Genomic DNA, 72,089 nt, shown 5'->3' with positions numbered 1-72,089 from the left:
ACAGGTCTTTCAGGTAGCCCATGTAAGGCACATTGTTTAAGCCTAGTATACTTTTGGTTTGATATCTACATTTAGATATTCCAGTTGTTGCATGTTTCTGGACAGATACATGCCAAAGGGGGTGTTATACCCAATGACTGCCCTTATAAGGGATGAGTAAATGGGAACAATAACATCCTTGGACCTAGAAGCAATCCCTTTGTTAATGAGCTGTGCAATATAGAAGGATTTCCTCACTACAGTGGACACATGTTAGTCAAAAGATATGTCATTGCCCATCATAAATTCCCAAATCTTGAACAACTGCATTAACTCTTAGAGGTATATTATCACTGTGGCAGTTCCCCAGCGTAGACTTCTTCCCAAATGATATGATAATCCATTTTTGACATTTAGCTTTAAACCATGATTCTGGTACCAGTTATTTGTTTAGGACAAACCTTCTTGCAGGATGGCTAATTATTTTGAGGATTTGATAACTACACCTAGCTTGTAGTCATCTGTAAATGTACTCAACCAGGTCCCTTTAGTATTGGCTTTAACTTCCAAGACGTAGATGCCAAACAGGAGAGATCTCAGTATCAAGCCCTGGGAGACTCCACTGGTGAATGTTTTTTCAGTGGAGGTAGCTTCCCCTGTTTTGATGTCCTGCTTTCTCACTGTGAGCCAGTTGATGTTCCAGTGAGTTATGTAGGGATTTATTCCTAGTTTATTTATTGTTTCTACTATGCCTGAGTGGGGTATAGTGTCAAAAGCCCAAGGTAGGTGGTGTGTGCCGTTTTACCTTTGTCCATTGCTTTGGTGAGACTTCTTCAAAAAAAGTTCACCATGTTGAGTAAGCATGATCTGCCTTTGTTGAATCCCAACTGAGATGGGTCCAGTGTTTTAAGGCTCCCTAATCCTACTGATTAATTCTATGATAATCCTTTCCACAACTTTGCATATGAGGCCGGTTAAGTTTGTGAGCCTATAATTGCTTATGTCTGTGGAAGGTTCTCACTTATACAGAGGAATAACTATTACTGTTCTCCATTCATTTGGTATAAAATCCGCATGGAGGTTGAACAAGGTTGTTGAGGTGTGGCTAAATCTTGGCTCATACTGTTCATTATTTATCTAGGAATATTGCCAGAATCTATCAATGCAGATTTTTTTTTCCTTTTGATAGTGCTTTTAGGACTTGGTCTTGTGGGATAGATGAGGGGTTGGTTTCAAGTATTTTGAGTGGGAAAGACATGAATAAACTTTCAACAAGATGGGAAATAAACAAGATTCTGCTAAATTAAAGCAATTTTTGAGAGAATATTATAAAATTACTTTGGTGGTATTATTTTAGGCCAAAACAGCTGCTATTATGGATCACGTAATATAATTTTCAGATAATATGTATGATATTTTCAAGGTTAAAAAATGTGGCTATCAAAAAGATATAGTAATTATTCTGCCTTGTAGGATTAATATACAATATTATATAGAACAATTATTAAAAAGCAGCAATATTAAATGAGATTCATATATCAGTACATCTGATCATGTCAATGACAGTATAAAGTAAATGTGTTAATTACAAAGGGACAGATCAATAGCTGAATGCTGACCCAAGTACAAAGGGGAACTTATATAAGCTAACTAATTGCCTCAAAGCAAAATAGCATAAGGTTCACATATTAGTGCAGGAGAGCTGTAGGAAAATAATTCAGATGACAGGAAGCTGGTGTTGCTTAAGCAAATGAAAGTGAACAATCTGGGTTGGCTCCATGGTGTAGATGGATGGAGCTCTGACTGCCATCCAGGTGACCCAAGTTTGATAAGCAGACCCAATCCCTGAGGATTCAGTTGGGAAGGCCACAAATAACAGTATTTTGCCAGCTTGCTTATTCCATGGGAAGAAAATGAGATTTTTGCCTTGGATAATAGACCACAATAGAAAGTACGGTCTCCAGTCCAAGTACAAATATAGAGAACACACTAGTCAATCATTTGCAGAGAGAGATCTCCTTTGACATCATTACAGTCCAGATGTGGGTCAGGGCTGCATGTCAAGCACTACAAAAAAATCCAGTCTGCCCACACCGTTGCTCAACTTTCATCCACTGTTGGTAAGATGGCTATGGCCAACCAGTGAGGGAATGAATAACTGAGTGACAGCTTGAAAGTTAAAGCAGTGAAGTCTACAATAGATAATAAGAGAACACAGTCTGGGACTGCAAGTAAAAATTGGCATCATAAGCATGTCTTGGTGGAAAACCAACAATGATTTCAGATTAAGGTTTGAAAATGCACATACGTACTTATTTAACTATAACAAGAACACTTAAGTAGTGAAAAAATGTCCCTTTGTCTGGATACTAACACAGTTTTAAAATGGCCATATTCATTATTTTTTAATGCAGCCATACAACTTGGGTAATTTGTACTATAAGGAGTGAAGTCACACTGTAAAGATACTCCAGATGATAAAAGTCTCAGTGATGCTAAATTTAATGCATGCCAACACTTATAGACTGCTGTTTAATATGATGCCATCAAATAAGCCAGTTTAGAAATCATTTAAAGAAATTGTAAAGTGACAATACATTTAAACCCCACGCTCTCACTAATTGCAAAATCTTTAAGGCTCAGTAAAAGAAAAACAATGACACATGAAAGCATTTGTGAATTGTATGATGAACTGCATGGACTAGCAGAGTCTTACTTCTTTGGAGAAGCCATGTCAGACGTGTCACTCGTCTAGTCAGGATGAAGTAGACGAACATTGTGGGTTCTCTTCAAGCAGCTTTATTATGTAAAAATACATTAGAAATGAAGCTAAATAACTTTAACTTGTAAACAAACCATCTGTCTCATACATAGATGTTCACACTCTGGCTGTACTCTCAAAATGGCACTGAAGCTAGCATGTTCAGGTCTTAGAAATGCTTCTTAAAGGTTCAACACACCTGTTATTCTACAAGACCTATTAAGAACCAGATGTGTGTGGAGGATATGCTGGAGGAGCATATGTGAGACTGTTCCCTAAAGAGAAGTTAACCTTGACCAAACATTAAATAAAGTAGTAGTAAAAAAAAAAAAATAGCACAAAATATACACTGGCATTACAACATGATGTGAAAGGAGAATGTTACTCAAAAGTTAATTTGTCTAATTTAAAAAAAAAAGACTGCAGAACAAGTCATAAAAGAATGTACTGACAGAGTGTGTGCAAATTGGCAAAATGAAACAGAATGGAAAAAACAAGACACAGGCAACTATTGGTAGATATACAAAATGGTGGACACAAGAAGAAAGGAACCATCACACAAAATGAAGTCAGATAGGGAAGACAAACCTTATGAGTAAATATTCTTAAACTTTCCTAGGACAGACTGGCCTCGAAGGGCAATTACTTGATTACAGCAGAACTGGCAAAAGTAAAACTTAAGCTGGAGTTACTTTGCCTATGACTACTGTAAAGGAGTTCAAAATTATTTTAACACATAAAACAACACTTGTGAAAAGTGTTGCTTAAGACCCACTCAAAGTAGATGGTGTCACCAAAAGGAAAATAAGTGCAACCATGGCATGAAAAGAAAAATGTAGAAGCTGTACTTTTATGTACGTGATGCAGGAGAAAAAATGTCTGTGGCAGAGAGTAAATAACTTCAGTGGCACTGTATTAGAAAGTTACAAGTGACAGCCAAGTAAGGGAACATATTTGTCATAAACTAGGAAGTTATTCTGTTTTTGGCCTACAAAATGAGTGTCATCATTGTTCAAATGTAATAGTATGATATGAAAATAACAGCAAAGTGTGCATAAGAGTGCAATGACAATGACAGAAACTGGACTGAATGTTATGAGAGGATGGTAACAGAAACAGATGAAATCTTGAAGCACCTCCACAGCTTGACTGTGAAGATGGGGGTTTGTCAACAGAGCTGAGAGATTCAAAAGCAAGTTGCAGTGTTTGAAGAAGCAGTGATTCATTGAGAAAAGTTGAGATGCTGCAGTACTGTGCATTAGCTGGAAGTTGAAATGAAGGAGTTGAAATAAACTACTGATGTACTGATTGTGAAATATGTTGTTCTAGAGAACAGAAGGAGAGATAATATGTGAGTGATCAGGCTAGTGGACAGGGTAGAGGACCAGGACCCTATTGCTTTTATGGAGAAACATCTTGATGGAGGTACCATATATAGACTGCCAGGTAGAAAGGACAGGCATAGTTGGAAAGCATTCCAACTGAGATGAAGTGCAGCATGTAATTAGGAAACTGCACTCTTACAGGTGATGAGGATGGCTACATAAGCCAGGAGCTATCAGCAAAAAATTTTGATTGGCAGGAATGCAACTAATGATTATAAAAGCCTTTGCTCCCATGGTATATGCACAAAGGAAATCATTCCCTCCAGTATTGTATTAAAAAAGAAATTAGGATTCAGCAGTCAGAATGGAGTCCATGTCAACACCACCAGTAATGTGCAAAGGTCAACTACTTTGGATAGCAATTATGGTGAAGGTATTTAATGCATGCATACACATACACACACACACACACACACACACACACACACACACACACACACACACACACACACACACACACACACATATAGCTACATAGATAGGTATAGCTATAGATATAGATATATAGATATAGATGTAGGCAGCTGGTCGAATAACAGCAACTTAGACGACTGGAATATCAAAGCAGTTATATCAAAACACGTAATACTGACACATTTTGTGTATGCTCCAGGGATTACCTCAGATTAGGCTAAACCAAATCTAAGTGTTTATTCATGGGAGGTAAGCCCGGCTGCAACCTCACACCCACTGCTAATTATATATGCTAATTCCAAAATCCTGCTATCCCAAGGAAAGGGAATACTCCCCTTTCCCAGGATTGTCAATCTTGCACACCTGTTGGCCAACTGTTTCAGTCCTCCAAATGTTGTCTATCACATAAATGTGGACATGGTGGTCATTTGACCAGCAGTCCTACAACTAACTGTCTCTCTCTCTCTCTCTCTCTATATATATAGTATATATATATATATATATATATATATATATATATATATATATATATATATATATATATAGTTCCCCTTCATATGATCAAATTTCTCTAAACTCGAAAGTCATAAACTCGAAACCAGAATCTCGAATTTAGAGAAACTCGAACATATGAAAGGGACAAAAAAAAATTAACACCTTTCAAATGTTTTCGCAGGGGGGCTTTGCCCCTGCACAAAACGGAAGATTTTCCATTCCTCCGCTATAGTGTGGTCACAGAACATTCACATTTAAACTGCTAGGATACAGGGGACCTGGCCCCCTGCAATAAGGTAAGTTAACTTTTTATTTTTTTAAACCTAAGACTCCCATTCACAATTTCTAGTGAATGAAAGTTCGAGATTCTGCTCTCGAGAATGAATTTCGAGCTTCCATCCATTCGATCTTGTGAAGGGGAACCATATATATATATATATATATATATATATATATATATATATATATATATATATATATATATATATATATATATAAAACAGTCTATGTCATAAGATTGAAAATAAAAACATTTTTAATGCAGGGACAAGCCCCCTCCAAGGTCACACAACAGTGGAAAAGGGGCAAATTCTCATGTTAGATATTTTGCATTTTAGATATTTTGACTTTCAGCCTTTTGAACTTTCAATATCTTATGGCATGTATATATATATATATATATTCTTCTGTCGGCTGTTCCCGTTAGGGGTCGCCACAGCAGATCTTCTGTTTCCATTTCTTCCTGTTCTCTGCATCATGCTCTTTCACACCAACTGCCTGCATGTCCTCTCTCACCACATCCATAAACCTTATCTTAGGCCTTCCTCTTTTCCTCTTACCAGGCAGCTCCATCCTTATCATCCTTTTCCCAATATACCCAGCATCCCTCCTCAGCACATGTCCAAACCAACGCAATTTCGCTTCTCTTGCTTTGTCTCCAAACTGTCCAACCTGACCTGACCCTCTAATATACTGATTCCTAATCCTGTCCATCCTAGTCACAGCCAGTGCAAATCTTAACATTTATTTATTTATTTTTTATTTTACATTTGTTGACCGGCCTAGTCCAACTGCATATATTTCCATTTTCAGTGGAGGCCTGGGGAGAAAAGCTCCAAAAGTAACACACCAATGTATCTCATGCATAATTAAACAAAGAAAGGAAGTTAAAATACTAAAAAATCACTATGAATGAGAAGAGAAGAAAAAAAATTACACTTAATTCTAATCAATATACAATATAGGAATAGTCACTCTACATTATGTCATCTGAGTTAATGTACATTACATACAAGATTAAATTCATAAGTAAATTTAATTTACTAGTGATTATAGGTACTTTAGGAGGGTAAGGAGTTTTGAATAGAGAAAGGAGACAGTGAAGAGTTTAGTCAGTGAAGAGGTAGCAATAGTAAAAGCAGAAGATTAGTCAGGGTTACAAGAGGGTCATAGCCAGTGTGTTTTAAGATGTTTCTTAAGCCTTTGTTTAAAGAGTGGAAGAGAGGGTAGTAAAGTTAGATCAGTTGGCAGCAGGTTCCAGTTTTTTCCAACAGTGTTGGAGAACAAGGAATCACCAGTCAGGTTATTAGACTTGCTTATGGTAGCCAGGAGTTTGCTAGAAGAGCGTAAGGAGTTCAGATTACTATAGGAGGTAATTAGTTTAGAAAGTACAGGAGTGTTGTAAGGTTGGTAAAATAACATGTGAACAATGGTAAGTTGGGAAAGTATCAATATATTTTTAGTTCTAGCCAGTCTAGTTGCTTTAAGTTCTGACAATGGTGAGTTCTAAATGGATTCCCAGTGGCAAATCTGGCTCTATTATTATAGGAGTTAGCTAGTTTGGCAAGATTATTTTTTTTAGGTTAGTGTAAATGGGTGAAGCATAAAGAAGGGTTGAGATTAAATGAGAGTGGGCAATTGTGGTTCTGGCTGTTGGAGTTAAAAAGGGTTTTATTCTATATAGAGACCCCAATTTTCTATTAACTGATTTAATGGTGTTATTAATATGGTTATCAAAAGTAAGGTTACTGTCAATTGTGACTCCTAGCAGTTTGGTGGTAGTGTCAGGGGATATTAGGGTGCCATTTTTGGATTTGATTGAGAAGTCTATCGGGGGGGACTTACTGTTAGGTGTAAAGAGTAAGAGCTTGGTCTTTTTGGTGTTCAAAAGGAGGCAACATTTTAAGTACCAAGCCTCAACTGCACTAAATACTTTCTGGGTCAGAGAATGTAGTTTATTTGTGGATTTGGCAGAACATATGAGTGTAGAATCATCTGCATATTGAATGCAGGTGGCTTGAGGGATTGCTACATAGAGGTCAATGATGAATAATGAGAAAAGAAGAGGTCCTAGAATGGAGTCCTGAGGGACTCCAAGGGAAACTGGCAGGTGGGAAGATATCTTATTTTTCCAGAGAACTGTTTGTTGGCTATTGTTAAGGTTTTTAAACCAGAGAATAGCTTTTGGGTCTAGAGAAAGGGATTCAAGGGTGTTTATAAGTAGGGGATGATTAACCATGTCAAACGCCTTTGACAGATCAATAATGAGTGCTGATGAGAGGATGTTGTTATTACGGTTTCTGTTGATGGAGTCGGTGAAAGATAGGAGAGCAGTGGTGGTACTATGAAAAGGCCTAAAGCCATGTTGGCAATTAGCTAGCAATGTTGTGTTGTGTTAAGTAGTCCATTAGCTGATGGTGAATGAATTTTTCCATTACTTTTGCTAAGTGTGATAAGAGGGCTACAGGCCTATAGTTGGAATAATCATTAGAGTTACCACCTTTATGTAAAGGGATTATGTGTGAGATTTTCCAGATGTCTGGGATTATTCCCTCTTTTATGGTTCTATTTATGAGGATGGATATAGGATAGGCTACCGATTTAGCTGCTATTTGCAAGTATTTAGATGGTAACTGGTCAGCAGAAGGGGTACAAGGTTTAAGTTTTTGGATGAGTTTTTGAATAGAAGAGGTTGAGATGGGTTGAAGTTGGAAAGATGGTAGAGTATCATTTATAGAGATAGGGAAACTAGCATTGTCTGTGGATAATTGACAAGCTAGTGATTGTATGGTGTCTGTGAAGTAGGTATTGAAGGCGTTTGCAGTTTGTTGGGAGGTATTATTATCAGCTCCTAGTGGGGATAGAGTACTAGTGTGCCCAGGGTGTAGGAGTCTATTTATGCTTGACCAGAACTTTTGTGGACTATGGTGAGTTTCCTGTAGTTTACAATACTAGTTCTTTTTGTTGGTGAGTATAGCTTTTTTTGTAATATTTCTCAACTGTCTAAAGGCTCAGAAGTAGTTCTGGTAGCTCTCCACCTGGCCCAGGATTTGTTCCTAAGCAATATCATTTGTCTTGTGCCTTTTGACAACCATGGGGCAGTTTTGGACCTTATTCTAATAGACCGTTAGGGTGCGTGCTCATTTAGGATTGTTAAAAATTTAGAGTTAAAATATTTAACAGCTTCTTCAAGTGGAAGAGTCTTTAAAGGGTTCCAGTTGCAGACGTTAAGTTCATTTTGGAAATAAACAGGGTTAAAGTGTTTATTGGACCATGAGGTTCTATAAGTGGGGGTGTTTGGAATATCATTTTTATGTCTAATAATGTAAGTTAAGGTATGATCACTTACATCGTCAGGTAAAGTTCCTACTTTGTAAGTTTGTTGTTGCTTATTAATAAGAATCCAATCTAAGTTACTCTCTTTTTGGTTTGGTTTGTTTATTATAGTAGTGGTGGTGATTGTTTGACTAAATCCATGAAGATTAATATGTGAAGAAGAGTAATCAGTATTGATACACTTCCAGTCGGTATTAAAATTGCCTAGTATAGTTGTTTCTTGTGGATAGGTAGTAAATACCCAGCTTAGAATATTCTCTATTGTAGAGATATTATTTCCAAGAGGTAGGTAGATACAGATGATGTTAAGGGATTTGTTAGTATTGAGTTGTAATTTAGAGATAAGGACTTCAGCCTTACTATCTTGGGGTGGGATATAAGGAATAGAGGAGATCTGTAGTCCAGTTGTAATGAGAAGAGCTACTCCACCACCCTTATATTTAGTGTGGTCCAGTCTCAATATATTATAACCTGGGGGAATTAACTCATTGTCATTAGTTCCAGATTTTAACCAAGTTTCTGTGAGACAGAAAAAAACAAAGGAATGAATATCAAGAAGGGCATGGAGATGGGTAACTTTGTTGTTGATACTACTGATATTAAGATATCCTATTAGTAAGAGGTTGGAGAGACTGGTCAAGGTAGGTAGGGTAGATGGAGTGCTGCTGTGAGTTATTCCAATGGACATATTGCTTGGTCTTGGGTTGGGGTGGATATCACCATCTTTTAAGGTTAGAGCTTTTAGCCTGGAGACTGGGTTGTAAATATAGCTAGTTAGGTATTTTAGCTTCTTACAGTGGGGTTATGGAATTTAATGTGCAAGAGTCAGTGGTATTTGGCTAGTAGGTAACATGGTGTGAATGTGATATTTATATGAGTAAGGGTAAGGATACTGTTTTGAAAATCTGTGTCCTTTGGAGAGTAGTTGAAGTGGTAATAATTTACTGTTTCAAATGAGGTAAGGAGATATGCAGAGGTGAGGACAGGTATAAGTATGGCTATGAGTATTAACATAATTAGGACAGGTTTAGTTGTTGTGGGCATACTACTACTATTACTTGTGCAACTGTAGAACGGTTCTCTGTACAATTAGGAAAGAGGTTGAATAGGGATGAGGGAACAGAAGGAATGAAGGTATGATGGAGTGTTAGAAGGAAAAAGAAAATAAAGGAAGTAAGTAGGGAATAATACTGAAGGTGGAGATATTTGAGCTAGTTGGATGAGGAGAAAGGGGTTGAGGAGGGGTGTGGTTAAGTTGCATGATTGGTCGAGGCATAGGATAGGGAAAAGGGGGTGTGGTTAAGGAAGTATAAATTTAAGACCAATGGAGTGGGTGGGAATTGGGGGTAGAGTAGGGGAGCAGAGTGAGCCCACAGGGCGAACGGAGCGAGGTAGAACCAAGAAGACCAGTGCAAAGGAAAAACAATCAGAGAGGTAAGGGAGGTGAGGTTTAAGTAAGGTATCTAGGCTGTTAGGGACTATGAAGTAAGGGAGTAGAGAGCTGAAAAAGGGTAAAAAGTAGAGGCAAAGGGAAAGGTAATGTAGGTGACTGAGGCAAAAAGAGTCAGAATCTAGTTTAATAACCAAAGCTAGAATGCAGGTAAGTACTGGGAAGGTAAAGGGTACTACTGCCCATCTAGTGGTCACTCTAGGTACTATCAAATAATGCTCATTCAAAAGTAAAATGAGTAATAGTGAGGGAAATAGAAGAAGAGAGAAGAAAAATAGAAATAAGTGGATAAAAGGAGGAGGGAGTGTTACAACAGGGAGGCTAATTTGGGAGTATAGTAGTATACATTGCTATAGCTGCTGGTTGTCCTGGCAGGGAGCATTTGCTTACACAAAACAGAGACAGGATATTGTTCAGTTAAGATGTAAGACGTAATGTACACATACTTCCAAATCTTGGAAAACATCTTTAACTCTGCCACATCCAGCTCTGACTCCTGCCTTTTCGTCAATGCCACCATCTCCAACCCATATAACATAGCTGGTCTCAATACTCTCTTGTAGACCTTCCCTTTCACTCTTACTGGTACCCATCTGTCACAAATCACTCCTGACACTCTTCTCCACTCATTCCACCCTGCCTGTACTCTCTTCATCACCTCTCTTCCACACTCACCATTACTCTGAACGGTTGATCCCAAGTACTTAAACTCATCCACCTTTACCAACTCTACTCCCTGCATCCTCACCATTCCTCTACCCTCCCTCACATTTATACACATATATTCTGTTTTAGCCCTGCTGACCTTCATTCCTCTCCTCTCTAAAGCATATAGCCACCTCTCCAGGGTCTCCTCAACCTGGTCCCTACTCTCACTACATATCACAATGTCATCTGCAAACATCATAGTCCACGGGGCCTCCTGTCTGATCTCATCCGTCAACCTGTCCATCACCACTGCAAATAAGAAAAGGCTCAGAGCTGATCCTTGATGTAATCCCACCTCCACCTTAAACGTATCTGTCACTCCCACTGCAGTCCTCACCAATGTCACACTACCCTCGTACATATCCTGTACCACTTTTACATACTTCTCTGCCACTCCCGACTTCCTCATACAATACCACAACTCCTTTCTAGGCACCCTGCTTTCTTTATGTCCACAAAGACACAATGCAACTCCTTCTGACCTTCTCTGTATTTCTCCAACAACACTCTCAGAGAAAATATTGCATCTGTAGTGCTCTTTCTTGGCATGAAACCATACTGCTGATCACTAATCATCACCTCCCTTCTTAACCTAGCTTCCACTACTCTTTCCCATAACTTCAAGCTGTGACTGATCAGTTTTAACCCTCTGTAGTTACTGCAGCTCTGCACATCACCATTATTCTTAAAGATATGTACCAAAACACTTTTTCTCCACTCCTCAGGCATCGTCTGACTTTCCAAAATTTCATTAAACAATCTGGTTAAAAATCCCACTGCCATTTCACCTAAGCACCTCCATGCTTCCACTAGTATGTCATCTGGGCCAACAGCCTTTCCATTCTTCATCCTCTTCATAGCTGTCCTTACTTCCTCCTTGCTAATCTGTTTCACTTCCTGATTCACTATCCCCACATCTTCCTACCTTCTTTCTCTCTCATTCTGTTCATTCATCAGCCATTCAAAGTACTCTTTCCATCTACTCAACACACTCTCCTCATTTGTGAGTACATTTCCCTCACTATCCTTTATCACCCTTACCTGCTGCACATCTTTCCCAACTCTGTCCCTCTGTCTAGCCAATCGGTACAGGTCCTTTTCTCCCTCTTTAGTCTCCAATCTCTCATACAACTCCCCATATGCCTTATCCTTAGCCTTTGCCACCTCTCTTTTAGCCATGCGTCTCATCTCCTAATATTCATTTCTACTTTCTTCATCTCTTTGACAATCCCCCTTCTTCTTCACCAGCCTCTTCCTCTGTATACTCTCCTGTACTTCCTCATTCCACCACTAGGTCTCCTTGTCCTCCTTCCTCTGTCCAGATGTCACACCAAGCACCTTTCTAGCAGTCTTCCTTACTAGCTCTGCTGTAGTTACCCAGCTATTCGGTAACTCTTCACTGCCTCCCAGTGTCTGTCTTAACTCTTCCCTGAATTCCACCTCACAATCACCCTTTTTTAACTTCCACCATTTAATCCTTGGCACTGCTTTCACACTCCTCCTCCTCTTCTTGTTTACCAACGTCATCCTACAGACCACCATTCTAAGCTGCTACACTTTCCCCTGTCACCACTTTCAGTCTCCAATGTCCTTCAGACTGGCCCTCCTACATAGGATATAATCCACCTGAGTGCATCTTTCTCTACTCTTGTACGTCACCCTATGCTCCTCCCTCTTCTTAAAATACGTATTCACCACAGCCATGTCCATCCTTTTCGTAAAATCCACAATCATCTGACCTTTGCATTCCTCTCCTTAACACTATACCTGCCCATCACTTCCTCATCCCCTCTGTTCACTTCACCAACATACCCATTGATATCCGCTCCAATCACTAGTCTCTCACCCTTGGGTACACTCACCACCACTTCATCCAACTCACTCCAAAATTTTTCTTTCTCATCCATCGCACACCCAACTTGTGGAGCATATGCACTAACAACATTCTTCATTACACCATCAATTTCAGGCTTCATAAACATCACTCTATCAGACACTCTCTTCACCTCCAAAACAGTCTTGGCATACTGTTCCTTTAGGATAGCTGCTACCCCATTTCTCCTGCCATCCACACCATGATAGAACAATTTGAACCTGCCTTCTATACACCTGGCCTTACTTCCCTACCATCTGGTCTCTTGCACGCACAATATATCAACCTTCCTTCTCTCCATCATATCAGCTAGCTCTCTCCCTATACCAATCATACTTCCAACATTCAAAGTTCCTACCCTCACTACTACACTCCTAACCTTCCTCCTCTCTTCCTGCCTTCGGGCATGCCTTCCCCCTCCTCTTCTCCTTTGGCCAACAGTAGCCCAATTTCCGCCAGCACCCTGTTGGGTAACAGTACTGGTGGTGGTCGTTGTTAACCCTGGTCTCGACCGATCTGGTATGGAAATATGAAATGTTCTCCGCATAAGTAATTTGGCAGAGGCTTTATGCTGGATGCCCTTCCTGACGCAACCCTCCCCATTTATCTGGGCTTGGGACCGGCACAAAGAAATGCACTGGCTTGTGCATCCCCAGTGGCTGGGTTGGGTCTATTTCGGTAGACTGAATTTACACTTAAACGAGTTGAAGATTCCAAAGATGACAGCATCGAAATTGCAATAAACCAAACCTGAACATTACCACTTGGCTAACATGGGAAAATGTGCCCTTTTCCCCACTTGTAGTGCAGACCCACAGTTGGTATAATTAGGTAGGCACAACCCCCCACCCCCCCCCACCCCCCACCTGGGTGGGTTTGACAAACTTCTGTGAGTTATTTTGTTAAATGCTGGCCAAGTGCCTTCTTTCCCTGTAAAAAGTGTTGGCAATGTGAAGCCTTGGTTTATTGCAATTTCGGTGCTGTCATCTCGGTAATCTGCAATTCGGATAAGTGTAAATTTGGTCTATCAAAGTAAATCCATATATATATATATATATATATATATATATATATATATATATATATATATATAAACACCCAGAGACACACATACAAACATAACTGAAGGATAACAAAAATTGTGGCTCCTGAACTGCTACAGGGAAGAGGAGGAGAGGGTAATTGAATGGAAATTAATATTACCCTGGTACAAAATAAAAAAAGAAGTGGATGTCTGAAAATGATATGAGCTCCAAGGGGCTGTTACAGTGCAAGCCCAAGTTCATCTGAGTGGACAGGATAAAGAGCTCTGAGGGACAGTGGAATGGAGTGGAACTGGATTAATGGGGGAAGCAACATATGGATCAGAGAAAGGAAGAAAAGGAGGGGACTCGGAATGTGGATGGAGGTAATTCCCCATTAAACGACAGCTAACAAATAAAAAAGATGTGAAATGATGTGGAGATACTCAAAGAGTTTCTTAAAGAGGAGGAGAAAGCAGGTAAGAAATGCAGGTACAAACTGAAGAAAGTGGTCTGAAAGCAGCTAAGTGACAAAACAGCAAAGAAAGATGAAAGTGAAGTGTCAGTGGACAAGTCAGTAAAGGCATTAACAAAAAGATGTCTACCTAGTGAGCAGCCAGACACCAACAACTAAGTGGCTATGTGAAAATGTGGGCAAGGGTGTAAAGTGAATTTTGCAATATTGCCTCTGGAGTGCATGTTTTTCTCTCTTTTTTTTATTTCATGGGCTTGTCTTATCCATATAACTGAAGACGTGGAGAGAATGTAATGAATGATAACCCGAGCAGAGCAGGTGAAGAAGGGATGCCATAGAGAAGTGGAATCAGCATTTATAAGTCCACTAAGGAAGAGCATGGAGTATAGCAGCTGAGTATGGATAAATGGACATTGGTTGTGTTAATTACTAGTGACCAAAGGTAATCAGTTATGGAGTAATTTAATATTGAAAGGGCTACTGAATGGACAATAAAAGGGATAGTTGCTTTACATGAGCAAATGTGTGTATACATGTTAAAGTTATGAACTTTATTTTTCTGTGTTGTTACTCTAACTAGATATGTGTCTTTATTGAAATTGAGGAAAGGTTTTAGGTCAGCCACTTGGAATGTGTATGGAGCATCTGATTATGACAGAAAAAATAATCAATAGTTTAGAAAGAAGGTGGACGTAGCAATGTTACAGATTTTGAAGCTGAAGAAGACAGAAATGCTGAAAATGGAAAAAAATGAGATTTTAAGTGTTTAAAGTGGTGGGAAGGAAGTCTGTACAGACAGGAGGAGGGAGTGGAAAGCTTAGTGAGAGGAGTGCATAGGTGGGTGAAAAAGAATGTTAGGAATGCATTTGAGGGATAATGGATGGCAAGAAGATGGGAGTCAGGGGGAAAGAGAAGATGTTAGAGTACTTTATGGAGCCAGTGAGGTCAGGGAAGTTATAAGTCAGGAGTGTGTAGGCAGTATATTACAGATTAGTGAGGAGGAAAACATAATTATGTTGAAGGGAACTTTAACAGTGTGATAGATCCAGGCATACCTCTCAACCTCTTATAGCAAGAAATCTGGACAAAGCCATAAATAAAAGGGGGACAAAAGCCCAAAAAAATAGGGACAGGAAAGTTGATAGAATAAGAGGTTTTGCATTAGCATCCATTTTCTGAAGGGTATGAAGTCTGAAACTCAAATTTGTGTCATTTTTTCTAAATTCAGTCTTTAATGATTTTCCCCTAATTTGCCAGAAAACCACAATTTTATGAAAAATGGACCAAAAATGTGAGGCAAAATCTGGACATTCTGTGAAAATCTGTACAGTTGAGAGGTATGGATCCAGGCAAAGATAGGTTATTGGGAAGAAATGAAAGGGTAATATAGCCTGACAACAATAGGTTGTTTGGAACAAATGAGTTCTTCAGGGGATAGCAGACAGCTTTACCAGAAATGATGGAGGGGGTTAGGTTTAATTGTTATAGGGACAGTGTTTGAAAATGAAAGCGGTTTACTTTTTCAAGGGAAGAGAGAGCAGCCAAGCAGGCTGGATATGATTTTAGCAGACAGGGAAATGATGGGCGAGTTAGAAAATATGTGAGTAATGGAGAGGGAGTAGTTGAACCATGGTATAGCATTACTGGACTGAGAAGTGAAGACTGAGATGGAAAAGAAATGAGATAGATCCTGGGATAGTAATGGGATGTTAAGCAATTAGAAAGCGTTTAGAAGATAGTGATGTGGGTACTTAAGGAGAATTCAGGGCAGAAAGGAGGATGGGGTATTAAGGAATATGATGGAGTAAAAGCAGCATGGAAGGGAAGAATAATAGTATGAAGGAGTGAAATGAGAAGGGAGGGGAAGGAAAACATTGAGAGGATTTGATGCGATAAGGCACCAGATGCAAAGTAAGAGGCAGCCAATGGATGAGTCAGAGGAGAATATGGAGCAAGTGAAGGTTCCGTTCACAGCATGGAAGGAAGTGAGGAGTAGCAAAGATTTAACAGGAAGGGAGCTAGGTGGTGGCAGTGGGGAGAGATTTATTTAACATTATTCTGCTGGAAACTAAAAGATCAGAAAAAGAAAGCATTTGTGTCAAAGATTAGGAGGACGAGAGGGAAAAGGTTTTTAAAACTTGGGAAATCAGGGAAGAGAGTGTATGTGGTTTTATGAGGATCATGAAGAACATGAAAGGGGAGGTGTATAAGAGGTAGGAGGGGAGATGCTGGTGAAAAGGAAATGTAAGTGCTAAACAGAAAAATAGTTGTGGGAGTAATAGTGGAGGTGATTAAGCATTTAAGGAAAAGAAAGGCCAGGGGGGGCAGACGGATATCTAATAGAGTTTTATAAAAAAGTAGTTTTCTAGGAGCAATGGAAGGGTGGGATTAGTAATATTATTGATAAGGGAGAATTGCCAGAGTTAATGTATGAGGCAATGGATATGGTTTTATATGATGGAAAGGGAGGAAGATGGATCACAGAATAATAGGAAAAAATCGTTATGTAATGTGGATGCAAAAGCTAGAGGAGTGGTTGTTTGGCGTGACTGGTGATAAATAGTTGTGTTTTGTTAAAGACTGGTTTTCTGAGAATCATGAGACTACTGAATGGACAGTAAAAGGGATAGTTGCTTTAAATGAGCAAATGTGTGTATACATGTTAAAGTTGTGAACTTTATTTTTCTATGTTGTTACTCTAACTAGATATGTGTCTTTATTGAAATTGCACTTACTAAATATTTGTGAAAGGGACAGAAGTGAGAGGGGGAAGGAGAGTGGGGATGACTTTAATGGCTTCAAAAAAAGCTTTTGATAGCATATTGTATTGGTGATTATTTATTTATTTTACATTTGTTTACTGGGAGTGTTCGACTGGACTAGTAGCCTGTTTTCAGTGGAAGCCCTGGGGAGAAAACCTTCAAGATATAATATAATATGACATACATTAGAACACATACGGTTAACATGCATTTACAATGCAGGTATTATACACCAGGTATTATAAAGTATACACAAATTCAGATAATTTATATGTTTTAGGACAACATCGGGGAAATAGAGTTTGAGAAGGTCAGATGAAGAAAGAAGGTTATTTAGGTACCATAGTTTCTGATAGGCAAAAAGAGCCTTATACAGAGGATAAGGAATGCGATGAGTATAACGGCAGAACCTGGAAGGGTAGTGTGCATTGTTTTGTTGATAAGTGCATGATTTAATTTGAAGAAGTAGAGAAACAGCTACCACTCATCCTGAATATCTTAGAGTTAGGGCTTAAATCTCATACAAAAAGCCTACAGTGCTTAGAGTGTGTGCTGTGGATAGAAAGTAGGCAGTTTTACCTTGGCCTGAAGAGAGACATAAATACCCGGGGTCATTTTTGTAAAGGAAAGGAAACAAAAAGGAGGAGCTGGGGGGAGGCACAACAGAGGATTAGAAAATTACTAATTTGTTGGCCAGAAGGGCTGCTATACATTACAAGGAAGAACTGACATAGTTAGGGTCTTGATCTTTTCATGTGTTGGCATGTGTATATAAATTCAAGTTACATGAAAGAAAATCACAGAAGGGATTGTAAGTGAGCCTTCCAGAAGACGTGAGGTCCAATAAAAGTGACAAACTTCACAAATGTATGGAAAATGTAAGTTAATTCCTATGACTGGTCGGAAAAGGAGCCTTTGGTTATGTAGTATATGTAGCTTTTTCAGAAAATAGGGAAATAAGCAGACTTATCTGCTTATCTCCTGTTATCTGTAAAACTAAAAGCACTAGCTAATGAATCATCTAGACTCCTCTTCTCCATATGAAGAGAAGATTACTGCAGCTATCATGAACTTTAAGAGATGACATCTTTGATGTTTTGCTGTTGGATAGCATTGAATATCTTTAAACTTTTTAAAGCAATACAGATCACTAGTCTGTTCCTTCCTTTTTTAGGATGAGACACCAAGGTTTCTGAGGCAGAAATGTCCTGCTGCACTATGAAACTAGTTTATAAATCACAATGGCTGAGATTCATAAATGGTTAGTACATTGCACAGTCCAAATTAGCATGGTAGTGGCCATGTGCAGGGTGTGGATGATTCTGAAATGCCAATAGCATGGCTGCACAGTGGTTAAAACAGTGCAATATGCTGCACATGCTAGTAAGTGCATAACGACATGTAAATGAGGATCCCACACAAATTAACCTAGCAGATTATGCAAATGAATAAACACAAAATAACCATTTCAGAAAAGTATAAAATAGCAGGTGTGTACAGCTCTGCATACCCGTTTTGAGTGCCCAAGGTACATGCAGTACATTATAGGAGCCCTAGGAACAGCAGCACAAATAACACAGCAGAGTGAACTGAGAACAATCATCACCAATGCTTGCAATGTTTCATGTAGGGGCCATCTTTGTCAATAGAGGAGGTACTGACAGTACCTGATATACCACCACCTAACGGACCAAAAGGTTGCACACTGTTTCTTAGTAGACAAGGATACTGCAAGGGGACTTAGACAAACTTGTCTCCCACAAGCAGAATTGAGAGGAATATGAGCTATGCCCATCCCTGTGGACATAAGGCTATCTGTAGCATTAAGCATCTTAGACACATGGACCTTCATGTGACCTATAGGGGACACATTAGAGACATTTAAGACTCTAATACACAGTGTAACCAAACAGGCTCAAGCTATGCAAGTACGACAAAAGTGCATGGCCAAAAACCCAATTAGCAAAACCAAAAACAATGGCCAGCACAGAAACAGTGATGAATAATTTTAATAAATTAAATTGAAATGTACAGAATACACAACATGTACCAAGTCAATACATGGGCAAACCCATTTCAGCTATGCCTTCAGTACCCTAAAAAAAATGATAAAGAAATCACCATATATAAAAAATATTACACACACTCCCTCCATCCAGCAATACAATCAAAGAATCTCATTTAGACCAGGAGAAACCTAATTTAACTATGCACACGCATTCCTTTTTATAGCGCAAATCATGCCAACCCAGGTTACTATAACTTTTAATAATAATACAGTCTATAGCAATAAACCTAAAAACAGATGCAGAATGTTTTAAAGTGTGTTTATACAACGCATTAGACAACTTTTTATTTCTAATGTCACTTAAGTGATCATAAACACATGTTTTAAATTGTCTAGAAGCCTGTCCCACGTAAGAGGCAGATCAACTACACTGTGCCAGATAAATAACCCATTCAGGAAGAACAATTATTATAACAATGAACATCAAACACTTTAGACGCATTACATGATGAAGTGTATAATTTTCAAAACATATCTACAAGCTGTACAATGACCATATGGCAAGCATCCAAATACTGGCATACCATCCAAAGACAGTTGTTTAGTAAAACCCACATAAGATGTTTTTTTTTTTTAAATGATTGAAATAATTTCCAATAGTTTTACCTTACCTATAGGTAAAGGAACAACATGTTGGCAACAATTTAGCAAGCTTATGATCAGTCATAAGAATTCCCCAATGTCTATTAATTAAGTCACAAAAATACTGAAAAGTGGTAACAAAACTAATATCAGTGTAAAATTTTTCTTTATTTTTATATTGTAACAATGAATTTCTATCCATAGAATGAACCAAATTCTGAATTTTATAACTAACAGAACTATTGTATCCCCTGGCCAAAAGCGTATGAGTCAGTTCATTATTGTGTTTTTTCAACTCATCTTCAAAAGAACAAATCCTCAACCCGCATAAATTGTGATTTTGGGATTTTCTTTTATAATATGTGAAGGATGACAACTGTTCACATCCAAAAAGCAATTATAATGAAATTCTTTCTGAAAATGAGTACTGTTAAGTATGCCATTATAATTTTTCATAACAGTTACATCCAAAAAGGCAATCTGTTTAATATCAAAAGAAATGGTAAACAGTATTCTCCATTTATTCTTATTTAAATACTCTAAATATTCTCTCAAATATGTGGCATCGGACTTCCATACAAGCCAGCAGTCATCCAAATAATGCCAAATATCCATCTCTTTCATATAAATATCATGGCTAGGATTATAAATCAATTGCTCTTCAACATATCCCATAAAAAAGTTAGCATAAATGGGGGCAAAGGAAGCTCCCATAGCTGTACCTTTAAGTTGTAAATAGCAAATCCCATCAAAATAAAATACATTTTTGGTTAAAACATGCTCAGTTAAACAAAGGAAGAATGTATTAAATCCCAGACTATAAATACATAACTTATTTAACCAAATATCAATAGTCATCAACCCAGCACAATGTGGAATGTTTGTATACAGAGATTTTATGTCCAAGGTCCAGATATAATAAGATTTTTCCAATTGAATTTTTCTATTAGAATATTTATAAATTCAGTTTTATCCTTAATTCCAGATCAAACACCAATCAATAAGGGTCTAAGGTATTGAATAAAAAAAAAACTGAAAGGAGTCAAAGATGCATGACCTGACATATATATAGCCAGTTTATCTGAGGTTCTAGATGTCATAGATACTACCCATATTACTTTCAAGAGACCATCAGATCCAGAGGGCCTGCTATACATTAACAGGAAGGGCTTTCACTTTGAGAACTACCAGGTAGTCTATAGCGTCCAGGACATTATTTAAAAGGCGTGTCTGATACCTAAGCAATATGAGTGATTCAAACATTTGGCATATGTCTGACTATATTAATGATTCCTGAAAAGGGACTTCAGACAGAGATGGCTGGTTGGAAGGTATCCACACATGCCAAATAGACAGGCCAGTATACACATGTACCAAGCATACAGGGAACATGCCACAAATAATATGTTTTTTGTTGGGTGTTGCAGGCAATGCCTGATATGACCCAGAGTCCTGATTTATGACTCTAATACACAACTCCCAAAACATGTTGGAAATGACCTATAATAAGCTCATGTGGAAACCTGAAATACAATGTAGTAGGTATTTAGGCTACTGAAGGGATGACTTTGATGTTCAGACGCCTCAGCAGAGCTATGCAGAAAGATGCTTGGTTTGTGTGTGTGTGTGTGTGTGTGTGTGTGTGTGTGTGTGTGTGTGTGTGTGTGTGTGTGTGTGTGTGTGTCTGTGTGTGTGCGTGTGTGTGCGTGTGTGTGTGTGTGTGTGTGTGTGTGTGTGTGTGTGTGTGTGTGTGTGTGTGTGTGTGTGTGTGTGTGTGTGATGTTTAAGAACATGGAATTGCACAAAGAAGCAGCAGGTAAGCATCTTTGCAGGAACTGCCATACAAGTCAGTGCAGTGGCAGAAGAGAAGGGTGGACAGTCAGGGGAGGAACGTACAGTAGCAGAACTACAGTCACAGTAAAGGCAGCTGTAATATATTGCAGCACTGTGAAAGAAGTTTTGTCTGGTCTACAAATATGGACCATGACATGGACAATACTGAATAAAATTATATATAATACAGTGTCACACCCAGGCAATGCAGTGCAGTGCATGGACTAGCCATGCTATGCATCAGATACCCTTATACCCACACAGATTAAGGAGTGGGCTGGGTGCAGTCATTCTCACTTGCACAGCTGAATGTACAGGTGGGTGCAATGCTATAATGTGGAGCAGTATCATAAGAGGTGACTATGGTAACCACTCTGCAAGGGTGTGAGCAGACAGAGATCACATCCTCCAGTGGTGGTGTTGGGGTGCTGTGATGTGACTGTTGCCAGTGTTCACTTTGTTGGCCTGGTGTCTCAGGGCTCAGCCTGGTCCACTGCATAGAAAGGGCCATTGCACAGAAAGGAATATGCATGTGCAACCTGACAAGATATCCCTTGTGTTGAGCTTAAAGAGAAAATCCCAGGGTGGCAGACCATGTACTCACAGATGATACTGAAGCTGACTCACCAAAAGTCTGTGAAGTTTAATTGGGGTTGTCTGTAAATGACCACGTCACACCTAGACCTTCCATGACCACAGACTGCATAGCAGCCCAGATGGTAGTTGCAGTATGTTTCATGTATGCATCTAAGAAGGCAATATTTGCCACCAGAAACCTTAGCTACAGTGTGTGGTCCCTGTCTCTGTACTTTAGGTTTCTGTGCAATAGATGTACTTCCTCCCCCAAACCATGAAGCACACTTCCATCTCAACAGTGCTATAGGCAGCATTTGTCTGAGCCTGAGTCACTGATTTGCACATCTGCTGGTTAACTCAAAGTACTGCAGCTATACCAGGGCAGTCTTTGTGTCATGGTCATGCTGTGTAGGCTGGGAACACAGGTGGAACTGATGTAGGACTCTTAAGTATAGGATATCTTTTATGCACTGGTGAGGTCATGTGTTCAACCTCTACTTCTACAGGCACCTTTGTAATGGTGGATCTCGGTGACATTTCCCTGTGCTGAGCTGCACACAGTGCCACTGTATCATCAGATAATGTCAAGTACATGTGGCCATCATTGTTCATCATAGGTGCTTTGCAGACACCAGCCCTGTGTTGTACTGTTGTGCTTAATCCTCCACTAGTGGAATCTGACAAAGCATAAACACACATGATACGACTGTCAAGCCACACACATGTGCCCCAATACCACCTGTGGAATGCATAATACAACCCATGGAAATATTGCTACAGAATACGTTGAAGCCATACATTGTTATGCAGTATGTTGCATTTGCATACCGGAGATGTCTAAAAGGACACATATTCTGATGGCCATTGAACAGGCCCTCATTTTGCTCATGCTGTGGTATAGCTACTACAATAACCATTACTAACATCTTATGACCCTACTAACACAAAGGTACTTGCTGCCAGCCCAGCTCCAAATCCTAGCCATCCCCCCAGGTATGAAGGGCTATCCCCCTTGTTTGGCCAGTGACACTAAAGCTTGTCAACCTCAGTGAGCTGCTTCTCAGTAAGTGGTCATCTTACGTAGTCACGTACGTTATGCAGTCTGTCACCCATTTGCTTTCTTTTTCATAAACCATCAGTAACCTTTCATCACAGCTGTTGCAGAGACCTATTATATCCATACTGCATCATTCCCTGCCAAATCTGGTTACAATAATACTTATCTGCAGCACCTTTGCCCTGGAGATGCATGGTGTGCATGCAGAGGGCCTCAAGTGGAAATTTATTTTTATAGTCAGTAAACTTCACAAGCTGTTGCTGCACTCAATTTGCATACAGTACCTGTATACTTGAGGGCATAAACATGCCTCTCACTGGGAATGTATGTTACATTCTGGCATGCATATATATGACCATGGCCTTCCCCTCTTAATGCACCTTGTTAATAGCTGCAGTTATAGCTATGCATACCTCTTAGGTAGTTTACCCACACCTATACATACAGTCTTAGCACCCCTGCACACACACACACACACACACACACACACACACACACACACACACACACACACACACACACACACACACACACACTCACACTTAGTGCCATGTAACCCCACTTTTTTTATTTTCAAAGCTTTATTCCCTCCACAGACACAGATAGGTAGTATTGATCCATGCCAGTAACACATGGAGTCCCAGTCATTTGTACATCAAGTCATGTGCCTCACTGTCCCTGACAGCAACCACAGAGTTGGTAATTGTTGCTGAGGAAGTTTACCTCTCAGGGCATCTTCCTTAACTCTGTTAAGCTCCAAATATATGGAGGTCTTACTCATATTCCTCTACATCTCTGACATATAGCTGTAATTGATTTTGTGCCAAATGGTGATGGCACATTATGTAGTGCTAATGAAAGACAGTTAGCACAGCAGTTATGCAAGTGAAGCCAGATAGTACCACTATCTGCAAATCGCTTGTGCACTATGGGCTACATGTGCTTGAACATGTAGCATCTGACCTTTTTTGCTCATACGTATGGCATCTGTATGCATGTAGTACCATGATACAGAGCTATATTATATCATAAGTGATTTACAAATGTGCATCCATTTGAACAGGTCTATCATGTTGCTCCTTGAGCAGACCTACAACATGGTCATAGATAACTTAGTGAGTGGGAAAAGCAGGATTCCTGTATGGTTTGATAGTAAATGCAGGCTTTTCCTATTCTTCCTCATACAGACTTAAAGAGGCACCTACTGAGCTAACATGATAGCTCTTTAAAGAAGATGGATACCTAGAAAAAGCTGGGCCAGGTATTGAATGACGTCACTTGACATTACTTGTACAGAAGAGCATTGCCATCATTATTATGCAGACCTCATCTGGCACCACCTGAACTGCTCCAACAATAGGAAGCAGAGATTCAGGAGGGAGAATCAAAAATCTACTGCAAGCATTTATATTTTCAGTACTGACATTGACTTGTCCTTTGTACAGTATTGTATTCGTATACTTAACAGTATGTGCTTTGCTTTACATCTGTGGAGGAGCATTAGCTAAGCATGGTTGGATAAGAAGATAGGATCACCTCTGCTGGCAGCAGAGGGTCAGACAATACAACTATGCCAACCCACTGTACAGCTGCAATTTGTATTTGTAGCATATGTGTGTGATAATGTTTTCCTATTAAGTCATATCTCTGTCAGTCTCATTGTGGAGGAGGAGAGGCCATGATCATCTCACTGTTTTTCAGACAGTAGCTTGCTGGGGGTCGTAAGGTCTGACTTTCAAGAAGGGATGATGGTCCCCCTGTTAGAGGTGACCTAGCTTGAATCACTGGTGCCTTGCATATCCACATCTAAGGGAGGGCAAAAGCTCCTCTCTTGAGAGTGGACTTGAGGAGTCTCCAGTGGTACCCTGGCATCTGATGTGGAGGCTGGCTGCTGACAAGGTGCACCAGCAAACTAGATGCCCACCTAGACAATGTGAAGTGCCTTTTGGCATGGCTGGTAGAATCACATGACTGGCAGGCCTCCATCTATCTGTCCTCCAGATAAACAACCAATCCATAACAATGACTACCCAGAAGAGTGATATTTGGATTTGCTGCCCAGTCGGCTGACCTGGACTTTAACCATGCCTGGAGCCATCCAGTCCTTTTTCAAGTATGTTCCTTCCAGTAGTTCTCATTCTCCATTCCTTGTTTATCCAAAACTCCTAATGACCAGTTCTCCCACTGACCACTTCCTTGTGTGTCCATCCAGTATTTCCCCACCTTTTGCATCTTGCCCCTGTCTATATATCTTTGTTCCATGTTTGTAGGGCTGAATGTCTGTCTGCCTGTCTCTGTCTGATACGTGCCCTTCTTCAACTATCCCACTCACAGCCATCCCATCAGTATATTCCCTACACACTGTTCATTTCTGGCACTTTAAAAAGAGGCTCTATTCTCCCAGTGAAATACCCTTCCTTCCTTGTCTACCATTCATTCTTTATGACTATACGTCTATGTTTACCTCTGCTTACTGTTCTCCACTCTCCTATCTACCCTATTTCTTCTCCATCTATACTGACTGCAGAGTTGCCATTTTGCTGTGCTTACCCACAATGGTATTTCAGTTGGCTTGTGCTCCAGGGTGCTGATTTTCTTGTGGCGGCAGGCACACGCTCCAGGTATAGGTCAGTGTACTGAGTGCAGGTTGTACACTCCCTTAGCCACACTAGCCTACATTAGCTCTGATGTCCATCGCATTGGCCAAAGGTATTGCTCTAGTGCTGCTCCTGCTGTATGGTAACAGCACTGTTTACCCCATTACTGCTGCACCTTTGCTTCACTGTGTGGTAATTAGCTCAGTATGTTGGCACTATTCCCTGCCTGGCACACCTATGAGTAACACACCAGCACTTTGTGCAGCAACATACTTAATATTAGTGAACTGCTTGTCTATCAGTCCTAGCTAATGTCTTCCTTTACTTGAACTGAACCCTGCTTCGCCAAGTGGAAACATCCACAGGTTAGCAAAGCTGCTGCTTTCTTTCAGTAACACTGGTTACTTTTGTTGCAGGTGGTCTGTTTTATCTACTGTGCTCTTAATGTCCTGACTGGGTGTCAAAAACTAATTAAAGGACATATCTCTGTACCAGTGGTATTGTTAGCACAGGGCTGAATGCTGATTGTCTGTACATTTAGCATTACACAATAAAAACAAAAGAACTAGAAACTTGAAACTTTCTTGGCACAAATGACATGCCCTTTGTTCATTTCCTTACTTACTACCAACTGACAACAAATCTAAATGTATGTATTTTTATATATTTCTAATGCCGTTATATTTCTTTGATTCTTCAATGTTTTCACTGTTTCTGGTATCAGCTATTTACCTATAGTTACCATTACTTATAAAGCCACCTGGTTTTAGAAGAAGCCCTAAAATACTATATTTTTGAACTTGTCTGTTGCAATCCAGAGTAGAGTTCTAACATTTTTGTAACAAACTGAGCTAAACTTCATCTAGAATTGCCAGCTCTTTGCTTTCAGAAATGTAGCTTGTCTATAAACTGCCTGCAGTTCTACTACCATCCTGGTTGCAGGTTAAGGAGAAAAATGACACAGCTAAGGGGTTCAATAACGCCTGCACTAAGTTTACACTGCTCTGAGTGTTCAATAACGCCTGCACTAAGTGTACACTGCTCTGAGTGTTCAATAATGCCTGCACTGTGTACACTGCTCTGAGTGAACAGACAACACTGACATAACGCACACCTTCTTCCACCTAATTTTAGTTTTCCTGCTGATACTATTGCAGCTTTAAATATTAACAGGGATTCATAAAGGTCACCACAAAGTGTAGACTACATGTGCACTTAGTGTAATCTTTCTGAGTGACTAAAAAGCACAAAAATGTGCTAAGAATATTCTTGAATACATATCGTGTACACTTAGTGTAGGCTTTAGTTAAGCTAACTTGGGTTTCCACAAAAGTATGTTTCTGGAATCTGAATAGCAATACATAAAGCTAGTTATATAGAACACATGGTTTATTAGCATTGACACATAATATGTACTAATATGTCATTGAAGAAGAAGAATAACCTCAGTTTTTCACCGAGATTATGAGTCTGATGAAAAGATATGAAAAGTTCATTGTTCAGTACTCACAAAGTTACTTCTATGAGTCTAACTGACTGAGTCTTCATCAGGAATGTTTTTACACACACAAATCAAGTCTACTGTAAGACTGCAGTTGTGTGACACTTTTTTCATCTTTTAATTTATATGATGGTGGGCCAAGTGTCCCATGTCAGGGTGCAGAGGGCTGTCCACTTGCAAAAATGCAATGTATGTAGTGATTCCACATGCAGTTTCAGTGGATGAGTTATCTGCTAAGTTTGTTTCCTCCAGTATCGTATATGCAGCCTAAATTCAACTTTTCATAGTGGATCTAATGAGCACTGACAAAAACACTGATTACAAACCATGTATTACTTACATCTATATCCTATAGGTTTCTAACAGTTTTAAGAAAACAATATCATCTCAAGATAAACTCATGGTTCTGCTGCTTAATGCTAGGAGTCCAGGAAACTGCACTCTCTGGAAGCACTCCTCACAGTGGAAGATGCTGACATCTGTGCAGTCAGTGAGACATGGTTCAAAGCTGTGGAGAGCACCCCAGCCATGCAAGGCTACAATGCTTTCCACACATTCAGAACTCAGTCTGAGGGTGAAAGAACTAAAGTTGGAGGTGTATCTATCTTCATTAATGCAAGTGCACCTCGAGTGATCAAACAGTATGACTCTCTCGAGCTACTCTATGTCCAATTAACTATAGGCAAAATACCCTACCACATAATTGCTAGCTATTCACCCACCATGAACCACGAAAAGCACACCACATACCTGGACTTACTGGAGTCACTAACCATACAGTCAAACACTTTGGTCATGGGTGATTTCAACTATTCTTCCATCGACTGGGAAACATACATGAGCACAAACATGCTTGCCCAGAGGTTCCTGGACTTTGTCAGCCCAAATGCACTGGAACAGATAGTCAACACCCCCACAATGGGATCAAATGTCCAAGACATAGTACTCACCAGAATAGGGTATCACTGCACTTCCCAGTGTGTGATGCCCTCACTGCTAAGATCAGACCATAAATGTCTCTTTCAATGTAAAGTACAGTTGTGCAAAATTTTACCATAAGAATAGATGTCCTTGCCTTCACTGCTGCAGTATTCTTAACATATGGGATACCCTACTGTGGAAGCCCAACATCCGGCCAGTCTACTAAAGACTCCTGCTGCTTTAAAGGTACACCAAACTTCACCCAAACACTCCTTGCATAGTGTAGGGAATAAAGATGATGTGCAGGCCTACCATACTCAGAACTGATTCTCCCAGTAGGAACACCAGACCAAGGAACCCAAGAGGTAATTTGTACATCCAGAAAGGCAATGGACTAGAGGGAAGGAGGGAGGGAGGGAGTGAATACTGCAGCAGTGAAGGCAAGGACATCTACAGTTATGGTAAGATTTTACACAACTATATTATGTCCTTACATTCATTGCTACAGTATTCTTAACATATGGGAGAGTGCCAAAGCTCAAGAGGAAACTAGTGAGGGGGAAGGAGCAGAAGATTCTCCTACAAAGCCATGAAGAATGGCAATAGCAAAATCAGCCCTAGCTCTAGAGATACCATCCAACTTGTAGTGCATGGTAAAGATATAAACAGAAGTCCAGGTAGCTACTTCAAGAACAGAATTAGTATCTAAGCCCTTGAAAAAAGCACCAGAAGAAGCCATAGCTCTAGCAAAATGAGCATTGACTGAAGAGGGAATGCTCTTCCCATGAAAAGTGTAAAAAAAAGAAATAGCCTTAGAAATCCAAGAAGTAACACTTTGCTTGGATACAGTAAGCCCCAAAGATCTAGGATGAAAATAAACAAATAAATGATCAATTTTCTAATAGCCTTAGTCTTATCCAAATAAACCCTGAGTTCCCTATGCACATCCAAAGTATGCAGCACCCTCTCACTGTCAGATTGTGGAGAGGGGAAAAAAGTAGGCAGATTAATAGACTGATAGACTAATAGACTGTATATATATATATATATATATATATATATATATATATATATATATATATATGTATGTATGTATGTATATATATATATATATATATATATATATATATATATATATTAACATCCTGCACAAATGACCATTATATTTGTATCATTGCTATAAATCTGTGTTAAAACTTACAAAGTGTTCAATGCAGAGTTCATTATCAGACAACTTCTACATCTCCAGAAGCTTCTCGAAGCTAATCCTTATCATAAAAAGTAAGAAGTAGGTGAACAAAACAGTTACCATTTTACAGTGAAATAAAATGCTTGATACTGCCTTTAGTGATCTTAAGCATTGCCACCAAAGTAACCACTTCATTACAAAAAGTCAGTTGTGTTCTTTTTTCTAATCATGTTGCTGACCTCCAATTTCATGCTGCAGCTACTGAAGAAATATATATACTATTCCAGAAGCTCCTCTCCGATGCCAGGTCTGATTCACTCAGTACCCACCCCATCTTCATTAATAAATGTTTTCTTCGTATAGTGGTCTCACTGACATACATAATTAGCCTTACTATCACTGCAGAGATCCTACCTGACCAACAGCCTTCCTATTTATTGAATTGTTAATAAATGGAATGAGAATAGTTGACCGGTTATGACTGAGTACAGAACAATTTGAAAATCTCTACATTCAAGATGACATTGGAAATGCATTGGATGGAAGTTGGTCTTTACTAGGTGCTAGTGTGACCTCAAGACAGATATGTATTAGTTTGGGGAAGTAAGACATGACAGAAATTGTTTCTGTATTTCACAAGTTAGAGGAGTAAAAACGAATAATATAACATACATTACCATCTGCACTTATGGATTTTGTTAGTGAGGTGAAGAGCTATTTGAATATGCATGGAAGATGTTTCATATGTTTTGTGTTGAAATACATGTTTTTACTAGATGTTGAGTATTGCTGTATTTGCAGTTTTACAGAGACACTTTTTAATTATTGAATGGTACACCATTTTGCAGTTCATTGTTCTAGTATAAATAACTTCATAGGTAGCTAGTAGGAATATGACTCAGTAAACCACTGCGGAGCCTAACCAAGTTTCCCAGTAACTTGCTCAAGGTCAAACAGGAGGCAAATTAACACTGAGGTAATCAAAGCCTGGACCACACAAAGCATCTCATTAATATCTCATAGCCTTAATCCTCTGCAGTATCATAAAAAATCCTCCTTGACCTCTAGATGCAGAGCAGCATCCTCCCTATTCTCAAGAAGGACATCAGTGTAGTAGTGAAAACTATGTACTCATCCTTCTGCTCTCACCATTAGTAAAGATGCTTTAGCAATGCACTATTGTTCGTATACAAACTACTTTAGTGTCTGTGATCTTGTTTGTGATAAGCAGCATAGTTCAGGTTATAACATCCTTATTCACCCTCACCTGTACCACAGGAAGCCATAGTTTTAACAGAACCAGAACCTCATCCATATAACACATTACACAGATTTCCCAGTGACCACAGTAAAACACATACATACTGCCATCACAGCACAATAAAGAGAAAGAGTCCATAACATCAAAGACATCAGGTGTAATGGTATATACACTATGCCATACACATTCCACAATGTACACTTTTTAAAATATTGTATGCAATGACGTGCTAGAACTGATATTTAAAAAGGAAATTAGCATATTTATTATGGTTTATGGTTACATGTTCAACTCATTACAGCCGAGTGACATCTCCAGGTGTTTCTGCAGTTACATCCTACTGCTCCTCTAGGCGTCAAATATTGCCTGTTCATGTTTGCATTAATAATTCCAAAACCATGTTACATACAAGGTATTGGAAAATTTTATCTTGAAGCATACATGATAGCAAATACAATTGTATTGATATATGACCTCTGTCAATGGGTATTTGTTAAAAATGTAAGGTGATAACTTCAATTTTTAAATGCTGAAGCCATGCCCACTAGGAGTTAAAGGTACACACTCAAAAGAGCTCTACTGGAGGGAATGAGTCGGTCTTTTTGTAATGCATGGTTGGTTAAATATGGGGTTTGCTCAGAAACAAAAAACATGCAAGTTTGTGGCTATGGGCTTGAAGTAAGGATAAAATTCTAAAATCTTTAGTTACACCCATGGTACATATTAAAAAAAAATCCTGTAGTTAATACAAAAACTCCCATGTACTGTACTGAGTTATCTACTCTCCAGTGTTATATACCAGGAAATGATGAATTAATTGCAAATAATACCTCTGCAAGTGTCATGTGCTGTAAGCTATGCCGTACAACTGTTGTCGTTATAGGCATTACAATTTTAGGTTCATAGGTGTTTATTAGTCTAATGACCAAAGTGGGCTTTTTAAGCCTAGCCATGCATCTGAAATATTTAACAGGTTCTGGTACCCTTGATAAGTCTAAGCAGGGGCTTGGGAAATGAAACATTTATAAGCAGTGGCCTGGGAGATGCCTGTGCCCATTAGAGACATAGGTGCTAAACCAGGGATGAATTTCCTGTTCCCCTTCTAATTATCCAAGTTACACTTGAATTGGGTTAGGGAGGAACTCTGCTTTACCTGGATTGGGAGACAGTTCCATACAAAGGGGTAGTCTCTTGGATACATACCTGTTTCTCCAGCAGGTCCCATTTATATCACAGGCAAGGTTTAAGTTTTCAGAATGGGTAATGTTGGTGCTGTTTGTTTTGTGGATATACAGAAGGTCCATGAGAGTGGAGTCTGACAATGCCATGTATGCCAGGCATAGATCTCTCCTCAACAGTCTGTAGGAGACAGAATACAAGGATAGGGTATTGAGGCCGTCTGCATGGGACAATTGCCTTATGCCCTGTTGTGATGCCCCTGCACTGGCCCAGTAGTCAAGGAGCCTCAATCCTCACCACTGACAACAGCAAGGGGATGTACATACTGGGAGGATGACAAGTACATACATAGTAAAGTGCAATTTCCCTTAAGAGCACACAGAGACAACAGTCAGTCTGGGGCTGGTTTCTCCCTCTTTCTCAAGATCCCCAATAAGACTCCCCACTGGCTCAGGTACAGGGTTGAGATCTCAGCTGAGTGGTCAAGCCAAAATCTCCAGCACTCTCTCTGTCCAACCAGTGCTTCGTGTCCCTGTCCAAGTAGCTGACACACACACCCTCTTTGAAGTTTAATTTATGTACAAACACACACCTGGGGAAGCCTGGCACAGGTTTACTAGCTATGCCCCTTTCTGCCCAGAGTATAAGGTAGTTTCTACTGCCACCAACCACTACTTATCAGTTACTGTAAAGCTCTTACAAAGGGTGTCCAATCCTACTGTGTAATGTTACTATTAATCCAAATGGTAGTCTGACCAAGACTTGCAAGCTATTTAGGAGTGGCTTGTACAGTATCACCAAATACATAAGTACTCTAAGAGCTTAATATGGCTCACAGATATCAGCCACAAAGATAGGTTTAACTATATTTAATGATAAATAATAAAAGAACAAGACAATGCTCAGTAAATCAACACAGTAACTTCAGAGTTCAAAATCACAAGAAATATTTTAAAACAACATTGCAGGACAGTCTCAAATAAATACAGAAAACATTTACACTAATGTTTACTATATTCCTATCTATATCTAAAAGAGATACTATAACCTAAATCTTACTTACAGCAAGGCAAGTGCAGATAAATCTTGATGAGTGAATGGGTAATAGAAAATTCATCCCGGGGATCACGCCAGTGACTCTACTTGATAGAGGCACTGGGAACTAACATCAGGTGGCATTATGCCAGGGCACTTCTATGGGGTAGGCTTGTAAATGCTCCAGGGCCATTAGCCTAGTACACATCAATGAACCTATGAACATATGGTGATGATGAGTGGATGTTCTTGCTAGGTCCAAGACAAAATACAAAATGCACTGTCTCTCTCTCTCTCTGAGAGAGTTCTTAAATTAATATCAAATATTACTGCTGGGTTAGCTTGGATGATATCACTTTTTGTCACCTAACTTCAGTTCCCAAGCTAAAACAGAAACTAACAGAATTTAACATCTCTGTGTGAAAAATACACATATCTATCAGATGTTTACAGATCTTGGAAGTTGGAAAATAATAAAGCACTTTTACATTTTAAACCTAGTAATTACTTCTCTCTCAAGACATTGCAAAAACTTCTAGCTCTAGACATTGTGTCTGCTACACTGAAACTGAGAGAGAACTTTTATAACACAATTGTAAAGCAACTTAATTTCAACTTATTTTCTTGAAGTTTTGCAAGTTAACCCTTTTATGTTCTGGTTTCTAATGTTAAAACATACATTTGCCCAGGTATATAGTTTATATGCATTTCTGTTCTAAGTCAGCAGGGCATGCTGTGGTTATAATTTAGCTCAGTACATAACATACAGTTCTGTATAAATCATATCAATATTCACAAATTACATATAATTATTTACAAAATTCCAGATAGCTGGGCTGGCAATATTTCCCTATTTCACACTTGTATTCTTTTAGTGAGGAACCTCTGTTGACATTCCAATTGTTGAATATGCCTGGTTAGGTGGATAGCAAAGGGGGCATTGTACTCCATGATAGATCTGATGAATGCTGAATACAGTTGGAACAATAACTTCCATGGGTCTAGATGCCATGCCTTTCTTTATAAGTTGTGCAACACATAATGAGTGTATTGTCAGTATGATAGATACCAGGAGTAGATGACTTCCCGAAGGATACTATTATGCATTTCTTGGCATTTAGTTTTATTCCATTGCTCTGACACCAGCTGTTTGTCTGTGTCAACCCTTTCTGGAGAACATTTGTATCATTATGGGATTTAATGACAGCTCCTAATTTGCAATCTTCTGCAAATTTAGTCAGCCAGAGACCATTGACATTGGCCTTGACTTCAGAGAAGTAAATGCCAAAAAGGAGCGGTCCAAGGACCGGTCCCTGAGGGTGTCCACTTGTGACTGGCCTCTTTGTAGAGGTGGACTCCCCAATTCTACCTTCCTAGGACCTGTCTGTAAGCCAGTTGGCTAGCCACCAAGTGACATACGGGTTTGTACCTAACCTCTTGAGTTTGTCAACAATGCTCGAGTGGGGTATTGTGTCAAATGCTTTGGCCAGATCAAAGTAGGCAGCATGAACCATTTTGCCCTTATCCATTGCTTTGGTGATCTCCTCAAAGAAGTCCACCATGTTGAGTAGGCATGACCTGCCCTTGACAAAACCAAAGTGGGTTGAGTCCAGTGTCTGGAGGTTTGCTATGTCATTATTGATCATTTCCATGATAATTCTTTCCATGGTTTTGCATATAAGACTAGTGAAATGTGTGGGTCTGTAGTTTCCACGGTCTGCAGATGGTCCACCTTTCTGCAGAGGGATGACTGTTGCTGTTCTCCATTCATGAGGCACGAAGCCTGTTTGGAGGCTACAGTTAAATAGCAATTCCAGAGGGTTTGATAAGTCATGTTTCATGCTATTTAGAAGGCATCCTAGGATATTGGCTGGGCCCAATGATGCAGTGTTCTTGGCTTTAGCAACAGCATTAAGGACCTGTTCCCTAGTGATAGCAGGGGAAGTTATATTTGATGGCATTAACTGAGGGAAGGTTGCTGGGGAGAGAGTGTTAAAGCAGGAACTGAATTTATCAGCCAGTAGGTTTGCTATATCTTCTGGCTCAGTATAGGTGACTCCATTTACAATGAGCTCTGTGCACATTTGTGTATTGCTTTTTAGGTCGCAGACATAGCTAAAGAATGTCTTGTGGTTATCCTTGGGCTGGGAGGCCAAATTTCCCTCAAATTTGGCTTTGGTAGACTTTATTTGTCCTCTGAGTTGAGCTATTAATATTTTGTTGTTTGGATTGTTTGTTACCTAAATCAGTTGCTCCAGCTTAGTACTGAGCTCTGCAGCAGGAATGCAAATTTGCTTAAGTCTAGAACAGGTTCTTGACATTTCCCTCCAGGACAGTCCTCCAACACTAACACAGTGTACTAGCATAAAATCATGTTCAGCACTTCAATAATCAGCTTGCTGGTAGTAACTAATGTGTACACATTAAAGATGTTTATGAAACCATTTTTATATAATGCCTCTCTGATTATATTATCTGAATCTTATTCTTCTAATAAAATAGCTATTTATTTGTTTTATTATTTATTTGTATTTGTTAACAAGAGCAGAGCCCTGATCTATACTGACCTTTTTCAGTTTCAGCCTCAGGTTAAGTGACTTGCTCAGAATCACAGAGTAGGCAAATGGAGGCTGAAAGAATCAAACCCTGGACTACATAAACAGCTCATTAGCAGCCCATAATCCTAATCCTCTGTGCTGACTGTCATATGTGCAATGAATAAATGCATACTTGCATACATACACACATGCAGTTAATAAATAAAATTAAATTAAATTAAACTGAAACAACTACACTCAAAAGCCAACCAGGCAAGCACTGCTACTTTACAATTAAAAAAAAATCCTAAAAACTAGTGACTGCACTGTCCATGAAACAGATACATACCTCAATGAACTTTCCAAGGAGTTTATGACTATTCTGTTAGTCCTGAGGTTGAGTGGTCTCAGAGTTAGTGCATTTAGAGTTGTGAGTTTGAGAGGATTGAATTACTTCCCTCTGCAAATGTATTTTTAACATCATTGTTAATGTAATATCAATATGTAGGGGGGAATTCTAGAAGAAGCATGCACATGCCACAATATCTTTCCCTGATTCAGCAGCAGCCCTTACATAATGCTGCATGGTTCTCTTACACAACGACATGCAGCACCACAAAAGGCCCCATAGCAATGCTGAATTTTAATGAGGCATTCTGGACTAGTGGCATATGCTGATTAGCTGTGTACTCTCTCCCCAGAACCACCTCCTTGAAGGCATATATAAGAACTTGCTCAGCAGTGTAGATCAGCTCAGACACCAGGGATTACTCTTAAAATGCCATTATGGTACCAACAGCAGTAAGGGGAACGGGGGTGGAGGGGAATGCATTAGACACCAGGAAACACTCTTAAAGTGCTGTGATGACACTGGCAGCACAATGGGGACCAGGACTGGGGGGGGGTGCACTAGACAGCAGGGAATACTCTTAGGAGCCAAAGGGCACCAATAGCAGTACAGGGATTGGGGGTGGGGGGATACACCAAGTCATTATACATAAGTGCTGTAATGGAACTTCAAATACTGCAGGGGTGGGGGGGAATGAAATAGCAGACAGGTTAGGGACTGTTTTGTGTGTGTGTGTGTGTGTGTGTGTGTGTGTGTGTGTGTGTGTGTGTGTGTGTGTGTGTGTGTGTGTGTGTGTGTGTGTGTCTGTGTGTGTGCGTGTGTTCATGTTAGGTGCACTTGTCTGTTTGGGAGATTGACGGGGGGGGGGGATGCCACTGCCTACATGAGCAGTTGTTTACTACCATGATGTGCACATCAGCAATGATCTGCACATTGTGTTGGTAAATACAATTCATAGTCATGCAAATTAACCAATAATGAGGCCTTATCTTGCCACAGCTAACATGTCTCTGAATCACAAATGGGTAAGTCATGGGAGAAGAGACTATTTAGTACAACTCATGCTGGGAACTTTAATGAATTCCTTTTTATTTGTCTGTGCTAGTGGGAACAGTATTTGTTCCCCCAGTATATCAGTATATTCATATGAATCCTTTCCGCACTCCAAAAAACAATATGTTGAGACCACTTCTAAAAAACTTAAAAGTTTAACAATCAAGCAACATAAATACCTGCATCTTTGGCTCAATTGAATCATATTTTTCATACCAGTTTGCCAGCTTGATGTCTTTTGTAAGCCCAATTCAAATCTTGTCTGGCCTAATTACTTTACCACCTCCTAAACACTGATGCAAGACTAGCTATTGGGGAAGAAATTCTCCTTTCTCAGAGTGGGCATAACTTCTTACTATTTTGGTTACCTTAGATAATAACAAAAAGTAAGTACAGATATTAATCAAACAAAACAAAAGGAAAAGCCCCGAGATCGGAATCCGCTATATTTTGGAACCTTTATTCAAAAGCATTAAGTCCTTTCAGCCATAAATAGTTTGGACTTCTTCAGAGCAAGTAAACACACCAAGACATACAGTATATATACCCAACTGCCCCATCAAGCAACAAATAGGCAATTAAATCATTAAGCAATTGAACACATCAATAAAAATTAGAAAAGAAAAAATTGGTTAAAAAACTTCTATGCACATAGCCATTTATGAAACAGAACACGCTATGACAACAACCCAAAAGAATATATATATAAATATGTATGTGAACCCCGGCAACCGCATAATAACACAAATACAATAAGTACATATACAGCTATAAAAATGTACAAATAACAACATTGCTAAAACCTAGTCAATTATCTGGATATTTTTTAAAACAATGTGGTACCTAAAAGGAAAAACTCACTTTTTAATAGATAGTAATCAACAAAGCTTGCCACGACATACATTTCTTTCATACTATGAGTACCACTAAATGAAACAAATGTCCTGCTTGTTCACCTGTGGGAGTGTACTTCATCTGCTACTATATTCAGGCTACTAAAATTAAACCACTGCTCATCCGTGACTGACTCGCTTATCAAAACCATTATGTTTTCTTTGTTTCTCCTCTGCATCCTCCTGCACAACCATTTCTCCATCATATCACACTTGCCACTAAAGAAGAAGCCCTCCAGTCTAGCAGAAAAACATCGACACTCATTGTTTTTTTAAATAAAAGCCACAAATGACCTTTCTTCTTTTACTTCTGCTCCAAGAATTTAATGGTAGATCAAAGCTGTTTGTTTCTGCTTCGACTAGCCCTTAGAATCATCAGAGGAGCAGCAACTTAAATTAAACCAGCTTAAGGTACCACTGATGCTCTGGGATTTTACTATTTATTATGATTCTTTTGTGTCAGCATAGCTCATATCAACCTAACTGATTTTGCCATCAGATTTTTGCATTATATACTGTGAAGTTTTAGGCCATGGATAGAAACAGTTTTGTTTGCATCAGTCCATTTGGCCAATTATGAAACATGTAAATAAAAGTTCAGCTTAGTAGCATTTGGTGGAAAACGTGTTCCCACCTCACGTTATAAATTGTACTCCTCTTCAGATAGATACGTCATTAACAGACCTGGATACTTATGTGGATAATTCTTTCATTCAATCACCATGTTTCTGCCACAGTCAGGAAATCCTTCTAGCTGACCCAGTTGATTTCTAAGGGAATATCTTCATCCAAAGAAGTTATCCTTCCACTGTACTATTCTCTTATCAGACCCATCAATGAACACAATGCCTCTTTGGTATGTATAAATCAATGCATATTACTCAATTGGAAAGGCCCCAGTGATTTATAAACAGGAAAATTAAAGATCTTACATTTTTTGACTACCCTGAGAGATTAGCATAACTTTCCTTATACATAGTAGACTACAGGCTGCTGCAAGGTGACCTGTGTCTTGCTTTTTGACCCATGAAGCACCCAATCTGATTTTACCTCCTATTTCTTTGAAAACCCATGATTCTAGAAACGCCTACTAAGGACTTAAATTTACACCAACAAATAAACAATGATTGCTGGAGGGTTAAGTTCCTAAGTCAACATATTCCAAGCCTATGGAAAATGCTACCACTACAAGTCAAACAAAGTACTACTTTGGCTACATTTAAGGCTAGTCTTGATGACTGGATGAGTAAACAAAAATTTACACCAGGGCTATCATGCACAGCCCTGCTGGATTTGAGATGTGAACACTATTAAGTGGTTGTAAAGGGTCTACTTAAAAGTGCATCCAGTTATCCATCCACAGCCCCTTTTCCCATTCTTGCATATGGGGTCAGGGTGCCACTTCAACAGTGACAATCATCTAGAGCCAAGGTTTACACCACCAGGTGACTGACCCTGCCACAGTAGTCTTCCACACTCACAAGCACACTCACAACTATGGCCAGTTTAGAAGTTCAATCCACCTGATGCATGTCTTTGGAATGTGGGAAGAAACCAGAGCACATAAAGAAAACTCGCACAAACATAAGGCAGTCATGTAGACTATGCACAGAAGGCACCCCAGCCAAAAATCAAACCAGGGAACATCTTGCTGTGAGACAACAACTCTATCTGCTGCACCACCGTGTCACACATATGGCTAGGCATTTTATGGCCCCTGTGATCATTTGTTCCTGTGTAAGACAATAGGATGAAGATGACACAGTGGACATGAGCTTGTACTGCAGAAGACTGACAATGACCTGCTGGCAGATGCCATCTTCACTAATATAGCTAAAATCATTGAATGTGTAGGGCATTACCTCTTGAAATACTAGTTAGGCTGCAGTAACCTTGCACATTGTGAATACCAGTAGTTGGCTGCCTACTTCTACAAGATACAAGAGATTATTTTTGGAAAAAGTGAATAAGATGGTCTCTCCTTCTATAAGTACATCCTAGAGCATTCCATGAAGTCCATATTAGGGTGTTCTACTCTTCATGCTCTCTACAAGTAGTCTAGCCATAATTCTGCATGTGTTTTTCATGGCTCTCTGTGGCAGTGACTTGATCTTCCCCATAATGTAATCACCCCCAAACATATTCAAAATACTCTTCAAAAATACTTTGGTAGTAGCCTGTGCTGCTGGCATAGATGGCTAAAGCCCTGGCTATGGCCCAGATGACCTGGGTATGATTAGTGACTTGGGTGTTTGCTGGTGCATGCAGGGAGGCTGTGCCCATCCTAGGGGTGAGAGATAGTGGCACCACCTTATTTGCACTGGGACACAGAGGCATGTCAAGATGTGCAGAGCCAATACATGGAGGATGTGGATGCGATCTCCCAGTCTGGTCTTGGTAGCCACTGTTGGCATATGTGGGGGAGCACACATGTGCAGCCAGAGAGGCATAGCTGATCCATATCATGATGCAAGTGCTCATGTCAACATGAGAGTAGTTTAGGTTATTCACAACAAAACACACCATCATAGCTAGGATGCTGATGGGTGTACAGGCAACCCTGATGTCTAGCTGTATGACCTCCCCCCATATTAGTCATCCAGCATATCTGGGAATTCCCCACAACTGGAAAACAAATGGGCATCCAATAGGGAACAGGCTTAATGGTTGGCAGTAGGAGGTGGAAAATCTACTCAAAAATACTTAGGCAGTTAAAGCGACAATTTTTTTCCAGAGCTTCTGCTCTGATTCTTTTCTCAATACCTGAGTCATGCTCTTTGGTTTAGCAGATTAGCTAAGAAAACCATCTAAGTGAACTATGATAGAACATGATGGGGGATAATTTGAAATGTTGAATTTATTTAAATACCTGGACATCTGGAAATATCTGCTTCTCATTTCAAACACACCTAAATGACTATTTCGATTTTAGTAGAAAATGACCATCACAGAACTACAGACCAGTGGCAGGGAAGAGGTTGGACATGGTGATGCTTGGTATAAGCTGTTCAGGAATGCCAGGGAAGGGGGGCATACAGGTAGAGAAGCACTCTAGATGAAGGAAATCATCAAATGTGGGGTCACAAAGGAGAAAGAACAGCAAACCAAGAATGGAGGAGGGGAGTGGCCTGGACAGAGCCTCAGTTAAGCATCCTGGCAGGTAAGGATTGAGAATGGATTATAACTTGATGGACTGAAACAATGAATCATGCCTAATGGACATCAAAAAAGAGGATGAGAGACTGGAGTAGAAGAAAATAGGTAATGCTCATGGGAGATCTCAGTCTTCTAGGAGCAGTCTGGGAAATTCCAAGTTCCAAGGTAAAGGGGGCATGGGATTTGGCTCCAGTCTTGCATCTTGAACAGTTTAGCCAGCTGGTGTCAAACTATATCAACAGCGGTACCCAACACAAAGGGATGGCCAGGTTGGGGCACCAGTCATTGCTAGTACTCAGGTCCCTATAATATACAAAGACAAAGACAGTGGTGTGGGGTTTGGGAGAGTTCATTATACTCTAACGGGGTGAGGGTCAAGAATATGTTAAGAGACTAGGAGCAAATTAAGGGGGTAAACAAGCTATGTGAATGGGTCAGGTATAGAGCACTCGGGGGTAAGAACAAGGGTGTGAGACAGAAGCAAAAGGACAAGACAAAAAGAGGTGAAGGCGGGTATGATTACACAGGAATGTGAATCTATCAATTATGGCAAAAGATAGGGTCTACATATGATGGAAATGAGTGGGTGAAGAAGTGGAGGAGGCAGAGAACAGAGTGATAACAAAGGTGGTGAAGGCAGCAAAGGTTGGGTTGGAAGGGAATTGGCGGAAGAGATCAAGAAGGAAGCAAGGCATTTTTAGGTACATAGTAAAAGGGAAGATGACAGGGATAGACCTTGCCAGGCTCAGCAAAGATGGAAGGGAGATCATAGAAGACAAGTACTTTATTTTTGCCTTCATAAAGGAAAGTAAGGCGAAGATGCCAAAATTGGAGGGAGGTTAGGCAGAATAGATGCAACAGTGGACAGACACAACACAGACAGGGAAGAGACAGAGACAGAACTAGCTCTCCTTAAGCTGTATAAAGCATAAGGACCAGAAAGGTGCTGCCAAACATCCTGATTAAGATCTTGAATAGATTAATGGCTACTGAAGAAATGCCTTAGGACTTGAATACAGCAAATGTGATACCCTTGTACAAGGGGAAACAGGAAATATAATGAACTGCAGGTCTATTAGTTTAATAACAGTGGCATGGAAAGCCATAAAAAGAATACTGACATCAAGTCTGGCAATATTTCTACAGGACAACAATCTCCAGTGCAACAACTAACAGGGTTCATGTCCAGAAGGTGTTTTAGTCAAGCCTGATCCAGTGTTAGACTAGCTAATAGATAAACGTGTCCAGTTCCAGTAGATGAGACCTACTTACAATTCATCAAGGCCTTTGACTCTGTCTCACAAAGGAGGCAGATAGGAAAATTGGAGGGGTTGAGGGCAGCACAAGACTAGACTCTTGCATGGATGAATGACAGAACATGTGGGTTGTAGTAAAAGGATTAATAACTGGAACAAGAAAAGAAACTAGCGGAGTACTACAGAAATCTGTTCTGGGTCCAGCACTCTTCAGTGTGTTTGTCTCTGACATATCTGAGGAAATTAAAAACAGGATTAACCTATTTGCTGGTAATACAAACAGAGGTGTTGAGGAAGAGTTTATGGAAGAATCTGGAAGACAGATGAAATGGGAAGAAAGATGGCAGATAAGGTACAGTTCAAACAAATGCAAAGCACTCTACATGGGTCACAGTAAAGTATCAGTTGGAGGACAGGAATCAGTGGCAAAAAGAACAGAAAAATGATCTGCGGGTGTTGATCACGCCTGGACTGGCCCAAAAATAACAGAGTGAGAGGGAAGCAGCAGAAGCAAGCAGTTCTGGGGTGAATCATCAGGAGAATACACTCCAGAAACAAAGAGGTAATGTTTTCAATCTACAAGTACCTGATCAGACTACATCTTGAATACTGTGTGTAGTTCTGGTAACTGTACAGGGAAAGGGACACTGGTCTGCTGAAAAGCTACCAAAAAGACCAACAAGATGGAAGGAAAGGCTATTACCAGATATTAAATAGGATAGAGAGTTCTTCTTACCTGAGGCCAGAAGAGATGGCAGAGGGAAGGAGGCATGATATTGGTGCACACAATCATGTCATGGACAAGAGAAATGGGGTAATCCTGACAAGAAGGACAGTGGGGGTAGGATGAGGCGAAAGCAGATGATTGATGACACTTCTTCACAAACAGGAATACAAACCCACGAAATGAACTATTAGAATGGGTAATAGAAAATCTGAAGAAGTATTGAACAGGGAATGAGACAGGTACAGAAAATGGAAAACATGAGTGGAGGAGAGGCAAAGTAAAGTAAAGTACTTAAAGGGCAGACTAAACACACATATCGGCTGTTTTGTTTAAAGTGCTTGCTGGAAGACTGCCATATCTCACTAACCACTATGCGTATGTTTTGTTACAATGGGGTTCTTTTAGCTTAGTTTTAATACAGACTGCCTTTTTTCATTAATATATCAAAAGATGATATAAAGTTGTGGTGGTCTCTCCCAGAAAGGAGTATGACTGTACGCTTCTAAAAAGGGCAGGTTTGGTAAACATACATGAAAAATGACTACATGCTGAAGTTTCTGATTTTAAACTTTTATTTTCTGACCACTGCCCCACCCCCAGTCTTAACATTGTTTCACTAGGTCCCATGATTTTTCATCTCATTTGGTTGATTACACCCTGTCTTCCTCAGAATTTACTCAAACAGGGACACCCACCTAGCCGTTCTAGTTCATAGAAGCAGATATATACTATTGTATATTACAAAAACATATCTGAAGTTAAGCTAAAAGCAGTTATAGGTTCTGAAGCCATTGTTCTCTGGATCACACTGATTTGCTCAATTTTCCCCCAAATGTTTTTGCCTGAGCAGTTTGTTCATCCATTGCATTGTATAACCTTGCAAGTTCAGTTTTGCTGGATTTTTTTTTAAGTTTGTCTATTAAATATCTAATATAGTTTCAAGCTCAGTGGTAAATAACGCTACATGTTTTGGACCAAAACACGTAAAAAAAAAAAAACTACACCACTGTAAATCAGTCCTGTTCATAATCTGTTATTCAAGTCACCATGTTTTCTTTCAGAGAAAAAAATATATATTTTTAAAATATTTTATGACATAGTCCTGCCATCTGCAGGACAATTTGATGTCTTGCACCTTACTGACCATGTGCTAGCATTAAACATTAAATTTAAAACAGGTAAACCTATCCAGTTTTACTATAAAGTATTTCAACATGAAACTGTCAATGTGCAAAATGAATATTCCTTACAGGAACCTGACAGTTAGGAATTAATTTTCTCTGGCAGGAAATCTAGTTCAGATGACTGCTAGTCTGATGAGTTCCAACATATTTATGAAACACATTTTGTCATAATGCAAATTGTTAATTTGGGTTTCTTAGATGCAGTTTGCTGGCCATAATAGTTTTTTGTTTGTTTTAACTGGCAACCTTGGAGGTATGAAATGTAACTGTTAGTAGTTTCAGTATAATCAACTCAATCCCCTTCGCATTGTATCTCAATGAATGTACACGCAAAGCCTAAAAAAAGTCAGCCTTCCTTTTAAAATAATAATAATAATGAGGTAATGGGTCTGTCCTCCAGTTTGTTTTCTGTAGTAAAAATATGGGTACTCTATTGATTGTTGTCACTAGTTTGTTGAGTTTTCATGTCCCAGAGACTTCCCATACTCTGGAACAAACTACCCATTCATGTCAAGCAATGCTCCTCATTGGCCCTCTTTAAGAAAAATCTTGACTGGATGGGAAATAGGAAATTCACCCCGTTGATCACATTTGCAGCACTGCTTGACAGGGGCACAGGAAAATAATTTTCTTGGGTGGTGAAAGCCAGGGAACCTTTTTGGCTAGGCTTATATAGGCCCTAGGGCCGATAGCCTAGTACCTACTTATGAACCTATGAGTTTTGAAGTGTGACAACCCTTTATGCAAAAAAGAGGTAATGCTATGTTGTATTACACCGTCTGTGGAACTGTTACTCACCCACTTTAATTATTTTGTGAGACTAAACTACTCAAGAGATGATGAGTTGTCATTCTAAATGCTTTCTCATTGCTCAGTGTTAAAAGTAGTATATTTAGAGACTGGGTTGTGGTAGAAGAATCCTTGTGTTGGGGAGAGTAAAACAGTAATTCATGTATCTGTGATGTTAAATTAGCTAACATTTTCAATGTATGTTTCAAGTTTTAGATGTTTCTTTTACATTGTTTTAGAACCATAGAATGTATAAGACAACTGGACCATGTGGCTATTAACGCCTTGCCAAAACCCTTAGATTTTACCTCATTTATGAAAAAGTGATAGGCTAGTAATACCAGGGGTGAATTTATCGATACCCTTCCAATTTTCTAATTTCTTCTTAAAGGAAGATAGAGTGTCTCACTGCTTGATCTCTAGAGGACGTTTGTTCCAGAGAAAGGTGTAGCCATTGCATGACAAATTTGTCTCTCCACCATGATTTATTTGCTGAAGTAGATTTAGATCTCTGGTTCTAGTGTTCATTGGACTGTTTGATTTGTGGCAGAATAAGAGGTCTTGGACTGCTAGGTTCCTAATGGCACAGAAAACAAGGTATGGATCACCCCTATAGGACACTGAATACAGGAACAAGGCCTGCAGCCTCTCTTGGTAGCTCAAGTCCTTTAGGCCCATGATTTTTGTCATGATCCTTTGGGGTCTCTCCAACTACTTGATATGTTTAGTAAGATGCATCCCAATAGAAGCATTGTATCCAATTACATTCTGATATTCTGAGGCCTGCTGCTCTACACTGATCACCAAAACAATAAGAATCCTATAAAATAACTTTTAGCTTATGCATAATGCTTGCACATTGGGTTAGCTGCCACAATAAACACATTAGCTGGGATTCCGAGATATTTCCCTTTACCTCACAGAAACTGCTGTGGCCAAAAGTAGCGGTTTCCATGATTGCACTCACAGATGCACTCATCCAGTCACCCGTATACACACACACACACACACACACACACACACACACACACACACACACACACACACACACACACACACATACACACACACACACACACACACCTGCTATAATGATCCCCTTACTAACCCCCTTACAGCGACCACCCAGGCAGATGTGTGTATCCACACACACACCTGCTCTAATGATCTCCCTACTAAGCCTCATATTGAAACCACCCAGGCAGATGTGTACACACATGCACACACACACACACACACACACACACACACACACACACACACACACACACACACACACACACACACACACACCTACTATAATGATCTAATGATCCCCTTACTAACCCCCATACAGCGACCACCCAGGCAGATGTGTATACACACACACACACACACACACACACACACACACACACACACACACACACACACACACACACACACACACACACACACACACACCTACTATAATGATCCCCTTACTAACCCCCATACAGCAACCACCCAGGCAGATGTGTACACACACACACACACACACACACACACACACACACACACACACACACACACACACACACCTGAGACCACTCATATCCCTACAGACATACGCAAATACTGCCATACACACAACACACTTATATTCCATCACTGCCACATCTCCACAGACACTTTCCTGATCTTACTTTTTATATGGTTTCCACAACTGACTTCAAGGTGGACATGCAGCATTTCATCCATTACAATTAACACAGCCATTCATGCTAATTTACACATGTATTTTTAGAGGACAGTACATAGTTAATTAGCATAGCCTGCTCCACTGGAATGCCTCATTAGCATTCAGCACTGCTGTGGAGACAGCCTTCGCAATGATTCTACAGACATTTCAGAATCACTACAGTGACCCTGTCCTACTGTTATCAGAAAATGGACTATGTTAGAGATTTCTGCTGGTGATAGCCCTTTCTGAATCCCTGTTATTTTTTTATCATTTCTTCCAAGTAGTTACCAGCATGATAAATAACTTTGAAAGAGAAGCAGAACACATTACATTTACTTATCAGAATGGACAGGGCAAGGAGTGTGATATTATTAAGTTTTTCCCATGGCCTTACAATGGTGGCAATCTTTATTTATTTATTTTATATACTGACATTTGATTACCAGGAAAGTCCGACTTGGTAGAAAGCCATTTTCAGTGAAGGCCCAGGAAGAAAAGCTCCAAATTATTACAAAACATTTATAATTATAAAATCTTCAAAAATAAAACAAAAAACATCTGCAATAATTCTAACAAATCAGACAAAATAGTATATTAAGAGAAAAGTCAGGAAAGGAAATTAGATAACAGTTAGGAGGTAAGTGAAGAACAGAGAGTAAGGCGGTCTAAGAAATGAATAGGTACTTCTTCACGTTTAGGGATACAATTTATCCTGGTACTAAGTAAGAAGAGTCAGATTTTAGCTAGGAAGACTTTCAGAGTGATTTTGAAATATGGGAAGGAGGGTATAGACCTGATAGGTAAGGGTAAGGAGTTCCAAGCCATAGCAACCATGTATAAGTACAGTGCCCAGCAGATTTGCTAGGTCTGTAGACAAACAGGAGATTTTGGTAACTGGATTACAATGACTGACTGGGAACATAGTTCTGTAGAATGTTTTTTAATGCTTGACAGGCAGATGGATGCTGGATAATTTTATAGGTGGTAAGAAGTTCTAACCAATTTACAGTTTTCAGTGCTATACAGTGGTGGGTTCTGAAAGGACTATATGCTGCAAATTAAGTAACTTTGTTACAGCATTCTTCAAGTTTTAATTTTTGTGAAGCCTGGGTTAGCAAGGATGGGAATGCCATAAAGAATAGTGAGGAGGAAGTATGTAGTGGCAAATGTAGTTTTAGTTGCATCAGTGAGAAGGTTTTTGTCTCTGTAAAGCATCCCTAATTTTTGATGAGCTTTCCTTATACAATTTTGTATATACAGATCACATGTAAGATTATCATCCACTATCACCCCCAATAGTTTGCTATGGAGAGTGACTTCAATGGGTTGTATTATCAAGAGGACTTTAAATTTTCTTTTTTCATGGGACAGGGATTTGGAGAAAAGTACTAGTTTAGTCTTTTTTGGGGTAGGCATGAGTTGTGAGTTACCAAGCTTTGCTTCAGTGGCTATTAATGCTTCCTGAGTAATTTTTTGGAGGTGTACCATTTTGTCAGATGTGTAAATGAGAGTGGGCTCATTTGTTTATTATATTAGGGTGGCTTATTGTGTGGAAGTATAGAGGATGTTGGTGAAAATGTTAAAGAGGAGGGGGCCAAGGACAAAGCCTTGTGGTACACCAGTGGTGACTGGGAGGTAGGGAGAGAGTGTGGAGTGCCATTTTACTGACTGATACCTACTGGACAGGTAGCTTTTGAACCACAGAAGGGTGGGCTGAGAAAGACCTAATGAGGACATTTGAAGTAGAAGTTTGCAGTGACAGACTGTTAAAGACTTTAGACAAGTCTAGAAATAAGGAATAGACCAGCTTGCCATTATCTCTAGCTTTACTGACAGTATCTGTATAGGTTAGAAGGGCAGTGTTACTACTATGGGAAGAGCAGAAGCCATGTTGTGTAGGCGATAGGAGTTCTTCCTGCAGGAGATAGTCTAGCAATTGTTTTTGAATACATTTTTCAAATATTTTGGTGAGGGAAGATACGATTGCTCTAGGTCTAAAATTATTACTGTCTGTTTGAATTTCTTCCTTTTTGCTGAGGGATAATGTGTAACTTTTTCCAGAGAGAAGGAACATGGGATTCCTGGATTGATCTATCTATAAGGATTGAGACATTATAAGCAATGCTATTAGCTGTTGTTTTTATGTACTTACTTGAAAGGTAATTAGCTGAAGAAGAGCACATTTTAAGTTTGTTTAATCAAAAAAATCTTCCCTTATTTGCTGTGTAGAGACAACCAGGAGGAGTGCCTGCTTGTGAACACTGTTGTGGTACTGTCTTGGCACAGCTATCACTGTTGCCATCCACATAGCTCACGCTGGTGAATAGTGCTGACACCATTACAGTAACCTACAGAGATGCCATCCTAACCTTCTGAGCCAATGGAAATAATAAGTCAGAGTAAGAGCAACTGAAATATATTGTAATTATATGACCACTCCTTGGAGTAGTTGGTTTGCTTCTTAATTAATAGCAAATTGTAGACATAATAACTAATTTGCTTTATTTTCTCTACAGCTCAAGAGGTTATATAGGAGAATCATCTCCTAGAGTAGAGGAGGATAGAAATGCTTTCCAGGTGCATGAGTGTGCATTACTTACATTACATTACATTACGTTATTTAAGTGTACTCGTATTACAAATGTTCTTATTGCATTAGTTATGTAGCAACTGCATGCATATCACTCACCCTAGTGTGGTAACTTTAAGCATGTTTAGATGTATATTCACTGCTACTGATGCATGGATACTATTCAAAGTATAACTGACAGGTTATTTAGGTACAATGTGTGACAGTTTTAGAAGTGTACAGGGAAGGTGCATAAAGTAAAGTGGTTAATCACTCAGTGATGCCCCAGCCCTTGTTTAAGTTGACTAGCAGTGCTGCACCCAAGTTTACTAGTACAAAAGTAGTACACTGTCACAATGTTTACCTATTGAGATAGAAAATTAGAGCAGAGCACTCTTTACAAATCAGATATCCAAACTGCTTACCAATTAATTAGGCTTCTGCAACTGAATATATAATCTTATTGATAATTATGTCTTATGTAGAAATCTCTTATTTCAGTAACAGTTCATTGATAAAACAAACAGATGGGTATGCTAAAACGCTGTTCACTTTTCCCACAATAAAACACTAGTACTGAGTTAGTAACTTTAAATATATATTTGCATTCATGTTAAGAGCTGATGCTGTGAGTGTTACAAGATGCAAGACAGCTTAAGCAGCCTTGATTTCTTGAATGTAGTTCACATCCTCATGTAACAAGCAAGCAATAATGCCTGACAGGGTGTGTGTTAATGTGTAATTAACACCCGCTCAGGGTTGTTCAGCGGAGGGCCTCTACACCCCTGGAAGGGCGTTAATTACACATTAACACATACCCTGGAGGGCATTATTGCATTTAAAGAATGGGCTCTCTGTAAAATAGTTATGTTTTACTTGCTTATTTTTTTAAATACTATATTATTTTTTATATATTTTTAATGTAAAATAGTTCCTCCACCTACTGTTTCAAACTTGCTGTAGTATATGTAAATGGTGTTAAAATGACATCTGTTTTTCTGTTAATAAAAAATAATATAAAATATCCTTCATCAGTGGTTCTGCGAGTTCTTAAATTCCAGCACTCTTGAAAGAGGTAAGGTATAGAGCAAAATGAAAGTAAGTGGATCTACTCAGCTCACAGTTCTTATTCCTCTTAAAAGACAATGCTTCAGAAAAGTCAGATGGTGAAATAAACTTCAACCACTCTCAGTAGACCCATTTGATGGGCAGTTGACGGTTTATAAACCCATACATAACTTATCTGACAAACCAATGTTTAATGAGAGAATACATGCTTGTTTTGAGCAAACACTGTAACAGAAATGTACAAGTTCTTCTTCATATGCAAAATATGGGGTTCTTAGACAAATATGTGCATTTGTGGTATCTTATATCCTGCATACTCTCATTCCTACCTAGTAACCCATCCAGAACAATCTTTTTAGGCACATGCCTAAGCTTTGTTTTCAAATTCATTAAATACTCTTAAAGGTGTACAGAGCTTGTACTTTACTTCTACATTCAGCATTTATTCAAGTATTCACTCTGGTCCCCTTGTCATAAATATGACTAGAACAACATATGAAAATAATAACTGCTTGGTTATGTTAGTTATTAAGTGATGCTTTTGTGAATTGTGCAATGCACACAGTAAGAAGAGTATTGAGAATATATATATATATATATATATATATATATATATATATATATATATATATAAAACTTCCTCTATATCGATATGTTTCTCCTTAACACTGCAGCATTGTTGCAGACATTGCCATATTCCTAAGTAACAAACAGCAGTCAGTCACAACAAATGGAGTAATGGCATATATATAGGCTACCTACCATACTAGAGAAACATGTGACTTTTTGCATATTACACTTCTATAATGGTGATACTGCTAGACAAAACTTGGAACATGGTACAACCAGACACAGCTCATAAGCAGAATACACTTGGCAATTAAACTCTCCCATTAAGATAATAAAAATTCAGTTTTGGTATCTACACACTTACAATTAGTCATGACAAGTGATATCAAACCAAACCTTGATCATTCATTCATTCATTCCCATGGACCCCTACCACCCATAAAGGTAATCAGAAATAAAAGTCTGAAAGAGGCCATTTTGAATGTAAACAACAGCAATACAGGAAGATATGGGTATCACGGCCATCACAAGATTATAAGTAAAAAGGGATGCCTGTTTATCACATTACTTTCAAATAAACTATGATTTCATCATAGATAGTAGAACTAGACTATGTATGGGAAGCTGTGAGTTAAAGATAATTAAAACAAAGGTAAAACCAAGCCAAAATGTAAAATAAATTAATGATGAAATGATGGTGATTCACTAAACTGGTTGGTAATCAGTCATACTTGGATGTCATATTAAACTCTTTGCGTAATGTTTTACTTACTCCACCATCATGATGAAACTCTTTCATCCATAATCCAGTTCCAGCAATCCCTTGCATACTTCACTCTCATACAAATTATTACAGAGCTTTCTTGTCTCAGTACAATGTCTAGTACCACCTCACTGCTGGATGTTGTCATAGCCGGTATTGTGCATAGATATCAGAATATAATAGCATTTTTTCTACTACTCCTAGTCAGGAAGCAAAGAAACATCCACACTAATGTATCTAGACACCACTGACTGGAGTACTTTATAAAGAGAAAAAATACCAACTACTTTACAGTTCTTCACCCTAGTTCTGTCTGTACAGGATAATGTACAGGATAAAGTATATGTCCTTTCTTATCACTGTTGCAGTATTCTTAACAGACAGGATATTCTGCTGAGAGCCACTGAACATTAGGCCAGCATACCAAAGCCTTATCTCCTTCCAGGTGACGTGCATCAGATGTATGTCTTACATTCAAGGTGTAAGGAACATAAGTCATATATGAATGCCTAAACCCCAGAACTTGTTTGCCACCAGTCTGAAAGTTTTTCTACGAATTCAGTCTACAGGTCAATCATAAAGTCAGTTCAGCTCCTGGGTATTTACAGGATAACAAGATAAGTATCCCATTGATGACTTTTCCTTCCTTTTTACCTTAATAGCTTTATATTTTTACATTTTATTTATTTTATTTATTTATTTTACATTTGTTTACCGGGCTAGTCCAACTGGATACAAGTCCATTTTCAGTGGAGGCCCGGGGAGAAAAGCTCCTCTACATTCTACTAAAACAAGTTGAAGAGAACACTAACTGCAGAAAAATACAAAATTATACAATACTTTAGAAACATACAATAGACCTGCTGCAAGATATAATTGCATTAGAGCTCAATATAAGGCTTAGCAGGGAACAGTTATTCAACTAAACAGCTAGGATACTCTATTTAGCAATAAAATGAGTTTAAAAAAAAATATATAGATATATTTCTGTTAAAGAAAGAGTCACGGGGACAGTTATGAAGAGGAAAATGTAGTGAGCAGGATTTGAGAGAAAGAAGTAAGGGGAAGAAAGAAGTAGATGTCAAGAAGGAAAAAAGATTAATCAGGGTTGTTACAAGAGCATAGCCAGTGATTGGAAAGGAAAAGTTTTAGTTTAGCTTTTAATAGTGGGAGTGAAGTTATGGTAGTGAGGTCTTGAGGTAGTTGGTTCCATATTTTGCCAACAGAGTTGGAGAGTATGGAGTCGCCTGCTAAGTTATTTGATAGGGAAGTTTGAATAAGTATCTTGTTTGAAGAGCGTAGGTTCTTCAGATTTCTATAGGGTTGTAGGTGAGAGGCGAGCATAGGAGTGTTGTCTGGGTGATAAAGGGCTTTATGGGCAATAGCAAGTTGGTAAGATTGTATTTGGTAGGGTAATTCTAGCCATCCTAGTTTTTGAGATTAAGACAATGATGAGTCCTATAAGGAGAATCTGTAGCAAACCTAGCAATGTTGTTGTATGATGAAGCTAGTTTGTTGAGGTTATACTTAGAAAGGTTAGTGTAAATGGGAGAAGCATATAGTAGGGTAGAGATTAAGTGGGTTCTAGCTATGGTAGTTTTAGCTTTGGGAGTTAGGAAAGTTTTGATTCTATAGAGAGAACCAAGTTTTCTGTTGGTAGCTTTTATTGTAGAGTTGATATGAGTGTCAAATTTTAGTTGATTGTCAATAGTAATACCCAAGAGTTTAGTGGTTTGGTCTGGCCGAAATGAGGGTACCATCATTGGATGTAAGTGTGAAGGTAATAGAAGGGACATATGAGTAGGTGCAAAGAGCAGGAGTTTGGTTTTCTTGGGGTTGAGGAGGAGACAATGATTAGAGAACCATTGCTCTATTGTTGTGAAGGTATTTTGTGTGAGAGTGTGCAGCTCTGTCTGTGTTGGGGCTGAGGAGATTATGGTCGTGTCATCTGCATATTGAATGCAAGTTGATTGAGGAGTGGCTAGATGAAGGTCATTTATAAAAATGGAGAATAGTAGAGGACATAAGATAGAGCCCTGAGGGACCCCTATAGAGGTTGGGAGGAGATCAGAGAGATGGTTATCCCAGAGTACTGCCTGTTTACGGTTATCCAGATAGGATCTGAACCAGCTTAAGGCAGGACTGTCTAGAGAGAGGGATTTTAAGCGATGGAGGAGAAGTTCATGGTTGACCATATCAAAGGCTTTTGATAGGTCTGAAGAAAGCTGAGGAAGAGGTGTTATTGTTTCGGTTTTTGTTAATAGAGTCAGTAAAGGATAGTAGGGCTGTGGTAGTACTATGGAATGGTGAAACCCATGTTGACAGTTAGCTAGGAGATTGTGGCTTAGTAGGTGATTAAGTAATTGTTTGTGGATACATTTCTCCATTATTTTTGCAGTGGAGATAGTAGCGCTATGGGGCGGAAGTTGGAATACTCAGTAGAGTCGCCTCCTTTGAATAGAGGATAATATGAGAGATTTTCCACAGTGATGGAATAGTACTTTCTTTTATGGTTCTGTTGATCAGTATGGAGATGGGGTAGGCTACAGCTTTAGCACCTACTTGGAGGTATTCTGCTGGTAATTTGTCAGCTGAGGGGGTTGAGGGCTTTAGTTTTTGAAGCAAGGACAATATATAAGAGGTTGGTATAGGTTTTAGTTGAAATGGAGGGAGGGGAGTTTAGGGTTTGTAGTTTGGAGGTATCAGGGCATTGTTGTTTGGCTAGCTTCAATATGGCTGAAGTAAAGAAGGTATTAAATGCATTAGCTGTTTGCAGTGGGTATTCAGGGTTAGAGCCTAGTGGATTTGGTGTGGCAACTTTGCCTGGGGATAACAGCATGTTAATAGAGGACCAAAATTTATGTGGTTGGTTAAGGGATGAATGTTGGAGCTGTGTATAAAAGTTTTTTTTATCTTGTAGAATGGCTTTTTTAGTCACATTTCTTTGTTGTCTAAAAGTAAGGTGATCAGTTATGTTTTTTGTTGTTCGCCATTTAGCCCAAGCTTTGTTCCTGCTAAGGATTAGTTTTTTGGTTTCTTTTGAGAGCCATTGGGCTGTTTTGGGTTTCATACGTATAGAACGCATTGGGGCATGATGTTCTAGGATGTCTAGAAAAGTATTATTAAAGTAAGTAACAGCTTCATCTATAGGGAGAGATTTCAGGGGCGCCCAATTAACTTGCATAAGTTCGTTATGAAACAGATCGGGGTCAAAGGATTTTTTGTTGCGACCTGTTCTAACTTGGATAGGGATAGCAACATTTGTTTTATGCCTGATCATATATGTTAAGGAGTGGTCACTGAGGTCATCTGGGAGAGTTCCTGTTGTATATTTTTGTTGTGGACTATTTGTTAATATCCAGTCAAGTATGGTTTCTTTATTATTAAGTTTGTTTATTCTTGTTGGGGAGTTAATGATTTGAGAGAAGCCATGTAGGTTAATGAGGGTGGTTGGGTTAGTATGTTTACATAAGTTCCAGTCAATATTAAAGTCTCCTAAAAGTATTGTTTCTTGTAGGAGGTTTAGTGAAAGCCAATTTAACAGGTTTTCTAATATGACAGAATTGTTACCTGGGGGAAGATAAGTACAGATAATATTAATTGTTTTGTGAGGGTTGAGGTGTAGTTTTGAAATAATTATTTCAGCATTTATGTCAGATGGAAGATTAAGATTTGCTTTACTTATTTGTAGTCCGGTTTTGTAGAGGACTGCGACCCCACCACCTTTTTTGTTTAAGCGGTCTTGTCTAAGGATGTTGTAGCCTGGGGGAGTAATTTCATTATCCTTTATTGTAGGTTTGAGCCAGGTTTCAGTTAGACAGAGAATGTCAAACTGTTGAACATCTAGAAGAGCATGAATTAGTGGTATTTTGTTGCAAATGCTACGTATATTTAATTGGGCAATGGATAGTGATTTGGGGGGTTTGGTTAATGTTGTGGATTTTGTTCTAAATATGTGGCTATTAGTAGATTGTGGGGATGGGTTGGGGCCAGGATTAGGGTGGATGTCTCCATCAATTAATGAGGACATTAGTATATGGATGTAAAGTTGAGGAGGTTTACAGTGGTAGTAAACATATTTTTTAAGGTTGTGAATAAGGTATTTAAAGTGAAAGAGACGGTGATATTTTGGATGAAGGTAGGAGGTCTTGTAAGTGGCATTAAGATTGCTTATGGATAGAGGTAGAGGAATTGCCAGGGTTTGTTTGAATGGAATTGTAATTGTAAAGGGTAGGGGAAGTTCGTAGCAGGTTAAAAGATAGGCAGAGGTGAGAGTAGTTAGGAGTGTTAGTAGTAGCCAAGATCTGTATTTGTTAGACATGATAGGAGATGGAGTAATAGAGTTACATCCAGGAAAGGAAAATGTGAATGCGAGAGGAAGATTCCCCATAAAGATAGATACAACAAGTGCCTTTATGTCTGAGTGCTTCTCATAACCATACTCAGTGCAAGATTTGTCAAGTGTTTGTTGCAAAGTTTCTTTATAGCCATCTGCCATCCCATTCTATTTACTTGGAGAATGAGCATTTGAGGCTTTTGGCCCAGGGTGCCACAGCTTCTGAGTATGTCCACCCTGACATTCAGCCACCACTTAAAAGGAAGCCTAAGAAGGCACTTATTGAATCTGCTGCTGGTCTCCAGCCTCGTCTGAACATCTCCATCAGGTTAGATGAAGAACCAGAGGGCAGTCCAGTGTCAGCATCAACTCCCCCTGCTGCGACCCAGGTGGAGGCTGACACAGGGCTGCTGCCTACTTCCATATCCTCTGAGGCTGTGCCTATGTCTGTTGCAGACATTCAGGGGAAATGCAGCTGATAATATCAGAGGGGCCTCAGGAGATTCCCCAGATACTAGTTAGAGAGTAAGCCCCTGGTACTCTTATTGAATCTAGACAGTGGTCTGAGCTTCCTAGGTTTGTTAGAGGTAATGTTTCCTGAAAAAGAAGCAGAAGACCAGGCATGTGGCTCCTGTGGCAAAGGATCCTCACAAGGGATGGCAAAATTTCACACAGGATCTTTTTAATAACACCTGAAATGGAAATAGCGTAGAAAAATCCTTTATTTCCGCTTTCGTCAACAGACTTCATCAGAATAACACCAAACTAAAACACATCAGATGTATATATACCCTCTATCAAGCATCTCATTAACCAATTAATCAATCAACTTATACAAAAAATTGTTATAAAAAATGCATATATAAAATTACAATAAAATTACAATAAAATTGATGTTGTTCAATAAGTTAACATCAGACATTTTAGCATACGAGGAAAATTCGGCATATACTTATTTTGTCCCCAACAGTAAAGAATACGGGAATAAACAATTTGGCTATCAAGGCACCAACAGGCGTAATTATAGCTCAGTGGTGTCTTTTAAAGAATCTTCGGGTAGTTTTAATAACTACAGAAAAACAAATACCTTTGTTTCTAGCACTAATTGTGGGGACACTAACGTAGTTTGTACTTCCTCACCTACACGACGTACTGTTGGTTCCTTAAAAACTTCTGAACAGGCAGACATTGTCTCAAGTGAAAAAAAGTCAAGTGGGGGAACTAGTGCTCAAGGATTAATTGTTGACGAGATTCCATCTGAGAGAGGTATTTCCAACACCTCAAATGGACTAATCAACAAAGTTGGTAATGCTAACAGCACGAGTGATTTTTTAGGGAAGAAAGGCTTACTGTTGAAGAAAACGGTTTTCACGAGGAGTCGAACCTTTCTGAATTCGAACTCCTCAGGGGACGAGAATTAACTTCTCCGAATGATTCTCTGGACATTATCAATTTAACAGACTACACCTTTACTGAACGTGAATTAAAACTTTTACGTTTAGGTTTAAATTTCATTCCATCTAAGAGGGCGGACTTATGTAGAACAATAGTGGACATCAAGAAGTTCACCAGAAAGATGAATTTAAACTATATTTTGTGTGATGTTCCACAGGTTTCAAAGAGGTTAAAAAAACCGTCAAGTTATACTCCCATCCTCAATAATACTATCAAAGTTTTTGAGGAAGCTTGTATTAGGGATGTAGAGATGATTTTTTCAAATAAAAATAAAATTAAAACAGAATACAATTTGAGCTATAACGATAGGAAAGCCTTTCATGAGTTATGTCAGAGAAACGGGGACGTTAGATTTATGAAAAGTGATAAGGGGGGCAATATTGTTATAATGAAACAGGATGCCTATTGTTTGAGAATGTCTCAATTGTTACAGAACAAAAGATGAATATGAATTAATTGCCCTTTATGACATCAAAAAGAAACAGCGTTTAGTGCATTCTTTTCTTTACGAAGCTTTAATGACCAATGAAATAGACCTAGATGTTTATGAGTTTTGTGTTATAAATAATCCTAGGATTGGTATCTTGTTTGGGATTCCAAAAACTCATAAGAACGCCATCGAGCCTCCTTTTAGGCCAATAGTATCAGCACCAAAATCGGTCACTGAGGGAATTTCCTTGGTCATTGATGCCACCCTTAATCCTATTGTAATCAAACAAGAAAGTTTCCTACAAGATTCTTGGCATTTTTTGACAAAACTGAATTTGTTTGCCATTAAGGCAATTTTTGATCCTAACAAACATGTGTTTTTTACTTTAGATGTGATTTCTTTATTTACTTGTATCCCCCATGATGAAGGGATAGAAGCAGTGCGATGCGTGCTAACTAATAATGGGCAACATTCAATTGGACAAATTGGCACTATTTGTAGGTTCATTGAGATAATTTTACAAAACAATTTTTTTATTTTTAAAGACAGATTTTATCGTCAAGTGAGAGGGGTAGCCATGGGGTCCCCTGCTGCACCCTCTTATGCTAACATCATTATGATTTGGTGGGAATTTGTCTTTCTTAAGTCTTTAACTACTAAATTTAATATTTTATTTTATCAGAGATTTGTAGATGATTTGGTTTTTATCATTGAGGGGGATAGAACAACTGTAGATAAATTTCTTTTTGAAGTTAACATGTTTGATTGTTTTTTGAAATTTACCTTAGGAGATGTAGGTTACACAATAAATTTTTTGGATGTCTGTGTTACATGGGATTTTACAACAAGGAAATTTAAAAGTAAGATACATCGGAAGAGTACCTTTACGAACAGTTATGTTCATTATTCTAGTGCACATCCCAAACACATGATTTGTAACATTCCTAAGGGACAAGTCATCAGGGCTTGTCGGATGACCTCAGATGAAACTGATCTTGGTTTGGAGATTGAGTTTATAAAAAACCTATTTCTTCAGAGAGGGTACCCTTTTGAGTTATTGAATAAAATTATAAGTGAAGTGTTAGGTAAACGTGAACATTATTATCCAGCCTTGTTGAATACCTTGAGCCCTTGTTCTTCAAATATTTTAAATAACAAAAATATGAATTTTGAAAAATTCGACAATGTGGTTTGTTCTTTAGAAATGAGCACTGATGGAGAGCGTATTAAAAGAATTCTTATGAATAATTGGAGAATCATTGAAGGCAATTCAGATGTTTTTCGGATCTTGGGCAACAAACCAAATTTTGTTTACAGGAATTTATTTAACATCAAGAAAGCATTGGAATTTGGTCATGATACATTGAACAAGTCGAATAAACATGTCAAGGGTATGTTTACATGTAATAATTGTAACATGTGTAGGTTTGTTGCCACTGGTCCTAATGTAGTTATAGATTCTTATCAGCGGACCATCATGGTGCCAGAATATGTTAATTGTCGTACCGAGGGGGTAGTGTACGTTGCTACGTGTTGTTCTTGTTCTGGGTTTTATGTCGGTATGACCACCCGTTGTCTGAATGTTCGTATTCGTGAGCACATTTACAATATCAAAAGTAAAGACGTCAACAGTGTTTTATTTAGACACTCTGTTATTTGTAATAATTTTAAAAAATTTGTTTTTTCAGTAGTGGAGGTTATTAAAACTGATCTAAGGGGTGGTGATTACAAAAACTATGTAGAGCAGAGGGAAACACTGTGGCAAGTGAAGTTAAAGGCTGATAAACCACCCGGTTTAAATGAAACCATTAACATTAAATGTTTTTTAAAAGAGGCCCCGTTAAGTATTGACAAAAAAGCACTTGGTTCACTTTCTTTATTTAACTGATGTTAACTTATTGAACAACATCAATTTTATTGTAATTTTATTGTAATTTTATATATGCATTTTTTATAACAATTTTTTGTATAAATTGGTTGATTAATTGGTTAATGAGATGCTTGATAGAGTATATATACATCTGATGTGTTTTAGTTTGGTGTTATTCTGATGAAGTCTGTTGACGAAAGCGGAAATAAAGGATTTTTCTACGCTATTTCCATTTCAGGTGTTCTTTCCTTCTTCCAGACTGCTTTTTGGATTTGGTTTTTGGCTATTTTATTTGTAGGATCTTTTTAATACCCTTGTGGCTTTACAGCCTCCTCAAGGCTTGTCTGTCCCTTCTTCTGTTCCTGGGCCCTCTACTCCTTCTAGACAACATAGGGAGTCTGAGTTTTCTGCTTTAGAGTTAGATTTGGATTCTGGTGCAGTGTCCTTGGCTTATTCTGATCAGCTCCATTCTCCTCTTGCCTTGGGGTCTGAGTAAGAGGATTCTTTTTCTACAGATTCCCCTATGGAAAAATAATCCTTAGGGGATACTGTGGTATGTATAATGGAATATTTTAAATGGAATTGTTCCCAAGTTTCTGATATCCAAAAGATGTACTATGAGCCCTTGCAGATTGATTCGCCCCTCCTTCTGCATTCCCCAGTGATGGATGCTTTATTGAATACTTTCTCTTTGGCTTCTCAAGACCCTGATTCCCAGCTTCCTGCTCCAAAGAAGTCTGACTGGTCCTACAGAGTACCTGAAGTCTAGAATTTTTTGTAAAAAATAGCCTGTCTTCTGACCCTGATGTGCTTTCCTTAGCTGATGTCAAGCCATCTAAATTGCTATCCTCTTCTAAGTTTTTACCTTCTGATGAATTATCAAATCAATGTACATCAGAAAACAATAATTATTCCTCTCTAGCACCCCAAACTAGGCTGGAAGTCAATTAAGGAACTAAAAGAGGAAGCAGTCAAAGGCTATTTGTTACCATAGAAATAAACCTACTCACTCATTTGTAAACAGAATTAAAAAAGAAACATATTCTCAAGCATAGCTGTACAATTCTATGATAAAACCAGATTGCCCTTAATGTACAACCCCTTCCACTTCAGAAAAATATTCTCAAAAACATGTAAATCAACTACTGGAAAAACTTTGCACAGCTACATTGCAATATGCACAATCCACCCACAATTCCTCAAAATGTTCACTATTACAATATCTTACCATTTATCACATATTGTTTAAATTGGGTCTATATTATAAACCTAAAAATCCATTTGAGCGAATACGACAACAGCGACACATATAGCCCGAACTGCAAATATGTTGAGCCCCCTAAACCACAAAATTTTAAATTTCGAATCATCAAAGTTGGCCAACCCCACCGCCCACTACATACTACCTACCCAAACATAATAAATAAACCACATGCATGCACTAACCAAACCCTACTTCTAACCCTACACTAAACCTTACATACATTACCTATCTATGCACTTACCTTAACCCGCACCCTAATCCTAAGGTCCATAACTATCGCATACTTACATTACGGAGCTATACCGCAGACGGACCAACCATGACAAATCTACATTTCGAATTTCACAGTTTTTGACATTCGCTGTTCCCGTAGTTCGTGCAATATGTGTTGCTCTTTTTCAATTTGCTCAAATCGATCTTCGGGCTTTGAATATAGACCTGTTTAAATTTTCTTTTTCAATGGCCATCCTTCCCATTATATTTCAACATATTTAATTATATACCTGCATAGGACCACTATATGATAGCAAAGTTTTGCCCTTCGCTAAACTCTTTCAAAATATAATTTACAACAAGTTCTTTCTCGTGTTATTATGGCTGACTGTCCCAGTCCCAGCATGGATTTAGAAAGCAGTACAATATCTTCACGGAGGAATACAATGAAACTGATACCACCTTTGGTACTAGTTTCCCTGTTGCCTGCCAGCCATAATCCTGTCTGCAACTGATCTGCCCATTCAGTCCTCCATGGAATGAGAGCTAGTTGTAGGAGGCTGTCATCAAAGCAGCCATCACGTTTTTTGCTGTTACAGCCTTAACTCCCTCCTCTAGTCACTGACATGCATGCCTACATATGTAAGGGCCACTTATGCCTTTCTCGGTGAATGTGTACATTCCTGCGTACACCCCACGAAAGCTGCCATATAAAAATAGCTTGGCAGAAGCAAGCACATTTCCCCAGCCAACACACTGCATGCCACACTCTTCTTCTGTAGCAGTTGACTGCATTACAGTAGGCCAGACTGTCTCTCTCCCTATAGGGATGGGTAAGCCAACATTGCTGCCCACTCCCAGCCACCCTGGCCCTTTTCATCCAGCACCAAAACTACTAATCACTCTCAGGTCATCCAAATCCTTATCAGGACTTCATACCCTTATTCAGCAAGTTGTTACAGTGAGGAAGGCATCTGAGCTTCTGAGTTGATACACCATGACTTACTGCTGTTTAAAATTATATAACATGGTTTTCATGATTCAGAATGCATATTCCAGGTAACCTCAGAGCCAGCATCCTCAGACACAGAAGGTCTTAAATTAGGAATGCCTCAATGATGAGTACCAAATCTCATCCAGTTTTCACTTTTTATCAATGATTTAATCCTTAACCTACCTCAGGCTCAGCTAGCACTAAATACAGAAGATGTACAACACCCCATTTGGGATGTACCTTACAAGACACCTGCAACAGCTGGAAAGACCACAGAAGTACCTCACCAAGAGGATTACTGTCTTCAAGCAGATGCCCTGTTCAGACTGACTGAAGAAACTCCATCTGTACTTGGTTGTATACCGCTTACTCAGAGGTGATCTCTGCCTGACATAGAAGGCCATGTCCAACCCAGAATTGATGGACATGCTCCACCTAAAAAAAAACAAATCACCAAGAGACACACGCTCTAGGGATCTAAACCTCACCACAATGGTAAATAGGACATGCTGGAGGGATAGATTCCTGTCCCAGAGACTCCCATGTTTTGGAACAGGTATCCAATCTACATTAGCCAGAGCTCCTCACTAACACTCTTCATGAGAAACCTTGATGAGTGGATGGGAAACAGAAAATTTACCCCGGGGATCACTGCAATGGCTCTGCTGAACAGAGGCACAGGGAACTAATGGCTCTGCTGGACAGAGGCACAGGGAACTAATCTAAGGGGGCGGCGAAAGCCAACACATTCTGGCTAAGCTTATAGATGCCCTCGGGCAGATAGCCTAGTACTTACCTATGAACCTATGTCTGAAATCTTGCAGACCTATCCATTAAGTCCCCAAAGGACAGTAAAGGGTCTAAATAGCCTTTGCCTTCGGCTACAATAAATAAGCATATAATGAACACACACACACACACACACACACACACACACACACACACACACACACACACACACAAAACACAAATAATATCTCTATTGTTTTGCATGCATCAGAGGTTAAAATAGCTGTCTGCATTAAAGATACCTAGCCTCTGTAAAACCAATATAATCCACATATAGATGTGTAAATATCTCAAGGATTGTTTAGAGCCTCCTCTCTGTGTCAGTCACCAATCCAAGATAAGTGTACACAAGATCTTCAGACAGTCCAGACACTGTTACAAACTCATCAATATACTAACATCTGAAATAAAAAAAAAAACTATAGGGGTACTTATTCCAAATCTGTAGTTTCCCACTTACTGACTAGCTTCAGTTTAACCACAATATAAGCATATCCAACATGTAGTTAATGAAATGTGCCATTTTATCTCCATTTCTTCTGAGCAAGAACACCACCTGTCTTGTTTTGTAAAAGAAAAACTGATTGCCAGTTATTTCAAAAGTAAACTTTTTCCTAACATCTATTACTTTCGGAATATTACAGATGGATTACCCATTAATCTAAATGCTAAATGTCAGAACCTTCTACTGTCTATACAGTACACTAGTATGAGGAAACCTCACCATCATGGGGTTATCTTTCGGGGTATTAGTTAGCAAAAAGGCCTTCTCTACAGTCTCTTTTACAAGCTAGAACCATGTATCCCTCCCAAAAATAAAGAAACAAACAACATTATTCCAGCTTCCAGTCACACCTAGATGACATCTTACAGCCATTTCAGGGATAATGAGTAACTAATAAGTTACACGGTGACTTTTGCAGTAGCTCTGTATTAGTAGTAGTGTATTTTCCTTACATTGAATTCTTTTAAACTTTACTGCACTGTGGCACACTGCTAGCTGTCCTGTTTGTTTTGATTGTCCTTTTAGTCCATCTTGTTTTATTGTGACCTTCACTTGATACTTAAACAACATAACCCTGTAATTCTAAACAATCATGATTTCTAATACACCTTCCTTTGTTGTATCTACTATTCTGCTTGCATTGTATTGTGCACAGCATTGTATTTGCATTGTATTACATACTAATTGTCTTTTAGCGCTTTTTTCTTATTGGCTTTGGTTGTAGCTGAAAAGGATCTTATAACAGCCTACCAATCTGGTTACAAAATATATGTATAAAATAATAATTAGTATTGGTCACTACAAATATTTCATTAACAAGATGAATAATTCCCAAATTCCCAGTCTCACAGCCTAATCACAAAGGAAATTTAAATATTTACACTCAGTCCTGACCCACCCCAAAAGGAACTCAGATATGTACTCTTCAATACAGAAGTATTGTAAAGAAATTTGTCACGCTGTAAATTGGATTAGTGAGCACAAACCAACAGGTGTACTGTGCTGTGATCAACTAGATTGAGCAACGTGGTGGCCAATGGCTTAACACTACTTACTGACAGTAACATTCCTTGTCTGCTTGTTTTTTGCTAGACTGAACCACTTCAGGTAGCAGCTAAATGCTGATTACCCAAACAAAAAGCTAATGATGGAATTAATTTTATTTATTTATTTGGCATTTGTTGACTGGAATAGTCCGACTGAGCTATTGCCCTTTTTCAGCGGAGGCCCAGGGAAAAAAGCTCCACCATACAAAATTAGCAACAATTATTTAACAAATATAAAAAATTCAAAGTACAAAATGGCTATGCAACAGCTATTGTGAATAGAAGTAAGAAAAACAGTTGCAGAGACATTTAGACATTTACAAAACAGTTATGGAAACTTTGGTACAAAGACCTAGTATTTGCAAGAAACTGGTAGCAAAACATATTGGACTGTCATCAGAAGACAAGTGAGCAATTTAAAGGCAGTTTGACTTTTGGTTACAGGAGGTGTAGAATTTTATTATGACAGCCAAAACTGTAAATAGGAAGCAGGTGGTAGGTTACAAGTGCTAGGTAGTGTAGGAGGATAGACAGAAATAGAAGAGTGTCATGTAATAAGATGAGGTAACTTTAATGAAAAGAGGTTAGTGGAAGGAATGACATGGAGATAAAGTGATGGGGGAGGGGGTGAAGGGATAGGATTCTGGCAGGATAATTAAAGTGACAGATCCAAGTACTGGAAAGGTGTTTTTTCAGAGCTTTCTTAAATTCATGGATCGGGGTGACATTTCTGAGGGTCACAGGAAGCTTGTTCCATGATAGAGCAGGGAAATAGCTGTATCGATTCTGGCCAATAGTTTTTATAGGTTTATGTAGGTAAGAGGCATTGGTCAGAGCTTCGGAGGAGTTGAGGGGGGTATAAAGGGAGACCAGTGTGGAGATATTAGGGCAGGATGAGGGCTTATTTAGGATAGAGTGGATTATGAGATGATGAGTAAGCAAGAGGTGGCAAGGAAACTCCAGCCTCCTGAGTGTCCTGAGAGCATGACAGCGATGGGTTTTAGAAGGAAGGCTGGCAGCAAATCAAGCAACTTTATTATAGGTGGCTTTGAGTTTGGAAAGTAGTGAAGACTGTAGGTTTGTTAAGATTTGTGAGCTATAGAAGAGGTTAGGGAGAAGGTATGCTTCAGCAAGTGAGACTCTGGAGTCAGGTGTGAGGAATCTTTTGTTTCTGTACAGAAGGCTGAGCGTTTGGTGGGTTTTGTTTATACTGTGAAGTACATGAAGGTCAAAATTTAAATTGGTCATCTATGGTTGCTCCAAGGAGCTTAGTGTGGCTTTCCGGTTTGATAACTATGTTATTGAGAGAAGAGATGGTAAATTAGGATTTGAGATGGGAGAGGGATTTGGAGAGGAAGATTAGAAGTTTTGTCTTTTTTGGGGTTGTGTATGAGTTGTTTATTTGTAAGCCATCATTCTGTGAGGTTGAAAGATTCTTGTGTCACAGATAGTAGGTCAGAGGGGTTTTCAGCAATGGCGATGAGTCATCTGCATACTGTATAAGGGATGACTGTGGACAGGATGTGTAAAGTTGGTTAGTGAAGATGTTAAAGAAAAAGGGGCCTAGAACTGAGCATTGTGGTACTCCCAATTTGATAGGGAGAAAGGGATAGAGACCTGAGAGCCATTTGACAGACTGTTGTCTGTCAATGATGTAGCTGTTAAACCAAGAGATAGTCACTGAAGAGAGGTTGACCTGAGAAAGTTTGAACAGTAGGATGGGGTGAGAGACAGTGTCAAAGGCTTTGGAGAGGTCTAGAAAGAGACAAGATACAAGTTTGTTATTATCTCTGGAATGGAAGATTGAGTTAGTAAAGGTGATGAGAGCAGTGGAATAATCAGGCTTTCTTGAGTAAGATAGGCCATGATTTGTTTATGAACACTGTGTTCAAGAATTTTAGTGAGGTGAGAGAGTATGATAATAGGCCGATAATTAGAAAGCTCTATGAAGTTTCCACCTTTGTGAATGGGTATGGTATAAAATTTTTTCCAGAGAGTAGAAACTGAATTCACTAATTGAGTGATTTATGAGGATGGAGACAGTAAATGCTATGGAGTTAGCAGCTACCTTGAGGAAGAAAGATGGCAGGTTATCTGCAGATGGGGAACATGGTTTAAGTTTAAGGAGATTTTTAATGTAGCTGGTAGGAATAGAATTTAGTTTGAAGTGATTTTGTTGCAGTGGGGGGGCTGGGAGGTGAGGGATTGGTATGGTTGGAGGTCTGCATAACTTTGCTGATGGTATCAATGGTAGGAATTGAAAATGGATGCAGTTTCTTGGAGTGTGTTATTAGAGCAAGAGTTGGGAGTAGAGGGATTACCAAGGTGGAGAATTTGGTTCCTAGTATTCCAGAATTTTCTGGGGCTTCTGGGTTCTGTGGATAGTGGGTGGTGTGTGGTAATTTTTTTTTTTTTTTGTCAATGTTTATGTGTTTTTTGGCCAGATTGCAGAGTTCCCTGTATTTTGGTAGTGTGTGAGAGAGAGAATTAGTTTAGGGCAGAGTTTATAGGCAGAATCTCTGTTGTGATTAAGTGATTGAGTAGAGTGGTTGAGCCAAGGAGAGCATTGAGATTTGACTGTTATAGTTCTGGGAGGAATCAGAGAGTTTAGAGTGTTGAGAAAGATGGAGTTGAATTGCAAAGCAGCCTCATCTAGAGGTAGGAATGAAAGGAATGACCAATCAATAGAGGAGATAGTATTGGTAAATGTTAAAAGGTTGAAGTTAGTTAATCTACGGAATTCCTTGAATTTGTCTGGTCTGGAAAGGAGGGGGAGAATCATAGCACTCATAGTGGGGAGTGGTCGCTAATGGAGTCAGGCTGGTGATAAAGGTTATGATGGGATATGAGAATCCAGTCAAGGATAGAACTGGTATTGGTGGGTTTACTATGAAAAGTGGAAGAGGACATAAGTTGGGTGTATCCATATAGGTTTATACTGGAGGTAGGGGAGTTAGAGATGAGGGTTACCAGTTGATGCTGACATCTCTGATGTTCTAATAAGGGTATATTATCTCCAGGAGGTATGTAAATAGCAACTACAGTTAGGGTTTTATGAACATTAAGATTTCAGTTGGCAATGGTATGTTCAGCAGGGCGAAAAGAGGGGAGAGGGTTAGTTAGAGGGGATACTGAGAGGTGCTCTGAGTACATAATGGCTACTCTTCTGCCTTTTTTATGTGTACAGTCAAAGCATAAAATGTTGTATCCATGGGGAGAAATTCATTGTCAGTGTTATGTGGTTTGAGCCGTGATTCAGACAGAGTAACTATATTGGGGGAGTATTGGGATGTCCAGGTATGTAATTCCGTTATCTTGTTATGAATGCTCTGGATGTTGATGGAATAGGAGGAAAGATGTTTAGGAATAAGACTAGGTGGCTGCAGGAGTGGTTGTGGAGTAGTCAGGGCCGAGGTTGGGGTGAATGTCACCTGAGAGTCTAGAGTGTTGGAAAGGTAGAGAAAAGTAAATTTGAAGCGGTAGTATGAGAGAAACTTTTGTTTGACGCTGTTATAAGGCTAGATCTTAGGAAGCAATTTAATTTTGAGAAGGGTGAAGTCAGGAGTGTAGAACAGTGAGGGGAATGTTGAAGTAGAGTAGAGACTGTCAGTGTTTGATATGAAGTAGGAGGAGGTTGGAGTGTTAGGTTGAAGATTAAGTTGAATGTGATATGAGGTGAGATTAGATAGAAGTAGAATATGAATGGATAAAAAGAGAGGAAAGAGCATTTTGGAGGGGACGAAGTGCAAGAGAGGGTGGAGAAAAGTGTGTTGGGGTGAGGTTAGAAAGTGTTAGCGTGAATGTGAGGGAGGTAATGGGTGAGTAAGGATGGAAGGAGTACTAGTGTAGTGTGTGTAGTGTGGGAGGGGAGAAGAGGGGTAGACTGTGATTTGATAAGGTGTGCAGGAAGTGGAAGGTTAGGGTTGGTGTGTTAGAAATGGTTAGCTATAAATGTAACTGAAGCAGGGTGGGTGAGAATGGAGATAGGGTAGGAGAGCAGAGTGAGCCCGAGTGAAGCAAGGGTGAATGGATCTGGTTAACCCAACAACGAGTTTGTGCTGAAGGCAGAAAAATAAACAATCAAATGTAAAATTTCACACGCAGCTTGCAGGTAAGTTGAGCCACTATTCAATGGTAATTAGTAAAAAGTTGTTAGTGACTGAATGTGGCAGCTAGTAAACTCAGATACTGAAGTAATCATGGGAAACTGCAGAGTGATTACAAAAAATGTGGCAGTATAGAAGAAGGCAGTATGGGAGGACTATGTTAGGGAGTGGGAGAAGGGTACCACAGTGACATGCTGTGACTACAACTAGTTATAAAATTTCTTATAGGTACAAACAATTAAGTGTGAACATACAAGGTTTTACTGCTGTTGCTTGGGTAAAGGAATGTAGTGTAGACACAAGTGGCCAGTAGTGATGGGACTCCTCTTGTAGTCACAGAATGCTGAACTAGAGCTCTGTTTGAGAGTGTAGGACCTGAGGAGAGAGAGAGAAAAGTACAAATTGGCTGAGCACAGTTTACACAGTGAGAAGAATATACTAAAGCATGTTAGGTAGGTTCTGGAAGAATATAGACTGAGAGAGGAGGAGAGAAACAGTAAAGCTTGGAGAAAGTGAATAAGGAGAATGGCAGTGTTTATTAAAGAGAAGCAAGTTAGAAGGAAACGATCTCCAGGATAGCTTAGAGGCATCTATATCACCACATCAAAGACGCAAAATGTCGAATGCTCACAATAGTGAAAATGCCGAAATTCAAACTCATTATTGTGGGGGGCTGTTCCCCCCAAACACCCCGCTAAATATATATTCCAACTCCGAGATCGCACTATAGTGAGGAAAAGGCAAATATCCCAATCTTCACTGTACAGCAATCTCAAAAACGGTCCCTCGACATTTCGGCACTTTCGCTATTGTGTCATTTGACATTTTTACTTTTCGATACAGTGATATAGATCCATTTAGAGGGGTAATAGCAAATTAATATGTCATGAGAGAGAGAGAGAGAAAAAAGTGAAGACCTGTGTCCAAGGAGAAAAGTAGAGGGGATGGAAGGGAAAGGAGAGTGGTTGATCACCAGGAAGAGTCCCCAAGTTAGAATAAGGTGAGAAAGCAGGAGTATAAAGGAGGTCAAAATAGGATACAACCACTGCTTTTATAAAGAGATAAGGCTTTAGTATAATCAACAGAAATACATTCAGACTAGATACAATTTTATCACTTATTAGCAATGAACAAGGAGCAAATGTTAACAGCAATATAACAGTCATTTAAAGAAAGTACATATCACAATATTGTCTGTAGCTTGCTAGTTAGTGGGAAAACAGGCTTAATCCATAGAGCTACAAAACATTGTCACCCATAATGCAGTTAGGTATAAATACAGTTTAAACTCCCTGAGAACAAACCGTAATGCAGAACAGCGTAATAATAAAGTCAGCTACAAGATCACTGTAACAGTAACATGCTGTTTCTAGATGGCTTCAACAATAATTCAGCACTGGGTAGTTAAACAGTGAGCAGTTAAGTAAATAGGCTTATGTTGTAACAGTAAATACCCAGTCACATCCTAGCGATATCATCTTACATTAAGCTAAATTGACACTTCTTCCTGTCTCAAGGTAAGATAGAGTGGGATTGTATGAGATTGTTAATGCACTTAAGTCATGTTACACTACCTTAAGCAAGTTTCAATTGTCATACTGTGAAAATTAAACAAAAACTCAGTGGAGGCACATCAACGGGTGATTCTGGAGGGGAGGAAAGCCAAATAAAGATGGACACCGGGTAGGGTTTTAAAAACCACAGAGCATCACGGGAGAAAACAAACTATGCAAATCTATTTGGTGACCATGCGAGAGTGAGTAAAATCAGCAGTAATGGAATCAACTCAACAAGTTTGTGCTGAAGACAGAAAAATAACAATCATTAAATGTAAAATTTCATATTTAACTTGGAGGTAAGATAAGCCACTGTTCAGTGGTAAAAGGTTGTTAGCAGCTGAACTTGGCAGCTGTTAAGCTCAGGTATTGAAGTAACTATGGGGAACTGCAGAGTCATTACAAAAATATAATATATAATATATAATATATTCCTTATCACCTGCTTCTATAATGACAGTAGAAGACAGGCTAATAAATATCATTTCTCAGCTATCAATTTTATTAGTGAGGTGGACAGCTATTAGAATATGCACTGGAGGGATTTTGAGTGTCTTATGTTGAAATACATGTTTTACTGGTTTGTTGATTATTGCATTATTTGTAGTTTTACATAAACATTTCTTTAATTATTGAATGGAGCACCATTTTGCAGTTCATTGTTCTAGTATGAATAACTTCAATGGTAGCTACTAGCTATGTGGTTCAGGAAAACATGGAGGAGCTTAGCCCAATTTTCCAGTAATATGCTCAAGGCACATAGGAGGCAAATTCAGGCTGGGGAATTCAACCCGTTAATAGCTCATAGCCTTAATCCTCTGTGCTGTCATACAGAGTCCTCCCTGAGCTCTAGAGGGAGACAGTCATTCTCCCTATTTCTCAAGAAGGACATCAGTGTAGTAGTGAAAACTAAGTTCTCTTCCTGCTCTCACCATTAGTAAAGATACTTTAGTAACACATTGTTTTTCATATACAAACGACTTTAGTGTCTGTGATCTTGTTTGTGATAAGCAGTATGAGTTCAAGTTATAATATACTCATTCACTATCACCTGTACCACAGGAAGCTATAATCTTAACAGAACCAGAACCTCAGCCACATAACACATTACACCGATTTCCAGGTGACCACAGTAAAACACATACACACTGCCACCGCAGCACAATAAAGGGAAAGAGTCCATGACATCGAAAAAGTCAGGTATAATGGTATACACACTACGGCATACACATTCCACAATATACACTTTTTAAAATATTTTATGCAATGAGATGTGCTAGAACTAATATTTAAAAAAGAAGTTAACGTATCTATCATGGTTTGTGGTTCTATGTTTTGTTAAATGACATTTTCTTTTTCAGAACACATGCTTGGTTAAATATGGGTTTTGCTTAAGATTTTCATTTCATGAGTTTTTTTCTTTTCCTTTCACAATGGTAAAAAGGTATATTGTCCAGAAACAAGAAACATGCCAGTCTGTGGTCATGAGGCTAGAAATTAGGCTAAAACTCTAAAATCCCTAGGGATACCCATGGACCATATTAAAAAAAATATTGTAGTTAAAACAAAAACTGCCATGTACTGTATTGAGTTATCTAGTCTCCAATGTTATATACCAGGAAATGCGGAATGAATTGCAAACAATGCATGTGCAAGTGTCATGTGCTGTAAGCTGTCTTGTTCAATGCATTAACATTTTACAGCTCTTGCCAATGTTTTGTTGTTTGGATTACTCGTTACCTAAGTCAGGTGCTCCAGCTTAGCACTGAGCTCTGCAGCAGGGATGCAAATTTGCTTAAGACTAGAACAGATTCTTAACATTTCCCTCCAGGACAGTCCCTCAACAGTATCTAACACAGCTTACTAGCATAAAATCACGTTCAGTACTTCAGTAATCAGCTTGCTGGTAGTAACCAATGTGCACACATTGAAGATATTTATGCAACCACAACTATATAATGCCAATCTTATTCTGCTAATAAAATAGCTATTTATTTATTATTTATAAGTATTTGTTAACAAGAGTAGAGCACTGATCTATACTGACCCTTTTCTGTTTCAGCCTGAGAGCGCTGTCTGGTTAAGTGACTTGCTCAGAATCACAGAGTAGGCAAATGGAGGCTGAGAGAATCAAACCCTGGACAACATAAGCAGTTCATTAACAACCCACA

Source organism: Protopterus annectens, chromosome 14.part0, assembly GCF_019279795.1.
Source record: "Protopterus annectens isolate FY-2018-M chromosome 14.part0, PAN1.0, whole genome shotgun sequence".
NCBI lineage: Eukaryota > Metazoa > Chordata > Ceratodontiformes > Protopteridae > Protopterus > Protopterus annectens.
This window is presented reverse-complemented; position numbering follows the sequence as displayed.